This window comes from Megascapheus bottae, unplaced genomic scaffold (assembly GCF_031878675.1).
Source record: "Megascapheus bottae isolate mThoBot1 unplaced genomic scaffold, mThoBot2.hap1 HAP1_SCAFFOLD_139, whole genome shotgun sequence".
Lineage (NCBI taxonomy): Eukaryota > Metazoa > Chordata > Mammalia > Rodentia > Geomyidae > Megascapheus > Megascapheus bottae.
This window is the reverse complement of record NW_028327705.1, coordinates 79,400-151,488: the sequence shown is the minus strand read 5'-3', so window position 1 is coordinate 151,488 and position 72,089 is coordinate 79,400. Positions and strand designations below refer to the sequence as shown.

The following is a 72,089-nucleotide window of genomic DNA, read 5'->3' as shown; positions in this document are numbered from 1 at the left end:
ATGAAGATTCTGCTCAGACTGAGTTACTCAAACTTAAGATATAATCAAGAAGACAAAATATGCACTAAAGCAAAGTAATGAGAGAATGGTCCCTAAGAAGAAAATAGTATAAGTATAGGCCTTAATGTAGACTATTGGGATTGACTCTCAGTTTCACTCTTGTGTAACTTTAATAATGTAATTATACCTGGTGAGCCCCAATTTTTCTCATCTATACAATGTGATGTTCTGTCTACTTCCCAAGTTGCTATGAAAATTACAGACAAAAAGATATGGACTGTGATAATGTGTTACTATGTGCCTTATGCATAGTAACCATTAAATATTTTCTCTAGCATAATTATTATTGTACTAATTAAAGAGAAAAATGATGATGATATGCAAAAAGCTCTCAAAAAACACAGAAAATTGTGCCTGAATCTGATGGGTTCTGTGTTGAATCTTGGAAAACCACATAAGCTTTGTGAGGTGAAAAGCAAACAGAAGCTATTTACAAGTCCCTGGTTCATTAATTATTCACTAATATATTTTAATACTACATGTGAAAACATTGAATCATTGCTTGAGATCAGGTACTAACGGTCATGACATATTACATAGGCTTGATTCAGTAAATAACGCTTCATTTTAGAAAACCTTGAGACATGAATGAATGTGTGATCATTCATGAGTAATTGATATTTCTTCTAGAATTTAACTAGGGCATGTTTGGAAGACCGTGAAGCAAGTCAGATGCAATATTTTAACTTGAATACACTAATGTCTGATTCTGGCTTTCCTGTTCCCTAACATTGTAACTCTTTTGTCAATTAGAGAGTTTTCTGTTAAAAAGTCTACCATTTTGGTGAAATTTACTGGCCTAATTCAGTCACACAGACAATCGATTTACTTAATTGAATTTGTTTGGAGAACTTTCACTGAATTAATTGATTTTTTTAAACCTCACTTGGCTAACACCAGAGTACTTGAATGTAGTTTTTGAGCCCATAAAGAAAGAGACTACTGTTCCCCTTACATCTTATAATCATCTCAGCTCATGTATATTTTCATGGAAATCAGTCCAAACATAAGACAAAAATGGGTATTCCTTTTCACAGGGAAATATTTGGGAAAAGTTTCCTTCTCTACTCTTTCTATTCCCATGTGTATGTCCACTCTTTCTTTCAGTTGAAGTATATCATGAAAGAAATATTATTAGCGAACTTTTACATTTGAACAAATAGCCTATAACATGTGAAAAATACATTGGAAACAGCTGATAGGAAGAGGAACTATTTTAAAAATGATCATGGTAAAATTTTATTTGTACTTTTTATTCTCCCACCTTATCTAGCACCCAAAATACAATTTTTAAAGATGTCAATTGAGAAAAGGTCAGAGATATTATCAGGATAATTTGCTTCCATTCCCTGAAATGCTGATGGCATTTATTTAGAGCATTCCACTTTCTTTTCTACCCAATGAGTCTAATTTTAACAAGTCACCATTCTCAGCTCTGCATCTGGTGTTTTGTTTGGTGGAACACATTTGTTGAGCATCTTCACCAACACATTCTGATCAAGTATTGTTTAGATTAATACAGCACAAATGCGTACACCTGCATCACAATTTTCATTCTATTTCACTTGAAAAGTGTTCTTCCTTGCAGAATATAGATGAGTTTCATGGTTGACAATGATGATCTTTACAAAGGATTTTATTAGTCTAAATGACAACCTTGTAATAATGAGGCACACACAGCTCTAATACCAATGGCAAAAGGCATAAGGTGATGCTTTGAGGGGCTAGGACATGTTCATTTTCCATATTTCAACTAGAAGCAACTCTTACAAATTTTTTTAGCCATCCACACCAATGACCAAAGTTGGCAAATGTATTTTTTAGCTTTTATTATTAAGGAGTTGTACAATGAGATTGTAATTCCATGTAAGATTATGAATAATATATATCTGGCTCAGTGGCACTCCTTCCTTCATTCTCTTCCATTTTCTCAGATCTACCCTTATTCTCAGGATACATAACTCAATTCCACAGAATATGTATTGGATATGATTAAAACCTTTTTTCACCTGCTTTCTCTCTATTATGTGGCTCCCCATTATTGAACTTCCCCCACAAAAAAGTTTCTGCTTCCTGGTATTCATTTTGTGCAGCAGTTTCTTCATAGGAGTCATACCTTTGGATTTCTCTCCTAACTATACCATCCTTCAGCCAGTTTGCTTATATCTACATGCATAAACATCATAGTGCGTTTTTTAAATTCTACCTCTCACTACCAGGTAACTCAAGAGAGAAAACATGTGAGTCTCTCTGAATCTGGTTTAAAAAATCAATTTGTTTTCAATTTCTTAGCATCTTTTAAATTTGGATCTTCATGACAGTAATTATACAGCTCTAGTCACAGAAGTCCATCATGATATTGAACTCAGGGCTGGGCACAGTCCTTGAACAGTTTTTGCTAAAGGCTAGTACCCTACCAGTACGAGCCACATCAGCCTTCCCACGTATCTTTTATATCACATAGGATCATATAACAATGTGGAGACATTTTTAAGTGATACTAAATAGGCAATACTCTTCCATTTTCCAATTTAGCACCAATATGAATCATCAGATGAATAGGGCCATTGGGAGAGAGGAAAGCCAAGGGAAGAGTAAATGTGCAAGTGTAAAGCAAGATGAATGAAAATTAGAAGCCACAAAGTTATAAAGAAATGATGTGCTAGACAATCAGTATAGCTCCAGATGATAACTGGTCTTGAGCTTTGGTAGACCTCTCCCTAGGAAGACTTCCAGAGAGAAGCTTAGATTGTTTCTCACTTGGATGGTCACGATTAAGCCAGGAGATAACCAGGCTATATAGAATTAAAAATTAAAAAGAAGTATTTTTTTGTTGAGAATATAGAATAAGGAAGGAAGAAAGCTAAATTCTATATTTAAGAAAATCAAAATAAATAATAAATAAAAATGATATAATCAATATGAATAAAATAATAAATGATAAACAAACAAAATATAAAGTGGTTTGCCTCTCCCCAAATTAAGGTTTTAGTGTGGTTTTATGTCATGAGTGATTACAAACTTCCTTCGTACAAAGTCTACATGCTGCAATCAGTTAGAATACTTATTATTGATGATTAAAACTAATGGAAGTAAGCCATGGAGTTTTCTCCTCTGTACTTTCACAGTCTTCATAAAATTCTAAAAGGTAAAGGAAATTATCTTCATTTTACTGTTTAAGGAAATATATATGAAGAAATGAATCTCATAAAGTTGAAGTAATTTCCCTGCATTTCAAGGTTGAAAATGATAGAATTTGGGGCTGGGAGTTTGGCCTACTGGTAGAGTGCTTGCCTAGCATGCACGAACACCAGGGTTCGATTCTTCAATACCACATACATAGAAAAAAAAGCTAGACATGGTGCTGAGGCTCAAGTGGTAGAGCTCTATCTAGCCTTGAGAAAGTCCAAGGACAGTGCTCAGGCCCTGAGCTCAAGCCCAGGACTGGCCAAAAAAAAAAAGAGAAAATGATAGAATTCTACTCTTTAGGTTATATTATTTCTACAGGTCACCTTAGGATCACAATGACTTTCTTTTTAAACTTAAGTTTAAGAAAATTTAACATAGCATTATCTGTTTGAAACAGGACATTAAGTACCTAATTATAGTGCCTCTAATGACTACATACAGTTCTGAATTACATACATACTTAAACATTTTATTTATTTATTTATTTATTTATTTATTTATTTAGGCCAGTCTTGGGCTCGAGCTCAGGGCCTGACCACTGCCCTTGGACTTTCTCAAGGCTAGAGCTCTATCTTCTGACTATTTATTCTATGTATGTGGTACCAAGGAATCGAACCCAGGTCTTTGTGCATGCTAGGCAAGCACTCTCCTACTAGGCCAAACTCCTGGCCCATACTTAAACATTTTTAAATTACATGATTTTTTTTCTCAAATTCATTAGCCACACCACACACTCAAGCATTTTAAGGGGGTAGGAAAGTTGTATTTGTATTGAATATTTTAAAAAGAATGAAATGGGAACCAAGACATATGAAAGGGTATCAATGTATGGGAATTAATGCACCATCTATCTGGCAAATATAATGTAACCCTTCTATTAATTACAAGAATAAATATATGAAAAAAAATAAAAAGAACTAAACAACAACAAGGTAAGATATTTTGGAGTCAAAAATAATGTAGACTGGGCCAGGAGTTTGGCCTAGTACTAGAGTGCTGGCCTAGCATGCATGAAGACCGGGTTTCGATTCCTCAGTACCACATACATAGAAAAAGCCAGCATAGTGAAGTGACTCAAGTGGTAGAGTTCTAGCCTTGAGAAAGGCCAAGGAGAGTACTCAGGCCTGAGTTCAAGCCCCAGGACTGACAATAAAAGAAAAATAATAGCGTGTGTAGAGTAGCACTCAAGGTAATATTCACCCTCAAAGAGACAGACATCTTATAGAGAAGAAATTAGCACAGCTTTATCAAAATAGTTTGTGATAGAGTATGGAATTTGCCTTTTGGGGGATGAATTTAGTTAAAGCTACTTTAAAAGAGTAGATGAAGCAAGCAATGGGAAGAAAAAGTATACTCTGTTAAGATTCAATTTATGCTATTCAATTCTACAATGACCCAGCAGCAATTATAGCCAAATGATTATCAGCTGTGGCCTAGTAGCTCACTGAGACCTGCCTGAGGATGAAGAAGGTTACTTCACTTGAGAATACTTTATTTTCAAATAAGTACCTACAAACATCCACTCTGTCTTTACATGAAGTGAGCCCAAGAATACCCTTATTTCTCTATGACTGTGTATTGTAACCCCAAAGAAGTTATTCATGAGCTTACATCTAAGACATTAAAACCAGAGAAGCTGGTCTCTCAAGGAAATAAGTTTGTACATGATTTGCCTTTATTTGAAATTTATGAAACTAATAGTAAGAATAATACACAAATCTATCTGATTCTCTACTTTTTTATCAAAATGTCTCATGTCTATGAAGTACAGATTACTTACATTAGAGACAAGATTAAGTACAAATAGAATGATGATCACTTTAAAAAATTGATACTAAACACAAGAACTTGTCTATTCTCATTATCTTGTTTTGCCAGTCAGTCTAAACATTGAGCTAAACAATGTGTTCTACTTGGAGGTCAAGCAAAAGTGAACTGAGATATAGTTATGCCAGTGTACAATTAAAGATCACTCTACAGAATCAAGCCATGAAAGACAGGCTTATGAATAAGTATCTATTCTTTGGTCAGGCATAGAACATCATTCTATGTACTAAATGCATTTTAGTAAATATTAGTAAGACAATAATGTATTGAGCCCAAATGTATAAATTCCAGTCTAAAAGCAATATTCTCATATTAATCACTTCCAGTCTGTTGGATGTTGGATAAATTTTACTGTGGTTAGTAGTTTCCTACCTTAAAGTTTAAGCCCCCAAATCTTGAAGTACAAGGGAAAAAGGGAAGTTTGTTTTGATAAACTACTTAATAGTAATAAGTGCATTTGGCAGCCATGACACTTCTATCACTAATAACAGCAAGTGACTTAATGTTAAGTCAATGACTTTTATAGGAATTTGAATTACTAGATGTGGTCACTGTTACATTACAGCTGAAAATCAGCATGGAAATTGCAACTGTGTCCCGATAAATGTTAGCTGAGTAATAATCTAACTAAAATACAAAGCCCTGAGTTCAAATCTCAGTATAGCCAAAGGGGAAAATGGGGGAGAATGAAGAAAGTGAAAAGCATTTATAAAATAAAAATAAAGCATGTAGGCATGTTGAGTCTGCATTCTTGAACTGCACTGGTTTCCCATGGTGAATGGGAGTTGACATTCTCTGATTTACAAACTTTACCACACTTAACATTATACATCAAATCTCCTTACCTCATCTACATTATCTGTAGGGTCTTTGATTCACAGAACCTTTCTTTATATTACTAACCATTTATGTCTTTTTCTAAAATAATATTTAACTGGTTTCTTTAGGGGTTGGTTCAACAGAATCAAACTATATTATAGTAATTTATGAAACAGGTAGATACAAAGGTGGAGAAGAGCAAGCATTTCAAACAGACAGCTCTGAGAAAAACACAGGTTGACCCTGACCCACTTTAACATTCTGTGATGTCTCAGTCCATTTATTTCTATTACAAGAGCCATACCTGAAATAAAAATGCTTAGATTAAATAAAATCCTATTAACAAATTATTCTTTTAAAGCTATACAGCCTCTTGGCAGGCGATAGCCAAGACAAATCAAAAGCAAACAGGCAACATTAAAGATAAGGTCCTTTTTACACCAAGTGGAGTTAGAACATTTCAGGATGCTCATGTAAATTCCAGTAATACATTCATGTTCACATAGGTTCCCTGAAGATGTAATGATTTGTTGGTCAAGTTCCACTGTTCTAAATTATAGCATTACAGCATGCAAGTACTTAAAATCTGTAAGCAGAAATTATAGCACATCTTCCTCACATTTCTCAAGCCATTCTAGCAGGAGTTTCTTTGGTAGAAATTAATATTACAATATATATTTGGAAAAAGAATCATGTCTCTGCAACATATTATCACATAACTCAGAAAAAAAAGAAAATAAAACCTATCTCACTTGTTCCCAGTCCTCTGTCCTTCTGCAAAAAACGGCTTTTATCTTCTTTAATAAATGGAAACAATATTTTAAAAAAGTAATCTGTAAAATGTTACATAAAAACACATTAAAAGGACACATAAAAGTCAACATCCAACAAGTCCATACTCTCAAATGCAATTTCTTAGAAAGCACTTACTACACCCTCCATATCCCTCTTCCCTCCCCAGGGAGAAGATAATAGACTTATTGGTCACTGGTAGGGGCTGGCACTAAGTTGGTGAAACAAAGACTTTCTCTCTCTCGAGATGTATTGGAATGATGGGTTGATTAGGTCATGGCCTCTTCAGTACTATGCATCTAAATGAGAATTAATATTTGCAGATTTTGTTGAGTTTGGTAAAATTGAAACTCTGTATTCAACCTTTCTACTGGTCCTTTTTTTAGTCCGGGTTAAAATGAGAATTCAAGACTTTCCACAACTCCATAATTAGGTCATTGGTATGTGCCTTCTCCATTCCTTCTATTCAGAATCATTATGTTGTTAGCATTGTGTAGGATGAGAAAATAACTTTCTTCAGAATTGCTTTTGGTTTCTTTTTTCTTCTAACAAGGCAGCTACTAAAATCCAGTAAAAATGGAAACTAGGACCAAGTTGTTAGAAACTCAGAATAACTTAGTGATGGGATTACTAACACTTCATTTTGCTGGACTAGTCTAGAGAATTGTATTTTTTCAGCTTATATCAGTTTCAAGAAGAAACATTAGATAAGAATCTCTATGACATGTAATTACTTCCTTCTTTCACTTAGGAAGCTCTCTAAACATAATATTATCTGTTGAATCCCCTTAATTAATGATTTAGGGCTCATCTTTGTGAGCATCCATTACTGCACAATGTGGCTATATAGTTCTATGCCCGCATTATTTTTCTCTTGTTTTGCAATGTCAGCTGTCATTTCTGCTGTCACTGTGTCTCTACGCTTTACTTCTTTACTGTTTCTAATCTGTTGTGGTCTGGGAAACTAGATAACCAAGTCAATTAGAATGCCATGCTAATGGAATCAGTAAGGTTCAGAGTGGGAGCTGATAATTTAAACACCTGACTTATATGTGGAGTGTTTTTTTTAATTTTGAAAGTTATTTGGGATAAGTAGAACCTATTTTTGTAGAAAAATAAATAAATAAATAAATAAACCAACTCTGGAATTAAGACAGTGGAAATGGCTATTTGAATGGGTCAAACATATCAGTATTTAGTATTAAAATATTTCTCTACAGAAGTCTCAGTTTTAAAAAGATAAGCAAAACCAGGTTTGAGGTAGCTCACGCCTGTAATCGTAGCTATTCAGGTGGCTGAGATCTGAGGATCAAAGTTCAAAGCCAGCCTGGGCACAAAAGAACCTGAGACTCTTATCTCCAATTAACCTCTAGAAAATGGGGGTGAGTGGGGCTTAGCTCAAGGGTTGGGTGGTGGCCTTGAGCTGAAGAGCCAGAATTATTTGGCTTACCCTTTTAGAATTTTTTTTTAATTTTTGTTTATTTTTGTGGGTTTTTGTTTTTACTGTGTTGATTTTTACTACTATATGGTCACTTTCATTTTGAAGATCCTAGGTAGGAAAGAAGGAAACACTTTACATTTCTATGGTCTTGAAAAGTGCCTAGAGGAGAGTCTAAAGTAGAAAAATGAGTTATATGCAAGACTTTTATCTATAAAACAATTATTTTGAAAGAAGGGAATAAAAGGATAGCAATTAAAAAATCTAAACCCTTTTATCAACTCATATTCCAAAGAACAAACTGCAAACAGAATGCTGTGAGGTGAACATGTCGCTTTTACATCAAGATTTAGGTCATATCTAAGTTTCAAACTTGCACAATTAGCTTTTTTGCACAATTAGCAAGTATCTGTACCTAGCCTGAAATGCAAAGCATAATGTAAAGCATGAGCATTATAAAATGGAACATTCCAAAATATAAAAGTATTCATAGAAGTGTCTATGGTATGAGTGATATAGCCCCAAAACATATGTCAGTTGGTACTTTTTATATATTGAGTTTAAAAAAATACCCAGGGATAACACAACAGATTGATTTCCCAATGTATTTTATTATCAGGCCACCAAAGCCTTGGACCAAAGATGATGTAAGTTAGGAAAAGGAAAATATTTTTTACATCTCTGGACTTCTTTTTTTGCTTAGAAATATCATGAGCAATTATCTTCATAGTGTCATACTGAGTAGGCTGGGATGGGACTACAATGTATATCAAATAACTACCACTGATACCAAATACTCATGGCTCATTCCTGTAATCCTAGCTACTATGGAGGCTGATTTTAAGGATCATTATTTGAAGCCAGCCAGGGCAGAGAAAGCCAAGAGATTCCTATCACCAATTAATGAGCAAAAAGCCAGAAGCCAAAGTATAGCAGAAGGTTGCCAGCCTCAAGGGAAAAAGCCAAGTGAGAGTGCAGGGCTTTGAATTCAGACTTCCATACCAGCATGTGCACATTCACACAGAACTGGCATTTTAAAAAATGTATTTATGTATAAATAAGGCATGTACATACACTGAAGCACTCAAAGCTCTAGTATCATCTTATAGCACAAACTAGATCTGAATACGCATTTGAAAACTGTATTTCAGACGGGAGTATGAAGTCTTAAAATTCAGTACATATCCTACAAGTTAATGAAATTGAGGGACAGGGTAGCCTTGGGAGAGATAGGAAGAATGATAAAAGGGGTGGATTTGGTTCAAAGCCATTGTATCCATAAACTGCTTCGTAGAATGACAACTTCTTTGCAAAGCCACTTAAACATAATAAAAATAAGATTCGGGAAAGAAAATCATAATTTGTTATTTAAATGGACAGTACTGGTATGGTTGCTTGATTCTGTAATCTTGGCTAATAGGGAGGCTGAGTCACAAGGATTACAAATTTGAGGCTAAGCTAAGCAACTTAATTGGACTTTGTCTCAAAAAGCAAGTACAAAAATAGTTGTGAATATGAACTCCACAACATTTGCCTGGAATGCAGGAGGAGATCCTAACTTTAATTCTAATTACTAAAGAAAAAGAACGTTACAGATCAAACTTAAAATGTTAATATTTTCACTGGTTATTTCATGTATTAACACGAATATTAACCACCTTGTTCTCCATTCTTTGCCCTCTGATCACACAGACCACTTACCTATGGTGATTCCAAAGACCCATCTGAAATATCTGTTCTCTTATTGGACACAACAGATTATGTGATGGATTAAGCTGGGTTGGAAAATTTACAATACCATCTCAATAACTTCACGGTTCTGCGAAGACACTTTTCTAAAGGCGTTTTCTTTTAATACTTCAAAAGTCAATAACTACATTTCAGATGGAGGCAGGAAAGGAATCTCTAATAGCGGTGCTATCTTTGTAGGTAGATATATATAGAGAGATTTATAAATACAAAGATGAAAGGGAAGCCCTGCCTTGCTTAATTCACACCCTCAGTAATCTTTAGGTGTAAAGATTTTCAACTCAAGAGTAAATAAAGAAAGGAGTGAAATGTTGGATTTGAGGAAGAGGGGCTCAGGAGCACAGAACTAGTTTCAATACTCTCATGCCATGTAAATGGAAATGCTTTTTCTCAAAATCAGATTTATAGGCTCACCCACCATGACAGATTCACAGTGACCTGTTATCCCACAAAATATTTTGTTAGCCATCCAAATACACAGGAGCTTTTTTTTAAAAAAAATATTAGGTTTGAAGAAAATGAAAGATTGTTGAAGTCTTCATTTTAGTTCTTTAGTAAGGTCTAAAAAGGGCTGGGAGTTTTGGCCTAGTGCTAGAATGATTGCCTAGCCTGCACCAAAACCTCGGTTTAATTCCTCAGTACCACATATACAGAAAAAGCCAGAAAGTGGTAGAGCATTAGTGTTGAGAGAGCCCAAGGACAGCACTCAGGCCCCAAGTTCGAGTCCCGGGACTGGCAAAAAGAAAGTATAAATAATAAGGTCTAAATATAAGCCACCCCCCCCAACCTTCTATGTACGGAGCAATATAAAGGAATAAAGCAGTGTTATTCCAAGATGGCATTGTGAAAATGTGTGATACTTCTTTTCTCTCTTTTTTCATGATCAGGATTGCATCAGTCAGTTCATTGGTTCTCTTTACGACACTGGTCTTCATAGCATATCACCAGCCTGTCATAGTTATAATCAGCCTTAATAAGAACCCAGGAACAAACTGAGGACTACTTTCAAGGCACATCCTTGAAGGTCTTTCCTATTTGAAAATAGATGAATTTTCTTGCGCATCAACTGAAGCATTCTATTGGGAGGTTACCCAAACTCATCTATAAAGCTTTCAATTTTTATCTCATACTCATTTGGGAAGGCTTTAGAAACTAACAAGAAAGAAAACTAGCAAATCCTTACTGGAAATCCTAATCCTTACTAATTTCCTTTACTTTTACTAGAACATAAATAAGCCGAACTTAGAAAAATTTGCTTTTTGGTTATCTTATATCTGAGTGATCTTTATTAGGAAAGGCAAGATCTCTTTCATAAATGGAACAAAATACAGTTGGGATCATTCAAAATTGCATTAGTAAATCATGTTTTGAAAGTCAGTCTCATCCTCATATTTTGATTGTTCTATTTTATTGTTAATCTGTGATATACAACACGCTAGGAGTTGTATATGTTCACAGCAATATAATGCACTGTTTTTAACTTGTTCTAGATTTATCTTTTCAAGGTCAAAGCATTCCAATCTGCCTAAGAAACTACTTGGTGGAGATCATTTTTTCATAAATTCCATATCTTCTTAATTCCCATGCATGTTTAAAATTCTAATCAGAATGTGAAAAGCCACATTTAAAAGCGATAAAATGGAGAGAAGCAAAAGCTTTCATCTGCCACTATGTCGTTCCTATTTATTTTATGACACATTAACAAAAAGCCTATTTTCCCCATCTCATCAAATGTGTCAGCAATAATGACCTGATATTAAGAATTAAGGGGAGGGTTTTTTTTGTTTGTTTCCTTTTCTCTGTTCCTTCTATATTCTTTGGGTACTGTGAGTTACTCTACTGGGGCAGTACTTAGACAAATACTCTCATCCCTTCTCATCAGTCAGCTCTTCATGTTAGTACAACTTGAAAGTACCATGATCAATCATTGTTTCTTCAGCTGCCAGCCAAAATGTTCATTTTGTGAATACAGAACCAGCATTCCAATCAAGGACAATAGAGAAGTCTCATAGTTAATTTTAAATGCTCGATCTGGAAGAGATAAAACTCTGTAAAGGGGTTTCATAAGTGGGAAATGTTAAGTCATCTGTGCCTCTGCTACTAGTATTGAAACATTGAAAAGGAAAATAACAAACAAGGTAAGGGGAATAAACATTAGCTTGCTGCATGTCCTGAAAGCAATAGCTCCCACAGACTATGTTGTAGGCTACGTGACGGCTTTTATCATCACAGGAAAATGCGCATTTAAAAGGCAATCCAGCTGGGCACTGGTGGTTCATGCCTGTAATGCTAGTTATTTGCTAATTATTCAGGAGTCTGACATCTGAGGATTGCAGTTGAAGTCTGCCCAAGCAGGAAAGTCGAGGAGACTCCTATCACCAATTAACCACCAAAAATTCAAAAATGGAGCTGTGGTTCAAGCGGTAGAGCACAAGCCTTGAGCAATAAGCCCCTGGGACAGCACCTAATCCATGAGTTCAGGACCAGCACAAAAACAAAAACAAACATTAAAACAACAAAAATCCATCCAAAAGAGTAAAAACATCTGAATAAGGAATAGATAAAGCCCCGAGGAATAAAGTTAAAGTAAGAAAACACTGAATGAGGATATGGTAAAGAGCAAATACCTGGTAATAAAAAAAATCTACCTAAACTAATTCTACCTAACCAATTACATAGGAGGTATCAAGATTAGAGCTGGCAAAATATAGCCATATCTGGCATTGAGAGTTGGGTATTAACTAGCCTGTTTTGGCTGCCTCCTTGCTTCTTCTAGGTTCTCTTCAGGATACAATCATGTCCCTTCTGCTCATTGTGGGGGGACTGTTGCATTTCTTCCTATCTACACTTGGTACAAAGGGCAAAATAAATCAGCAAATAAGCAAACACATGACTACAAACAGAACATCATAATGGTTTGTGCTCCAGAAATACATGCTGAGTAAATGAACTGTGATATTTCTACAACTTAAAAAAATAGTTCTACTACCATTAACTACCAAAGGAAAATATGGAAAAGGAAAAGGACAGTAAGTAGGATCAAATTTTTGCATTATTAACTCAACTTGATATAGTTTGCTTATTTCTAAAAGTGCAGATATAATAGGAACTTAAAAGTGTATTTCTTGGGCTGGGAGTTTGGCCTAGTGGTTAAAGTGCTTGCCTAGCATGAGCGAAGACCTGGGTTCGATTCCTTGGTACCACATACATACAAAAAAGCTGGAAGTGGTGCTGAGGCTCAAGTGGTAGAGCTCTAGCCTTGAGAAAGGCCAAGGACAGTGCTCAGGCCCTGAGCTCAAGCCCAGGACTGGCAAAAAAAAAGTGTATTTCATGGCATTGCATTTTAGACTTTGAGGAATAAAAATAAAAGTGTGTATTGAGTAAAGATTTTATAGTACTTTTAAGTAGGAGACATCAGGTATAAACATATAAATGGCTACATAAATAAAATGACACTCCTAATATTCATATAGTTGACTAAGAAAAACAAAAGATATTAGGAATTTGAAAGGGGATGGATTTCCTAACTTTGTCTCCTACATTTACATGTTGTGTCAGCTAGGTTAGTTATTTTACTTCTTTGAGTCGTTTTTCTCTTTCATTGGAAAAGTTAATATACAATTGGAACTAACTGGGTGAACCTCTACATTAACTGCCACAGATAAGTCATTTGATATAAACAACAAAAATTCTTGAAATTATTTGTTTTTGTGGTCTTTCACAATCTTCTCAGTTTGTTTACTGAAGTAATTCATTCTAAGTCTTAGAGCAGTCTGGTTAAAACAGAAAAGTCAGGATGGTTAATTTTTCTCTAATCTTTAGAATTTAGAGTCAGAATCTATGAAGTTTCATTTTATGTGGTTAAGTTCAAGCTGAGAAAAAGCCCACCAAACCAATTTCATCAAAGAAACAGCAGATTTGATTAGACGAAAATGTAGGTTACATGCTTTGTCTTACTGACTTTGTGGTTGAATGAAAGAATTCCTTATCCTCAATCTTCATATATAATCCTAGAAATTTTCCACAGAACAGAAACAATCATCAAAGGGCAAATAAGAACTTGTATTTCTCCATTTAGTAATTCAATCTTTAAAAATTAATTGCTGTATATTTCCCTATTAGGAAATTTAAATCCTGGGGACTGCTCCTAACTGATTGTACTAAAATAGAATTCCCTTTTCCCATACTCATGTCAGCTTCATGCAAATGGATCTGAGAGTGCCTTTAGAATAAAACCAGCTGGAGTCTCTGCACTTATTTATGAGTCCAGTTTTCTAGGCTTAATTTTGATTTATAACTATTGAAATTACACCAGGCATTTTCACTGCTTCAAAAAGTGGCTCTGATTTTACCATTGTATGAGAGAGACTGGAATTATTTACCAACATACTGAGTTAGGAACATTTTCTCTCGGTACAGGCAAAATCTATAATGTGCCTAATAATTTATTATTTTTAGTGTGTGTGTGTGTGTGTGTGTGTGTGTGTGTGTGCAAATACTAGGTCTTGAACTTAGCCTGGATGCTTTCTCTTAGCTTTTTTATTCAAGGCTACCACGTAGACCCCAGTTCTGCTTTTCACCTTTGGGTTGTTAGTTTCAGATGAGTTTTATAGACTTTTCTGCCTGGGCTGGCTATGATCCATGATCCTTAGAACTCAGCACCCAATTGAGCAAAGATTACAATTATGAATCACCAGTGTCTAACTTAGAATATATCTTTATGTCCATGTTGTACTTGAATTTCTAAGTATGTGATTGTGTTATCTCCAACAGCTGTGAGTATTAGATTTTTCAAATCCAACTAGAAGGAATCAAATTACTTATTTTCCACCTTTACTAAGTGACTTCAAGGTTATAGCTATTAAGGGTTTCAGATAAACATTTGACATGCCATCTGGTGGCAGTGCGCAAAGGATATACACAAATATCCTTGCTTTATATTCATGCTGTCTTCACTACAGGTAATCCTCACCCAGTGACATCCTGTTAAGGAGAGCAACAAGTCTTTTGCTTGTAGCCAAAGTCAGTATTCTATTTACCAGATACCAAATTCACAGGAGATTAGTTAAAGATGTTTTGTTTTGGGAAAGGAAGTGGGACATACATAGACCAATTGCTTGCATTTTTTCTCCTAGCAATAACTATAATTACTTAATTAATGGTAAATTGTAATTAATAAAAAGTAAAAGTTATAGGGGACCAAGACATGTGAAAGGGTATCAATGTATGGGAATTAATGCACCATCTATCTGGCAAATATCATGTAACCCTTCTATTAATTACAATAAAAAATATATGAAAAAAGTAAAAGTTGTACAAAAAGTGAAAGTCAACTTTGACTAATAAAATATTCTAAATATGATAGTTTTCAAGAGTTCTGAGACATTGTAAATATTAGTCAACACTGTGGAACTTTTATACCATCTGCTCCCTAAGAGTATAATGGTCCCCTTGGTTCCTAATATAGCTGCCCTTATGCAGCTCTTGAAATGTCTTTTTATTTTGCCAGTCCTTTTACTCAGGGCCTAAGCACTGTCCTTGGGCTTTCTCAAGGCTAGAGCTCTACCACTTGAACCACAGCACTACTTCCGGCTTTTTCTATATCATGCTGGCTTCATGCATGCTAGGCAAGCACTCTACCAAAAGGCCAAATTCCAGGCCCTTGAAATCTCTATTTTGTGCAGACTATTTTTTTTTTGGTTGGTCATGGGCATAAACTCTCGGCCTAGGTTCTGTCCCTGAGCTCTTCCGCTCAAGGCTAGCACTCTACTACTTGAGTCCTGGGTTCCTATGAATATAACTTTTTGTGATTAAAGTCACTTGAAGATGTAGTTAGTATTATGGATGTGAAAATAAGAAGAGGATCCCACTCTAGTGGGATCCATCTAATGGCACAAAACAGAGAAATGTTTGTGGAGTTCAGAGAGATTCAGAAGGCTATGGAATCAGAGAGATGTAAAGTATAAGAGGATGTTGACTTGTTCATGAGGGCAGGTATGAGAAAGGACATGAAAAGAAAGGAGGGAAAGTAATATGCAGCTACTGATGATTGCCAACAAGAGTGTAGACCTCAAGGTTTAAGTAGACCTTAGGGCCTGAAAGGAACTAAATTTAATCATAAGCTGAATGACGACACAAACTAATATCCACTCCTCATCTCCAGGATGGAACAGCTTTGCCACCATCTTGGTACCAAGAAAGGACCCACCTTAGACACACTGTACCCAGACTTCTGAGAGTGCGGTAATATATTGGTATTGCTTTAAGATATGTTTGTGGACATTTTTATATAAAAAAGCAGGAAAGTAATACATGGTATGTCCTGTCCATAGTATATTATATTCTTGTTTTCCTTATATCAAAGAAAAACAGCCTGTGCTCTAAACTCTACATGGCATTCTTCCAGTCATTTTTTTCTGCTTTCTTTGGTATACCAGTTACACAGATAATAGGTACATTCTGTGATTAACAAATACAGGCAGTATTTATCATTTAAAAGAATCATTGTTTCCTCACATTTTCTAAAGTATCCTTGAGTATGTCTTCACAATGACTTCTTCATGCTTAAACATTTTGGTTTGGTAAAGTTAGAAGTAGATCCAAAGGAATGACCAAACCTGAAGGCATTTAAGCCATTAATAGCATCAAATGACATTGCTCCTCCTATGCAGCTTTTTGGGAATGTAACAAGCTCTGATATTAAGGTGAGCCTCATGTAATTTTGTTGTCAAAGAGATGAAGCACAACCCTTTTATTTAATTTATATAAAATCAGTATCGACTTGACTGTGTCCTTTGCCAGGCCAATGGCAATTTTTCCCGGACAAGATAGTTGGTAAATGGTGGAGCCAAACAAAGAATAAAAGAAGACTTCAGGGGAGATAAAAGGTAAGATCAAAAGTTCCCTGGGACTCCTAAGTTTAAGCCATCTTTTACCTGCTATTAAGCTCAAAGTTTCTGTGACCTTGCAATACGAATAATAACAGGACCAACTTAAAAAGTCCTTGGAATCCTCCTATTGCAGATACCATTAACTAAGTGCTAGCAGAAAACAAATTTTATTCTCCCTGTATGTCAATTTGTTGGGTAGATCTTGGAATTAAAAAGCAAAGATTGACAAAATGCATTGATCTTTCAGTCTCTTTAGAGAAAAATATTCAAGAATAAATTTGTATTTTGATGCTTAAACTAAAAGGTACCTGAAGAGCAAGACTCAAGCTAAAAAATCGTCTCTCAAATTGTCCAAACCTACCCCTTCCAGTATATTACAGAGAAGAATAAAATCTGGTCCTAACTAAAGATGGCTATTTAAAGCTCAAATCTCACTAAATTAGTGCTAAATAAGCACTTCTTCCTATAGGTAAACTGTCTCAAAGTTTTTCATCATAACTGGTATTGCAAAAGAATTTTTTTGGAATAGGAGGCATTTCTAACATCTATAAGGTTTTCTTTTGTATGAAAATACACAGAGAAAAGTTTTTCTCTCATAATTTTTTTATCAGTCCAGGTTTCTTTTCTTTCTTGCCTTACTACCATCCCTTATAATATATGTATTTATATATATATTACATATATGCATATATACATATATTCATATATATTATAGTTATTACTATTATTTCCAGATCTTCAAACACATAAAATTATCTCCAAATGTATTATTGTCATCTTTTTCCAAAGGGAAAGGAAGGCAACAGTAGCTCACACCTATAATCCTAGTTCAGGAGGCTAAGATCTGAGGATCATAGTTCAAAGCCAGCCCAGGCTTGAAAGCCCACGAGATTTTTTTTCTTTTTTTTTTTTTGCAAGTCCTGGGCTTGGGCTCAGGGCCTGAGCACTGTCCCTGGATTTTCTCAAGGCTAGGGCTCTACCACTTTAGCCACAGCACCACTTCTGGCTTTTTTTTTTGCTACATATGTGGTACTGAGGAAGCAAACCCGGGTCTTCATGCATGCTAGACAAGCACTCTACCACTAGGCCAAACTCCCGGCCCCAGATATTTTAATTGTGTGTGTGGGTTTTTTTTGTTTTGTTTTTGCCAGTCCTGGGCTTATGCTCAGGGCCTGAGCACTGTCCTTGGATTTTTCTCAAGGCTAGAGCTCTACCACTTGAGCCTCAGCACCACTTCTGGCTTTTCCTAAGTATGTGGTACTAAGGAATCAAACCTGGGTCTTCGTGCAAGCTAGGCAAGCACTCTACCACTAGGTCAAACTCCCGGCCCCCCATGAGATTCTTATTTCCAATTAACCACCAGATAATTGGAAGTGGTGCTGTGGCTCAAGGGTTAGAGTTTTAGCCTTGAGGTGAAGATTTCAGGGACAGCACCCAGGCCTAGAATTCAAGCACCACAACTGACACAAGAAAAAAAAAAGTAAGGATGGCAGTTGTTAGGACAATTGCAGAGATTAGGATTCTTAGGTTCAAAAAAATTAAAGAAACTTTCTTCGGTGCCTCTTCAATGATTGAATGCCTCCAGTAAGTCATTAAACCCTGAAGGGAGGAGAACACGATTTTTGCTACCTACCTACCTACCTACCTACCTACCTACCTAATTCTGCTTGATATTACAGTTATACATCTTCCACTTAGAATTTGCATACTGACTGCTCAATCATTTCTACAGAATCTCTCAAAGGATCTCAAGACTTGGTCATGTTTGGATTGTGATATATCTGACAAATAGTTAACATAAAACAAATAATTGCTAATAATGTCTTCAACTGTATAACCAGTGATGGAAAATGATAACTACATTTCCAGAATTCTTTAATCTAGTTATAAAAAGCCTACACCACAGAAAAGAAAGCCTAATATTATCTTGAAAAAAAGCACCACCTGGTTCCATGACTTTTAGAAAAGGACACATTCTTAGAAACTTACCAAGTCAATGGTGCTGTGGCCCAAGTGGTAGAGCACTAGCTTTGAGCTGAATTACTCAGGGACAGTGCCCAGGCCACGAGTTCAAGCCCTACGACTGGCAAAACAGAAAAAGAAAAAAAAAACAAAAACAAAAGAAAACTCACCATGTCCACTACCATTTTGCACAAGCACTAAAATATGAGGAAAGCCACTAGGTCAGTGCTTCTCAAACATACTGTGCATAGAACTTATTTTTCTATTAACATGAAGCCATCCTAGAAGTCATCTTTGTGAATCATTCTACAGTTAAAACTGTCACCAAATATATTTGTCACGAAGGGTACTTCACACTTAAAAGTATTTTTTTTCAATTGTATCCTGTATGGCTTATAGCACAGACAACAAGAAACATCTGAGAAAACTACAAGCATAGCCAATTCACAAGCTCCACAGAATTATATAGTATAACAGACATGGTTATTTTTCTCTGTGTAATCTATACACATATAGACTTACTGAATTTATGATGATTTAACCTCTATTTTTTCAGATTAATGAATTTTAACCAGTATTTCATACATTTGTCCAGAAAACATCATGCATTCATATATTGATATTTTACCTATTTATCCACAGATAAATTCACCAGAATATACCATAACCAATATGTTTTACTTGGTGAATAGGACTGTCTTTATGCAACGTACCATATAAAAGTAATATTTATTTATTATCCAAGTTATAATTATTTCCTAAATTTTGAAAATTGTCATTAATTTCTTCTCCAGAATTCCCTATTTTTTTTGTCTAATGCCTCTATCAAACCAAGTTAATTCCCTCCACTCCCCAGTTGTAAAAAGGTATAGTAAAGAGATGCCTAAATCTACACTAAAATGAGAAAAAAATTTAAAAGAAGAAGAAAACAAAGACCAACAGTCTCAATCAATATTCTCAAATATTGTGTTAAATCTCTTTATTACAGTTCAGATTGCTCATTTCATTTATTTGTACATAAGGTAGATTTTGCAGCACAGCAAACTAATAATAAGAGATAAATCTTCACAAGGACAGTTTTATGAACAGTGGCTCTTCCATGTAGATGATGAAAGAAAAGCACACAAAACTCCTAAGAGTGAGGATAGACTAGGGGGACAAGAGAAAGACTCAAGTGTACCTGTCAAGAAATTAATCATGTTTTACGCTGCAGGTGAGGATTTTCTGAAGATGGCTACAGTCGTGCATTAGGTTGATTGACTTCTGGACCACAAAGTCTGAAATATCCAGATGGCAGCTCAAGGAATGGGAAAATTGTGGTGCAATAATCAATTTCCAGAAAGGAGGAAAAATAAAGGTAATTTCAAATTGTGTCATACAATTTTGTGAAAGCCTTCTCATAGGGATTGGTTTCATTTGAAAATGAAAATGATGGACCAGGAGTTTGGCCTAGTGGTTAAAGTGCTTGCCTAGCATTCATGAAGACCCGGGTTCGATTCCTTGGTACCACATAAATAGAAAAAGCCGAAAGTGGTGCTGAGGCTCAAGTGGTAGAGTTCTAGCCTTGAGAAAGTCCAAGGACAGTGCTCAGGCCCTGAGTTCAAGCCCAGGACTGGCAAAAAAAGAAAATGAAAATGATTTCTGTTGTTACTAAAATGATAACTTATGAGGAACATTTATTCATCACATATGTGTCTATAAAACACAAACCTCCAATGAAATGATGATTCCTAGCATAATTCTATTATAACTCATAGGTAAATAATTTCTAATGTGCAATAAAATGGTATTTTGATAAAGATATCCAGGTTGTGGAACTTGAACTCTGGACCTGGGTGTTGTCCATGAGCTCTTCAGCCTACCATCTATCAACCTACCATTGAGCCAAGCCCCATTTCATACTTTTCTAGAGGGTAATTGGAGCTAAGAGTCTCAGATCCTTTTGTGCCCAGGCTGGCTTTGAACCTTGATCCTCAGACTCCTGAGAAGCTAGTATTACAGGTGTGAGCCCACAGGTCCAGCTCAATAGAAAATTTAAAAGTCACATTTTGTTTTTTTCAAGCCTGCTTGATTTACAGTGTTAATAACCTAAACTTCTAGTGTGTGTGCATGTGTGTGTGTGTGTGTGTGTGTGTGTGTGTGTGTGTGTGTGTGTGTGTGTAAGTGAGGGATGTTCCTTGACTTTGATCTCAGGACATGGGTCTGTCCCTGTGCTTGTTTTTTTTTTGCTCAAGGATAGATCAAGAAGCTTGAGCCACAGCTCTACTCCCAAATCTAATTTCTTATTTAATTCAGCCTATTCTTTCTGCCTCTGCTTCCACCTCTTCCAACTTTCTTCTTCTTCCTCTCCTCCTCCTCCTCTTTCTCTTCTTTCCTTCTCTTCTTTTGTTTTTTTTAAAGAGTCTCTTTCTGTTATTCAGAATGGCTTCCAGTTGATTCCTGGGCTTAAAAGAACCTCTTGTCTTAATCAACTGGATATCTGGGATTCAGGTATGTGCCATCATGCCTGACAGGTAGTCCTTTAAGCTCTATTTTATTCATAGAAATTAGTGAATAAATCCAATCCTTTCAGTGGATTGCATTGAACCAGACAGATAGTATCAACAGTAATAATAAATTAATCAGGTGACTGAGTAGTTTATGGTAAGAATGGTATGTGAGGTTTTACACTGGGACTGGTCTTAATTAACAGTATATTCTTGAAACTGTCCTAAAAATTGAATAAATTGGAGATTTCCCACTTGGTAAACAAACTCTTTTGAAAACATTACTCAAGATGAACATTTATTTTAAAAGCAATTTTCACAAACAATAAACACACACACACATATATATATTCATTGTAGCATATATTCAATATACTAAATATTTAATCTATTTTGGTGTCCCATTATTTAAACATACTTAGTCAAATGTCTAAGTTTCCTATGAAGTCTGTAATATTCCTATAAGTGAGAATGCTATAATGTTTGAATATTTAAAATATCAATGTGATAGCAGATGAAAAAGACATAATGGAATTTAGCTTTTTTTCTTTAAATAAGAGGCAAAGGACCATCAGAAATAATTGTTAGATCAGATTCCACCTATTTTTCTTCATTCGTTAATGTATAGTCATTTTTTTTTCTTTCTTGATAAACCATGAGTTGGTAATAGCCAATTTATTTCATGGCACGTTTCAAATGAAGTTATATGTGGCTTATCTTGTATTTATTTTGCACTGGTGTATTAAACATGTTTTCCATGTTAAATTTGAACTGTCATTCCTACTGAATATGTACTGCTGTCTCTAATGTCTCCCATCTTAAAGCTTTCATTTTATTACCTGAATATTTTCTGAGGAGAGAAAAAAGTAAAATAAGCATGTGTGCATTAGCATGGCTTTACCTTTGAGCTGCCTTGCTGGTTTCATCACCTTTGGAAGGAACTGCATTTCACACTTAAGCTGTTCCACTGCAGAATGATAAGTGAGAACCATCCTGTCGATATTCACAGCTATACAAAAGACATCCAGGTACACCTGTCTTTTGAATCAGAACCTAGCTAGCCCCTCTCACATTTACAGAATTGCTTTGGAGAGGAGTTAAACCTGGATGACTTCCAAGCTAGTTAAAAATAATTCTGGGAGGAAAAGTGCAGTGTTGGTGCTCGGCAATAGAAACATGAGTAATGTTCAACGGCAGCAGATTCCTTTCAGACTGTTAGATGCTCATTTCAACTTCTAAATTTCTTTCAGGAGTTATCTCGTATTTACAGCTTTCTCCTGATAAACATATTGAAAATGCAGTCAAACAGCTTTTTTACCATTTCAAAACTGGAGCTCAAATTTAATCTTCCTGTCCTGATGGAGCCCAGGAAGCTGCTAGGGCACTTCCATTATATCCAGTCCTGACTACAAAACTCCAATCATTCTTCACAGCTGTGACAGCATGATTCATTTCGAACAATGGGATCGATCTAGAAAGAAGCCAGGGGCAATGAACTCTGGGTATCCTATAGAAGAGAATATCCTATCTAGTTGACAAATGCTTCCCTCTTCATCCTTTGCCTAGAGATAAAGTATCACATCACTGGGACGTTAGCTTCTAGAAAATATTACAGATTTTCTTGAGGCTATTAAAATTGATTACATTTAAATCTCTATAATCAGGTATATAGCTCATAAGCCCAAGCCAACAAGGTTAGAATTGTCTATCATTAATGTGCATCTTATTTCAGAAAATAGATTGCTGAGCACTTAGTTTTGCATAAGAATTTCAGGTGTGGTAAAAAAGTAATCTATTACGCTCTGATTTATATAAGAACAGAAGACCTAGCCAGGCACTGTTGCCTGTAGTTGGTCAGGAAGTGAGATCTGAGAATCATGGTTTGAAACCAGACAGGACAGAAAATTCTCATGAGACTCGTATTTTCCATTCTCTAAAAAAAAATGAACTGGAGCTGTGGCTCACGTGGTACTGTGCTAGTCTTGAGCAAAAAAGCTCAAGGACTGAGCACATGCCCTGAGTTCAAAGCCCAAGACCAGCATTGATACAAAAAATTAAAAAAATAGGAGACTATTTTTTTTTCCTTTTTACTATTAGGATTTGAACTCTGGGCCTGGGCACTGTCCCTGAGCTCTTCAGCTCAAGGCTAGTGCTCTACCACTTGAGCCACAGCCCACTTCTGGTTTTCTTGTGGATAATTGGAGATAAGGGTCTCATGGACTTTAGTGCCTGGGCTGGCTTTGAACAGCCATCCTCAGATCTTAGGCTCCTAAGTAGCTAGGATTACAGGTATGAATGAGCCACCAGCACCCAACAAGGAGACTCTTAAGATAATCATGATATGGTTAAAAAGTTCTTAGGTTTGCCATGATTCTTGTACATTACTGCCGGGGCCAACCGGCAGCAAACCAGGGTTCGCAGATTGGGGTTCCTGAAATCGGGGGCAAGGACTAGCAAGAAATAGAAGAGAGACAGACACACCGGGTCCGGGATGTCCACAGTCCAGGCAAAGACTGCCGAGACTGCCGCGTTTATTTTCCACTCCCCCTTCTTCCCTCCTCCTGACCCAGGGAACCTCCAGGTGTTACATTCATATGGTAATTCTCAGGTCATTTACATAGAATAGGGCCAGAAAGCAATAAGACAATAAAGCCATCGTCTGATGCAAGTCAAGGTACAGTTTGATTCCACTCTGGCTCCCAACATGTCCCCCGTTTTTTATTTTAAAAGAAACACAAGTGCAATTTTTACTCTTTTCTATACCCCTAATTTATCCTGTCACATTTTCCAAAAATGACTTTGGTCCCTTGGTCCAATGGGGATTGATGGGCGGAGATTCAACTTCCGTGACTTCTTCAAGCTGACTCAGGGGCGCCGTCTCCGCGCTTGACCAGGGACCTTAAGAAGCCCAGCCTGTTTTATCAAGGGGTTGCAAGGATTAGACACCAGGAACAACAATCTACTCCAAACTAGAGATCATACTTGACATTCAACAACTGCACAAACCATCCTTGGCTACAATAGTGTAGCTTACCTAGCACCCATTTGCAAAGGCTTTTTCTTGATTGTCTGGGGAACTAAATTTCTGCAACCTTAACAATGCTTCAGTTGTCAGATCTAAACAGATTAATAGAGACACAAGCCTCAGATCCACAAACTTTTCCTGAATTTGTGGCTGGTGTCAAAAATAAAAAATAAAAATTTTGCTCAATTAGGACTTTAAACTACCCACTATCACAGAAGATTGACAAGTTCCTGCCCAGTTATGAAAGGCACGGGCATTAGTAAGGCATGCTTACAAACTATTCTATGACCTCCCGGCTCTGATTAATTTGATTGGCCAAGCACAAGTGACTAAGATCTGACACCATCTCTGCCATCCAAGCAGAGGCTTTCGTGTCCCAGTAGTGTCTCTCCACACAGGGATAAACATGCCATTGGCATTTCACTTTGTTGGTTGCTGTACTTGAACTCGGGGCCTGGGTACTGTCTCTCAGCTCTCCAGCTCAAGGCTAGCACCCTACCACTATGAGTCCTGAGCTTGGTGCTTGAGTGCTTCCCCCCAGCTTTTCAGCTCAGAGCTAGCACTCTGCCACTTCAAGCTCCAAAACAACTCTGTCCTAGCATCCTGCTGGCAGATTAGACACCATAGTCTCACAGGGACTTTGCTTTGCCCGGGCAGGCTCAAAGCTGTGGCTTTCAGATCAATGAGTCCTACAAAAGGCCACGTTACTCCAATTAAAGCAACAAGGTGGTCAACACAGAAATAGTCTCTAAGCATGAGCTTACCTAGAACCTGGTAAAAGCCAAAGTTACATCTGAATAAGGATTGCTGTCCTTCTCCATGGGCTAGCTGGAAGTTGCTATAAGGTAACTTACAAGAGCAAGCTGAAGTAGCAATTAAGCAATTACTTTGGTAGTCCCAATTTTCCTTTTTTCTCTTTCTTTAAACATTTAAGACAACTTCACTTTCAAATATTGTTTAGAAACCCATTTCCAATGTTCTTAATAAGTTTTACTGATACTGGCTTAAACAATTAACACCTTAGCCTTTATTTGCAATTGGAAAACCTTTAAGGGCACAAAGAACTCCTTCTGCCTTCAGGCCCCCTAAGGCTCAAGGCACTCCTCTTGCCTTTTAGAAAAAAGGGCTCTTTTGCAGTTTAGATTACTGTCTAGAACTCCAACAACAGTTTAAACTCAAATAACAGTTTTTCTCTAATTCAAGAACTATAGACATCAGTGCACCAAAAGTCTAAGTCTGGACTTAGTTTCCTCTCCTTTTTAAAATACCCAATAGCATGGAGATAAACCTTTAAACTTTCCTTTAAAATACTAATCACATTATCCACATTTTACCATCAGATTTCTAGTGTCAGTTTGCAAGAAAGGACAGGCAAAATTTCTGACGTTAATGAACAATTTTACATTTAAATCTCTAATACATATTTCCAAACTTTAACTTAAAGTAATAAATCCCAAATTCCCTAACACCTCTGTGCTGAACTGATAATCTTTAAATTCTTGAACCACCACAAACAAGTTATCAACTGATCTCAGACAATGAACCTGAGCAAGGCTTTCCACTGCAATGTCAAAATAAATCTTGCCCCGGTCTTTGCTGATTTTGCATGATGACCCCAGTTTCTCTCTCACTTCATCTGCAGCTGTCTGCTCAAAGCCAGTAGGTACAGTGGCACCAATAGTGACATGGAGATGCTCAGACTCACTTCTGACATCAGTTTCTGTCATTGGCACAGAGCACTGGTTCACATGAAGATTCACATTCACAAGCTGGTTAATAGCTTCTTTAACGTCAGCCATGTTGCAGTGTTTTCACAATCCCTTACCCAATCTCGGCCGCCAGCACCCGCTGGCCCTGCGAACTCCCGTCACGCCAGCGGAAGCCGCCTCCTTTGCTCCGGAAGCGGAGCAGAGAGCCCCCCCAGAAGTAGGAAAGAAATATGACCCTCAGGCCACTATGGTGTCTGATTCTAAACCTTACCCCTCACACCCACCGCCCCAGTCTCCTGCTGGTGCCCCGCTCGCCGGCCTCGCCATGCTGTCGCTAGGCTTTCTGGAAGATGTGCAGCGGATGAACAAGAGGCAGCTGTATTATCAAGTCCCTGTTCGGGCGCCAGATGCCGGGGCCAACCGGCAGCAAACCAGGGTTCGCAGATTGGGGTTCCTGAAATCGGGGGCAAGGACTAGCAAGAAATAGAAGAGAGACAGACACACCGGGTCCAGGATGTCCGCAGTCCAGGCAAAGACTGCCGAGACTGCCGCGTTTATTTTCCACTCCCCCTTCTTCCCTCCTCCTGACCCAGGGAACCTCCAGGTGTTACATTCATATGGTAATTCTCAGGTCATTTACATAGAATAGGGCCAGAAAGCAATAAGACAATGCAAGTCAAGGTACAGTTTGATTCCACTCTGGCTCCCAACACATTACAAGTGATATTAATAAAATTGATAAAATTTGATAAAAAGCCTGTAGATTTGAAAGAAAATTAGATATAATGATTCATAGTACAGGTTTCACAAGCCCTTATAGGAAGAATAGGCTTGCATGTCCCTAGATAATTTAATATGATGTTCATAAAAATATCAAAATAAGACTAGAAAATGTTATCTAGAGGAAAGCCTTATTTTCCTATAGCCAGCCACAGCTCTGTAAAGCTGGAAAAAAGGTATGAAGCCATGCCAAGGAGAAAGAAAATCTGTAGTGATGAGCAGGACCTGATCTGCTGTCTCCATTCTACTTCCTGTGCCCTCTTTTCACTTTGCTTTTCTTGACCCCTGAACACTAAAATAAGATACTAGGGTAGGGATGCAAGGTAAGATGGTAAAAAGATTACAGTGGCCACAGTAAAACCACTAAGTGGCTTAGCTCAAAGTTAGACAGCCTACTTAGAATCAGCAATAGATATGGAGAAATGAATAGACCTAGAACAAATCATGTTAATGGAGGTTAGGCAAGTTCAGAGACCCAAACGACACAACTTGTATCTCACATGGGGAAGCTAGGTCTAAAGTACACTGGGACAAGACTCAAGTCATTCCCACACAGTGAGACAAAGGCAGATAGACTTAAGAACAGAACACAAAGGTACCATGGCCTATGTATCTCTGAGCACATCAAGTTTTTATCTAAGTGAGCTCCAAGAAATGGAAACTAGAGATTCTTTTCTTCGTTGCTGTTTTAAGTTTTCTCTTCTTTTTGTCATATGTTCATTTATATGTCATTGGGAGGGTAAGGAAGTGAACCAGTGCAGCAGTGGTAATCACTAAACACTACGTTGAAAATGAACTAGACAACTTGTGGGTGGGGGTGGGAGGAAAAAACTGAGAGAGAGTGAAGAAAAGGGTGAGATTGTCCAAAAGAAATGTACTCACTATCTGATTTATGTAACTATAATCTCAATTTACATCACCTTTATAATAACAGTAAAAAAACAATCTGTGAGAGGAGTCTGTGCTGTGAATACAAATGCTCTACCAATATTAAATCCTTGGCTAGTTTCAAAGGATTTTCCTCTCAGGAGCCTCTGAGAGAGGACATCATGCCCCCTCTCACTTTCTCACAGCACCTGCAGATGGCACCAGATTTTTCCATGGGTAACTCCTCTAGGCTCCATCATCAAAGGCCTATGGATTTGTTTATTTTTGAACAATGATTGCTAGGCATTGAAGTGCCACCATAACATGTATATTTTTTGCTATTAAGAGGATTACCTTCTAGCAAGAAAAAATGTGTATATAGTTTTTTAAAAGACCTGCAATTCCAGACATTACAGTAAAGTAGAAACAGATAACCATGTGGAAGAGTACAACAAGGTCTACTACACTCCAAAGCGTCAGAAGACTTTCCTAAGGAAGTGGTTTATTAGGCATGCCAAGGTTATTAATCCCAGTGGAGCATGTGAGAGAAGGGCCCACATTGGAAAACAGATTGCCACTAACAAGCATCCACAGGGTAACAAATATAGACCAGAAGTTGGTTAGTCTACCTGGGATCTACAGAAACAAATTGGGAAGAATGAGAACAAGTAAAAATACCTAGGATTACCTCTTACGTGGGATCCTTTTAAAAATTGATCCTGTCTAAATTCTGGACCCATTGGCCAAGGATTATTGTTCTATGGAAAAGGAATGAATTATTGGCCTATGTCCAAATATTACATTATTTAAATATTCCTAGAGGATTCAAGTGCTGGCATCTTGTAGAATACCCTAGAATGGATAATAAGACCACAAGACTATTAAGAGCTAGGCTAGTATGCTGGCTTGTACATCAGTTCTCCCACAATGAAATTCCAGAAGATAAGATTTGTGTTGATACATCTAAAACCATACTTTCACTGATCAACAACTCTGGAAAAATCTAGGGACTTTAATTTAGAGCTTAGAAATCACCTACTAGAATATTCGCAACAACTAAATGAAGCCCTCCTATATAATTAAAGGTTATTGAAGCCTGGGAAAGCAGGAAAAGTCAACTGCTAACAAATTTGCACAGTCATAAACAGAATTTTGAAAGGTGTTTGTAGACCTATAGTAACACAGAAGGGCCTTTATAATTGATAAAGCTTCAAAAGTAGAAAATTTTATACTCACACCTTGCTCATGTAATGTATTACCTCTGGGCATCTGAAGAGAACAGTTCAGTTCCCATTGCTATAAATATATATTTCTTCTTTCATGAGGTATCTTCCACCATACACACACACACACACACACACACACACACACACACACACACACAGTGCCTTCATTATTTTTCTGTGTTTGTTAGTTATGATCTCTTCACTTCTCAATATACCACATTATTAATATTTTTCTACTATCTTAATCTTAGTAGTTTATTCTTTGAAAAGGATCAGGTTTTTAAATTAATGCCTAGTTGACATTTTTTAACCTAAATATACTTCCCCATCATTATAAAAATTTATGAAAAAACATTAAACTATGCCAAAAATAAAATAAAACATTTTGCTTACATATACTAAAAAATACATTCAATTCTTTTTTGCTGAGTGAACAGGAAGGATCATACTTAATTTTTCTATTTTTTTTGTTTCTCTACTAGTGTTTAGCTGACTGTGTTAGTCTGGTTTAAAAGTTTTAAATAAGTTGTTTTTTTATATCTCCAGTTCAGTGTCTTATACCACATCGACTGTGATGACAATCATACCAAACACATTAAATTACAACCAGGAGCACTAAATCTTTGGAATCCTATACCTTGGAAGAATCTGCAATAACAGAGAGTCTCTCTGTGGATGTTGGCATAAACATAATAAAGCAAACAATAACACAAAGCATAACATTATTATGAAAACTTCTATGTACTTGTCTAGCTTGTCTTGACTTAAGACTCCTGCACTCTCCTGTTCAACATCACTTCATAGAAAACACAAGCTTTCCTTGTGACTTTTCTCAAAATTAGTAGGTGTCAACTTTGGTAGGATTCAGCACTGCTTGATACTTGAGGACAATTGAAAGCCCATATCTAAGTCCTACCTCCAGACATCCACCATCGGCCTGAAACATTGTTTCTCTGCATGCATGTGACCCCATCCTTCAGACAACACACACGGATCATCACTTACTGCTTTTCTCTTCTGAGTGTGTCCCCAGAAGTTGTGGTTGGGCAATAATCCCCAAATCAACCCTGTTCTCAGGTGAGCTCTTCAAACTCATAAATGAACTAGTGCTATTATATTTAAAGGTTTACAGAAAAGAAATATGGCATGTTTCTTCTGACACTTGAGCAAATAACATTCCTCCTGGCTTGCCTTTCTGCCTCCAGCCCTGTGACAGTGTGGAGAGAAAGCACTAGTTAACAGAGGAGGCTGCTTTCATCTTGGACCTGTCTTTTTCAAAATAAATGAACCAATCTTTGATATTTTCCTATAGGAGTCCAAAACTAAGCAAGATGCTGACCTCTATTACTGTAGAAAAGGGAACTAAAGTTGTCCTCATATTTATTTCCAGGCACATGGTAAATACTAGATATTATGTCCATTGGTTTCATACCTGTAACTGCATCACATATTGAATACCTTACATGGGTCCAGATCATTCAGCTTGACAAAGATTCCACAGTGTGGCCAGGAAATCACTTTCTAAATAAAAGCTATCAATCAGATTCCAAATTCCTTTTTTTTAATGACTGTACTGACCAGAACAATTTGACGGATCACTATTTTCCCCCAAAAATATGACTATAATTTTAAATTTTAAAAAGCTTTTGTCTCACTTAATAAAAAAGGAAAATTAGTCCTTCCACTAACCACTGCATTATCAAAGTTTGATGATGGCTCAGATTCTCGGTTACCCAGAGGTCAGCTTCTACACTAATCAGAGATCTTAGCTTCTATGTAGGCCACACAGGGACCCCTGTGTTCTTATATCACCTTCCACACTTTTTCAAGGGCTTTTAGATATTTTATCTCACTTGACTCTTCTAACAACACAAGTAGATCACACAAAATAGATGACATCTTTTGTCTCTTAATACCAAAAATTCACAACAGGGTTCTCCCATTGCTTCTTCATTCAGAGGCATCATCCCACCAGCCTTTAATTTTCTTTTATAGGAAGAAATTATGTCAGCCATTCCCTGGCCCTGGGCTTATATCCCTGTGTAACTTCCTGACTGTCCCTTCATCTCAGGGAGGCAGCCTATCCGCAGAAGGTGACATTCATTGGGAATCTGATTGAAATGTCTTGACATTACTCTTCTCTGGAAAAATAAGTAATGGAAGAAAAACTGTTCCTCAATTAATTCAAATTTAAACATTTCATTTGGTTGATATTGTGCACACAAGATTGGAGCCTCCCAACAGTTGTGCTTGCATCTTTGACAGACACATTAAAATTAAAGGATTATAGTTACAATGTGTAATTGTAGCACCATGCCCCTTTGAGCACAAATGTACTGAACTACTATATTCATTTACAGAGGACAACAGAAGTTTCTCAGAAGCCTTTGAACAATTGTACTTAATGCAAACAATAAGTTTCAACCCTGGGCTGGATTTGCAAAAAAGGAGTTCAAGAAGGAACCCACTGTGGTTAATTGACTTGACCTGAATTAAGCTCAATACAAAGAGTCAAACAATCCTATCACATTCATCCCCTTTCCAATCTAACTTAAAATGTCTTCTCTACTTTTGATTTACAAATGTAAATGTATAAAAATAAATTGGTTAGGCACATATATAGATGCGTGTGAGTATATACAGGGTGAATGTATGTGTATATACTTAGACATTTCAAGAAAATGTAGAGAGGTTATTCTATAACTGTTTATCAGTAGTATTTGACAATGTATATAATATTGCATCTAAATGTTAACTATGTCTGGTTTATTGAGGAATAGTGCATAATCAGATGAGTTTATTATTAGCCCAAATCAAACGTAATAAGATCTTTGCCCTTCTTAGAAAAGTATATTAGCTATTCAGGAGGCTGAGATATGAGGATAAAGGTTCAAAGCCACCCCAGCACAAAAAGACCTGAGACTCTTATCTCACATTAACCTCTAGAGAACAGGAAGTGGGCCTTGGCTCAAGGGTAGTGTGGTAGCCTTAAGCTAAAGAGCTCAGTGACAGGGCCAAGGCACAGGAGTAGAGTGGTAGCCTTGAGCTGAAGAGCTCAGGGAAAGAGCCCATGCTGATTTCAAGCCCCAGGACCCACAAAGAAGGAAGAAGAAAGAAGGAAGAAGAAGGAGAAGGAGAAGAAGGAGAAAAGGAGGAGGAGGAGGAGGAGGAGGAAGAGGAGGAGGAGGATGAGGAGGAGGGGGAAGAAAAAGAAGGGGGAGGGGAAGAAGAAGAGGAGGAGGAGGAGGAAAAGGAGGAGGAGAAGGAGGAGAAGGAAGAGGAGGAAGAGGAAGAAGAAGAAAAAGAAGGGGAAGGAGAAGAAGAAGGAGGAGGAGGAGGAGGAGAAGGAGAATAGAAGAAGGAGGAGAAGAAGGAGAAGAAGAAAGAAGAAAGAAGAAGAAGAAGAAGAAGAAGAAGAAGAAGAAGAAGAAGAAGAAGAAGAAGAAGAGAAGAAGAAGAAGGAGACGAAGAAGAGAAGAAAGAGAGAAAGAAAGTAAGAAAGAAAGAAAGGAAGAAAGAAAGAAAGGAAGAAAGAAAGAAAGAAAGAAAGAAAGAAAGAAAGAAAGAAAGAAAAAGAAAGAAAGAAAGAAAGAAAGAAAAGAAAAGAAAAAAGTATAATAGTAGCCAGATGCAGTGGCTCATGCCTGTAATCCTAGCTACTCATGAGGCTGAGATCTGAGAATCACGGTTCATAGAAGCCAGCCCAGGCACTAAAATCCATGAGATGCTTATTTCCAATTAGCCACCAGAAAATCAGAAGAAGTGCTGTGGCTCAAGGGGTAGAATGGTAACCTTGAGCTGAAGAGCTTAGGGACAGGGCCCAGGCCCAGAGTCCCACGACTGCAAAAAAACAAAAATAAAAACAGAAACACAAACATTATAATAGTAAGGTAATGTAAGATAATTTCAATGTGCTTATTGTAACTCAAAAATACTGTAAAACAAAATGTTTCTGAATTTTCTGAATTTTCTTTAGACCAGCAAGCTCATCCTTGACACTGACCATATAAACTTCAAAAAATTTCAAAGAAACAGAGTGATGTGTACAATTTGTATTATATTTCATTTGATAAGTTCTTTAGCTTTTACCTCAAAAATCAGAGGCCAATTATTAACACATTATAGCTGGTGAAAAGATATTTGATAAAGAATAGTATGAAATGACATCTGTCTTTCATACCCCAAACTCTTACTATTTCCAATGGCTAAATTAACTTTAGTCAAGGTTAACTAACTCTGTTCTATTGCCACCGATGGTTCCCTTGACTATATAATTTTTACTTTAATCCTCTTGGAAATTGAAGGAGGCCAAATGAAACCTTTCCCATACTGCCAGAGGGAGAACAGAAGAAAGCCATAATTCAGACTATTCTGTAACATATTATGGGATATTAGCCTTTTTTCAGTGTCAAGGTAACCCTTCCTTGGCTCTGGAGAATAGAATCTAGGTTGATAGGGCCTCAAATCAGGATTGTGACCAATTTTCTGCTGCACTGTTCATCTCTGGCATAAGACATAGTTATTTTATCTCACATTAGTCATTAGCCAAGATAAATGTCATAGAGGATATAGTAGTTGGAATTAAAAAGTAAATGAATATTTTTTTTTGCCAGTTCTGGCTTCAATTTGGGACCTGAGCCCTATTCTTAGGCTTTCTGAAGGCTAGAGCTCTACCACATGAGTCACAGCACCACTTCTGGATTTTTCTATGTATGTGGTATCCAGGACTTCATGCATGCTAGGCAACCATTCTACCACTAGGCTAAACCCCTGGCCCCAAGAGTAAATGAGTATTAATTGGCTTATCCTAAAGGATCAAGTACAATGAGTGAGCTTGGGATTCCTCAGAAATTGCACCTTTGCAAACAGAATCCAAATATACTAAATTCTCAATTATCTTTTCATCCCTTGTCATAATTGCTAAATTGCACCACCAGTTGCAAACTGTGTTGAGTGTCTCGGAGAATGACCTGGCAGCTAGAACCTGCTGGTCTCTGTTAATCAAGACACCAAGCTTAGCCCAACAGTAGAAGTATAATGGGCAGATTCTTCTGTTTGCTTTCACATATCTGTGAAAGAGGGACAATTAAATATTATTATAATATTGAATTATAATAATTCAATGGAAAAAAGAAATGTCAAACCAATGGAAAAAGTTTTTAAAAAAAGTACTCTTTCAGTGTTATAATGACATAGAGAAGCTTAGAATATTCTCAGAGAATTTTAGGTTAAAATCTATACAAGAATTGCTCATTGGTAAAGTAACAGAATGAAAAAAACCCACTATTTTATTAAAGACAATGTACACATTATATATTAATCAATCTCTTCTACTCAAGGGATAATTCAGTTTTCATCCACTCAATGGTATTACCTTGCCAAAAAAGTTTCATTTTCTTAACACCATGCAGAACAGAGTATCATTTTCAATCAGATGGTACTGACTAATCTTTTCATATTTTCACATAATTAAGGGGAATAGTGAAGGGAATGCCAGATTTAGGGATGTACCTGCATTTACATCTCTACACAGATACTTTCTAATATTGTGTCAACTAATTGAGGGTCAACTAATCTAACCTGATTTTATTGTAATAAAATAAAATTAAAAATAATAAAAATGTTTCTCTTAGGGTCATTGTCTAAATCATAGAAGAAAATGATGTATTAGTGTTGAGGGTCTATATATTTGAATAACTCCTGCAAGTTTGTTTCCGATTTAATTTCTCCCAAATCTTTTAACATCACCACATGATATTCCCATCATAGCTTTTTTTTAAACATGGTCTCATTGTCTCTTGTCTTATGCTCACTTGCCTTTGTTCTCATTTTACTCACTGTACTTTCTTTTTATATTTATCAGATGCTCTTTCTCCTCTTCTCTTCTCCACTTTGAGCTGTCATGGCACAACTCAACACTCATCTCTGTGCAGCTTTTTCTTATTTTTGGTTTCATGTTTTGTGAATTCTCTCTTAACCCTATTTTTGCTTAAAGCACTCCATTCTGCTTCTTCTCATTTGGTATTTAGTATAGCTACAATTGCTCTCATCATTATCTTTTCAAATAACATGGAGCCATCTCATCTCTCTTATGAGAATCCAATATTCTTCTGATTTGTGACTTTGAGTCAAATGTTCTCAGTGCCCATAGAGATGGGTCCTCTAAACTATACTCAAAGTGTATAATTTATATCACTGTGAAATAAATAAATAAATGTGATAAATGACATGAAATCAAAGACAAGTGTCTATTCCAAGTGACAGGCAAGTGTCTGAGAACAAATACCATATACTAAAATGATTTCCCAGCTGCATTGTATGGCAACCCACAGTGGCTAGGTGTAACATTATTACCAGAACAAAGAATGGATTTTTTTTAATGCAGCCCTACCAATATCTGTACACAAAGAGGCACATTTGAGAAGCGGCAATCCACAGCACATTTGGAAGGAATATATTTAATATTTACTAAGTTAAAACAAAAGTCACTGATGGAAAAGAATGGACTCAAGCAACTAGCTAAGTAATAATGCAGTACAAAATAATAGCACTGGTGAAAGATACTTACAGGCCATATTTCAAAAGAAAATCATGGAATTAAAAAGGAAACAAAGTTACTTAAATGAGCAAGTGGTCCATGTCTGGCAGCTCATTAGCTATGATAATGAGAATTTGATGCTTTGTTGTTTCCTAAATTATAATGTCTATCTTCACTTCCACATCTATATATCTGTCTATCTGTTTGTCTGACTGTCTATCCATCTGTCCATCTGTGCGTCTGACCGTACAGCCATCTAGTATGAAATTGCTTTACTTAATACCATACCAGATTTTAGTAGCTAACAATTATTAGGATTTAGTGTTATCAGACATCATGATGGGTGCTCTTAACTAAATTGTTCAGTCTTCTTAGTAGTTATTTCTTGAGCTATTAAAACATTAACTTCATTTATCAACAAATGACATTATTCAGACACTACTTTGTACTATGCTTTTATTATATTTTAGAACTAGTATTTCTCTCTCTTCCTTTCCTTGGTCCATTCAAGTATTTGTTCTAGTCAAACACTTACTGGCTACCACAAGCCAGGTAGTGTTACTAGATTTAGCCATCAAATACTGGACAAGGAAAGCCCACTGCCATTGACATTAATTTTGTGAAGTCCACTACTGAGTAGCACACTTATTCTGTTATTCAATTTTTTTGTGTGTACACTCACTGTCTATTCAAAGAAGATGGCTCAGGCTTCAGAAGTTACCTTCTTAATTTCATTTCTGTGCATCTCTATTAGTTTTCAGCCTCATAAGTAATTCAAACTTAGAATTCAAAAGTTATATTAGTTAAAGATGATTTAGGTATCATTATTGGTTAAATGGAATTTATTCTTCTATGTAAAAACATAAACATAATATTCCATCAATGTCTAATTACCTGGTAAGAACTCAAACAAAAGTCTAAGAAGCTGTTATTCCCCAAACTGAATACCAGAGAAGAGTTCTCTACTCCTGCCCATACTCATTGAAATAAAATCATGTATAAAGATTTCTCCATCACATTTCTGATGATAATTTTCATACAGTCTTGCGTTTCAACAGAAAGCCATCATTATGATGCAATACCTCAGCTTTGTCTGTGAATTCTCCTTGAGATTCTTAATAACAATATGGGCATCTTAACTGATATTTCTTTAAAATAGAAACTATCCACATTATTAGTAGTCTTATAGGACAAGACTTGAAAGATAGGAACTCTTGATTTTATAGCAAATGGAGAATTTCCTTTGGAATTTCAGTTGTGTAAGTCAGTTTGAATTGTGCTATAACAAAATCAGCATAAATTGAAAAACTTCAACTCTGCCTCTTCTGCCTGAGAAATAAAAAACTAAGGCATTCACAGATTCAATATCTGGTAAGGGTCTGATTGCTAATTAACAGCTGGCTATATCTTCACTCTGTCATTAGCGAGAAGAAGGATCCAGATACTCACTGAGTTCTTTCATACAATGGCAAGAATTCCACACAAGAGGATTCTATGGACATGACTTATTCATCTCCTGAAGACTTATTTTAGGTTCCATCACACCAAAGAAATTATTGCTATAGTTTAGCTGCTTTGTTTCTTTCCCAAAGTTCAAGTGAGTAGAGTAACAGCATTAGGAGGTAGCAGAACTCTTAAAGATAGAATCTAGTGTGATATCTATGGGTCACCTTGGAGGCATGTCATGTGAAGGGAGTTGTTACAAAAGGAGAAATTTCTAGCACCATCTAGTTCTATCAGCTTCATGGTTCCGGATGCAATTTGTCTGTTCCATCACAAACTCTCATCATTACACTCCATCATAATATGAAGCAGGCAGACCAGAGGAAGGGCAATTAATTCACCTCAGCTGAACTCATGCAATCCACACCCATGCCTTCATACGCCACAGACTATGAGCTAAATTAATCTTCCTTTTTTCATTATGATGTACCTTAGAACTTTTCTGAGGATTGTCAACACAGTACATGTTGCTCTATAAAATTTTGTATGTATGTGTGTATGAGAGCCCCAAATCAAATTACCATTAGTAAAAGGGGCTGTGAATTATCAACACCAAAATAGACCCTGGATTTCTTTACAAAAAAAACAAAGGCATATGTCTTAAATAATGAATTATGTCACAGATTTTTGACCTATATGTAATAATGTCTAATTATTTGTCTTATGTTCTTGATTTAAATCTGTTGAACATATGATCTGCTTTCTACATCAGGAAAATACAATTTCAACAGGACAGATACATCCATATATGTGTTTTTTTTAATTAAGCTACATATTGATACTTGGAGATATTATATTAGGGAACATTATTTCAAAAACTTCTACAAATGAAGTAGAGTGGATGTAAGTCCAGTCCCTGCAGCCCCACCATGTGTCTCTTTCTGCATACTTCCTCTTTCCAACCTCAGCTACATATCAGCCATATTAAAAAAACTTAAAAGTTGAACTGCAATCTTCCACTCAATGTGAACTCTATGTCTACCCATCTGTAAATAAACAGAACAGCTCTGAGCCCTAAGGAGCTCCTCTTCTGCATCAGCTCTCTTTTATACCATATAATTGATGTAAGAATAGAATCCAGAAGGGAGTAACTGAACCAGTCCTACTGGTATGAAAGGGCTCTAGTTTTCTTTCATGGGACTTATAGGTTTCCAGGAAAAATAGATGCCTGGATACAATATGCCTTTGCACTTATGAACCATTCTTTTGAGACTTTCTGGGAGTCTCCTCCAAGTCCAAAGCACAAAGGCATTTACTCAAATATTTTTCTCTGCTCTCATTCTCAGAGCTTTGAATAAGTGGAAATAGGTTCAGTGAAATGCTGCAACAGGAGGAAAGCATGTGTCTTAGCTCTTCTTCCTTCCTGCTTTACCTCATACGGCTCATCACTGAAATCCAACACAGCCAACTCTGAAACCCAGACAGCCTGACAGTCATTCCCAGATGCAGTACAAAGCCTGCATCTAACTGCAGCGGTGAGGACTGACAATTCAATTCCAGTTTAAAATCTGATGAGGGAGACTGTTGTCCTGTTCCTGGCTATTAAAACAGATAGAAGCATGGAAAGTATGATCTTGTTACAGCCACTGGATGACTCAGCTGGATTTGGATGTTCAGTTTCTAAGGGCAGCTCAATACACCTTGAAGGCCCCATTACAAAGCAAGGTGACAAAAGACTACTCAGTTTGCCTTGGGCTACAAATTGCAGCCCTTTAAGCTTTCTGGGTAACCTGAAGCAATCTATACATACACACTGTGTGTGTGTTTGTGTGTGTGTGTGTGTGTGCGCGCGCACACACGCGTGTGTGTAAAAGAAAAACTATAAATGTAAGCTTTCATAAAACTAGCTATAATTTATGACAGGCTCTAGAAAAATATCAAAGCCATGAACAGGATGTAAAGCATGCATTTTAAAAATATATGCGTTGTTCTTCAGTACCACAAACACATAGCATCCTGGTTTTTCTGATATGGCATACCTATTATTATATTTATGGCTATTAAAACATAATAAAATATGAAAGCAGAGCCAAGCTTCTTTTTCTTGCCTATAAGCTTTCTCCTTTGCTTCTGCCTGACCAGTGAGTCCCAAATAAAAATTAGGGCTGGGTGTCTGTCCTAATGGTAGAGTGCTTGCCTAGCATACATCAAGACCCAGGTTCAATTCCTTGTTACCATATACACAGAAAAAGCCAAAAGTGGTGCTGTGGCTGAAGCCGTAGATCTCTAGCCTTGAGAAAGCCCAAGGACTGTGCTCAGGGCCCCGAGAGTGGCAAACACATGCAAACACACACACACACACACACACACACACACACACACACACACTAATAATAATCTTAATGTTTTTGAAGAGGAATGAGGTCTAAAGATCAAAAGGATTTAAAATCAAGTAAAATAAATATTAAGTGAATTGCCTTTATTATTTGATTTAGGAAAAGACATTGTATTTTTAACATTATTTCATTTTATTTATTAAAATGTCATTTATTTTCTCCAATGTTTTGTGGTAGATATTTTCACTCAAATTTTGGAGAGAGATTCCCTGCCTCCATCAGAAAGAATGATATTGCTCCATTCATAAGGAAATACAAAGATCTGAGAAAATTACATGAAGTAACTAGGCTGCATGGCTTCTCTCACTCGTAGTAATTGGAATGTGCCTATACGTCCACAATAATAAAAAAAGGTTGCTAAAAGAGAAGAAATTATCCTTACACATGATACACTAAACAGGACTCTAAACATTCACACAGTGAGATCAGAGGAGGACATGTTCAGGAGAGGATCACAAGGGCTCAATAGCTATGTGCACGATCACACAAAATGATGTTTATCGAAATGAACTCCAAGATATGGAAACAAGAGGCATTTAACTATTATATTTTTGTGGGTTTTTAACCCTTTATCACTGTTTTATAAGAGTTAGGTTTTATTAGATATAGTTAGGATCTCTTGATGATAAAGTGTTGAGAAAAGGTAGCTATGTGGATCTCTGTATCTTCTGAAAGAATGGTTTCTTCAGTCTTTGAAAGACTATAGACCTTCGAAAAAGGGATATTAACTAGCAGACCAAGCATTTCACAATCAGTTACTATTAACTGATCCTGGATTAATAGCAGAAAATAAAATAATTTATATACATAGAATCCCAAAGCTGAAAGTTTTCACAGCAAACAAAGACAGAAACTACATCCACAATTAATAATGATACACTGAAATTGATGTACTAGCAATATTAGCAGACTTGTAAGAGATCATAAAGGAAGATGTAACAGGGAATTAGGGAAAACAAGGAAATGAATCAGTGGATATTGATTGGGCTAATTATGGATAGCTAATAAGGAATCATCAACACTAAATTGGAGCTCCAAATATTAATAGATACTAGATAGCTACAAAAATAACATTGAGTAGATTTTCAACTTTAGGATAGTTTTGATATTTATGGATAACTGGGTAAGCAGGCTATCAAATATATACAAATTGAGCAGTACAAATGTGAGCAAACTTTTGAAAATTCTATGGGGAAAGAGAACATTGAGGCAAATGCTAAAAATGATAACATAAAGGTTAGAATTGTTATTGCTTCTCTTCCTTCTGTGTATGTGGCACCAAGGAATCAAATCCAGGGCTTCTTGGGTGGTAGGCAAGTACTCTACCACAAGGCCACATTCCTGGCCCCCACATGTTTCTCTTCCTTTTTTATTTTTTGCTTCTTACATTTTCTAAGTTTCCTACAATGAATATATTTTAGTAGAAATGCATAATACATTAGATTTAATAGTCAAATAACTAGCCAATGTCTTTCCCACAAAACAAATCAATTTGTAATTTATCCAAATAGAAGAAGCTAAACTTCCTTACATAATTAAGATTTATTTCCAAATGGGCATCATGAACTTAGTCCCTCATACCAATAAGCCTTGTGGACTAGAATTTCTACTTGGTATTTCCTCCCTCATGCTAGCAGTGTCATCTTGCCTTTGTTAAACTCTTCTCCCATAATTTTAAAATCCACTTGATTTTTTTTTAGATGTGAACACATTGTTTTGCTCTATTTTGTCAGCTATTTGGTAGAAGATCAAGAAATGTCTTTAACTTAAATAATACAACTCTCCTACCAAGAAATAGGAACCTTATATATACATGTATACTTCGTCTTGTCATAAATCCCTAGTAGTATAAAGAAGAAAAATAAGCAAGAAATCTCAGTGGCCTGTAATTGGACAAGCTCCAGGAAAACAAAGGATAAAGAAAGAAAACAGTCACTTAGGTAAAGTGCACACAAAAGAAAGGCCTTGAAGTAGGATATGCTTGAACACAGCCTGTAAGTGTGAACTTGAAGATCTGATAAAAGAAATATCATATTTCTTGTCAGTCTGTCTTGGAGAATTGAAACCCAAATTGTTCCATGTAATTATGGTCACAATACCCAGATCCGTTTTTCACCACGGTCCATGGTTTTGATGACTACCTACATTACTCACACAACTTAAACTGTGCCTACCAGGAAAGGAAGAAGCACAGTTTAAATTAGTATTATTATTTGGGAAGTCAGGATTATTAACCACCAAGGAAATCTAGGAGAAAAGCCAAAATCTCTACAGAAGTCTTCCCATGCCTTAAGGGAAGCTTGTCTGAACTGAACAAAGAGAAAAAAGAATTACTTTATTTTTTACTTATTAAGTGACCTGAAGAGCCTGGGGAAAAGGTGACTGCTTTTCAGTGGCTGAGCACAGAACACCAGATTAGAGCATTTACAACCTGGTTCTCAGTGGCCAGAATCTCATGGAACCTGTGTGACAGACATAATGTGGTTGCAGACATGAGGTCAGGATACCAAAAGCTGAGTCAGTGAAAGAGAATATTAGCTGGGAGAGGCAAGTGAGACTTGTGCCAAGAGCCAGCCATTGTGTGAATTTTTCCCAGTATATGTTAAAAAACAGTAGAATTGTCTCGGGTTTGTTAATTTCATACTGAAACAGAGAAGACAGGAATACAAGGCTTTGTATATTTTTTTTCTGTTTTCATTATCGTATTTCTTTTCTATTTCAGGTGAATGGAATATGCATACCATTTCAGATGTTTTCCCAAATTCCAGATTCATTATGATATTCATTATTATTATTTTTTCTATATCGAAAACCTGAAATTGTGTTTATTTTCAAGGTAGTCTCAAGAGGGAATATTGTCTATGTTAAACTTTTAATAATTTCTATTGTAACCCAAGCCTTCTCCTGGGTCTTAACAGTATAACACTCAAAAACAATTCTAAACTTTTATTTTCTCATTAATAAATCTGTGTAAAAGCAAAGTAGGCTTAATTTTAGAGGTTTTGAATCACTGAGTCATTATTGCAATAGTTATTTAGTCATATGATGAAATTTTCTGATAAAGTTAATAAACGAGCACTACTTGTAATCCATTTAATTTTTAAAATATAATCATGAATTACATGGTTTGATAATGTAAAACAAAATGATAACTACATATATATAGATATATCATATCTGAATATGAGTATGGACTGGTAAAGAAGCAAAACACAAAATTCAATTTTAAAATCTGAGAAATAGAGTATATATATGCATATGAGATGGGTATTAATGATCAATTCATTTATTTATCCGAGATATTTACTGAACAGTTTAGGCATTAGCCTAGATAGTAGGAATGAAATAGGGAACACTGAATTGAAGCAGCTACCCTCTTAGAGCTTACTCTTTGATTATCAGGATATCCTACATTTAGGTTTCAATACTTAAATTTTTCTTATTATTAATACTAAAGAATTTCATATAGAGATTACAGGGTAATAGAAAGTGCATGAGGCTTTGTCTCTAATATAATCTTCATGTGTTTGTACTTCCACCCCCTATTTCTGGGTCATTAATACACTATATTTTTTGGTAGATGACCTTTAACATTGATTGAAGTTATAAAATATTCTGTAATTTTGTGTTTCCTGCTGGGAGGAAAATATGTTTTTACTCATGTTTACTGTGCTTGCAATTAGAAAGTTCTTAACAATCAAAAAATAAAAGCAACTCTGACTAATTGCAATCATGCACAAAGTGACAAAGATATTGCAGTACTTTAAAAATACATAAGGGAAGCCTTGATGGACAACTCTGGGCAAAGTTCATAGGAAACATCAACCACACTGATTACAACCATTGTGAAGGGCTGTCAGAAACAGCAAGCAAATTACAGAGAGAAGGATCCACCGATCCCTTCCTGAAAATCACTACTATTGTCATGGTGTTAACTGGGTAATTTTCCAGTACAAGGGGCAAACATGCTTTTAAATAACATAATCAGTTGGAGGTGCACGTTGAAAATGTACCTTGTAAAACAGTTAATTCTGAGGTGATTATACTGAACAAAAATAAGCATAAACAAAACTCACACTATGCATTAGTGTGCAGATTATCTGCACAGAATGATAGCTCCTTTAGCTACTCTTCTTTTTGTTGGCTTCCTTTATAGAGTAAGCAGAAAAGTAGAAATCTTGCTACTCATCTTTTCTATGGGGATGGGAACATTTCATTAATGTTAAAGAGCGTAGTCTTAAAAATAAACTGAATTATGCCAGGTGCAGTGGCTAGTACCTATCATCCTAGCTACTAAGGAGGCTGAGATCTGAGGATCATGGTTCAAAGCCAGCCCAGGCACTAAAGAACTTGAGTCTCTTATTTCCAATTAACCTCTAGAAAATAGGAAGTAAGGCTGTGACTCAAGGGGTAGGGCAGTTGCCTTGAGCTGAAGAACTCAAGGGACAGCGCCCAGGCACAAAGTTCAAGCCCCATGACCCATGAAATAAATAAATACATACATACATACATACATACATACATACATACATACATACATACATAAGCAAACAAATAAACAAACTGAATTAATTATGTTTGAATTGTCCAGTATTTTCATTAAGTAACAGGAGCAAGGATTTGACCATGAAATGGAATACCATTCTTCCCATTACTTAAAGTGTCTTGAAATCTCAGAAACATACACCCTTTATGTTGGAGTTTGCTGGGCAATTTTTGATTCTTCATCCAGTGAGGATCATATTCTCCACAATTATAGTCTTCAAGACTAAATACTTTTCTATGTTTGCACAATGAGTCCTTTTGGTCCTGTTACTTCTACTTTGATTTATGTTTTCCAAAGTGTTTTTATTATCACTTTGTTGCTTGATATTTAAACACTCAATAGAATAGTTTGAGCCACACTTTCTCTTATATATAATTTGGGAAAAATAATATCTACTGTATCAGGTTTTAGAGCTAATGATAATAACTAACCTATCCTAGTTATTTGCTATATGCTCAAACTATTTTAATTGTGTTACATCAGCTAATTTATCTAATACTCAGTGTGGCCATATATAATAGGTCTGATTAGTAGCCACTTTTTTTTTCAAGTCCTGGGCTTGAGCTCAGGCCTGAGCACTGTCCTTGCACTTTCTCAAGGCCAGAGCTCTACCACTTGAGCCTCAGCACCACTTCCGGATTTTATCTTTGTATGTGGTACAAAGGAATCGAATCTGGGTCTTTGTGCATGCTAGGCAAGCACTCTACCACTAGGCCAAATTCCCCGGGCCAGTAGCCACTTTTTATAGTGAGAAAACTAGTGATCTAATAGATAATGACATAGGCACCTGGAATACCAGGAATTATGTTTCTACTCTCTGACAACAAATATATTTTCACATCACTTCAAAGTTTCAACAAGATTTAAATCTAGTCATTTCAAATATTTAACTGAAACAAAAGTGATTATCATGATCAAATATAGACTCTATCAATTCTAAAATAATCAGTTGACTTAGAGAAAAAATGAGTATATGCATTTGTAATTAATTATCAATATTATATATCATAGTCACAATACCATTTGCCCAGGAGGAACAATTAAAATCAGGAAAAATGACTCAATGAATGAGAAATAGTAGAAGCATTTAAAAATATTCTTGGGAGACCGTAATAACTGAACAGGCTTAGAAATAAGAAAATGTTCAGAATTTCTGCATTTCACCAAACCCATACATAGATTATTATAAACCTACAAAACAAGAGCTAAAAGAAACATCTCAAAAAATGACTTTTATCAAAAAAAGCTACTCTTGAAGAGGGATGATTCTTTGTTAAATTATATTTAAAATATCTTTCTAAAACAAAACAACCATTCATGATATCATTTGTCAAACAATTCAAATTCTCTCTCAAGCAAGCTTCTGAAGAAAGCATGCTTTTTGGACATATATTCGATGTGCTAATGCCAAAATAACAATGTCTGCGAATAAATGACATTTAAAAGTGATTTATGAGTGAAATTTGGAACTAATTTCTACCATCTTACCATCAGCAACATTACGCATCCTTATAGTCATATATGTGTGGGGGGGGTATAACCACACTACTGAATAGCTAAAATTGTATTTTTGCCAAGTACTCTCTATCAAAAATTGATTATCCTGATCAATTACTATTTATTTAAAGAAACAAAAACTCTAACACCCAAATAGTGATTTTTCAATTACAGGAATAAAAACATTGATTGGCATAATGAGAAAAAGGAAGCATCTATAAAATGCTCAAAGGGCTGCAATCTACTAAGAGGATTTATATTTTTAATTAAATCTATTACTGTGAGAGTTAAGAAAACTGCCATTCCACAAATCAAAGGAGGAGAAAGAGAATATCTCTTGGCAGGGTGAGAGTTGGAGAATATTGAATTGAGCTATAATCTACATCCTAGTAACCAGTCTCTGAAATAGTGTCACAGATCTTGCTAATTCATAATACTTCTTTGTTACAACTTTGAATATTTTGTTAAGACCCATCATTTCTAATTTATAGAAAATTGTTGTACTTATTGTGCCAGAAGCAAGTTATTTAACATATCACCCTTATTAAAGGACACACAATCCAATGAGATGCATGATAACAATCTCCTGTCAGACATGGTGACACTGGGCACTGATAAACCAAATACTCAGCCCCGACTGTCATGTTTGGGGCACAAAGAAAGAACCTGGAAATTCTGCTTACAAATCCCCTACCAATACTATATTCTAGTATTCACAACAATTTCATTTATCCTACATCAGCTACCAAAAAGGTTTTAATAAGACTATGTAGAGCCAGTCGTGATGGCTCACACCTGTAATCCTAGCTACTCAGGAGGCTAAGATCTGATGATCGTGGTTCAAAGCCACCCTGGGCACTAAAGACCCTGAGACTCTTAACTCTAATTAATCACTAAAAAACAGGAAGTGGGACTGAGGCTTAGGGATAGGGTGGTGAGATAGCCTTGAGCTGAAGAGCTCAAGGACAGCACCCAGGCCAGGGGGGGGAAGGACTGTGCAAAAGCTTTCATGAGCATCACAATATTAAACACTGGTGGTTTCTGAGTGTGTATTGAAAGGATAAGAAACTGATTGTCTTTTCATGTACAGAGCAAACATCCCCTAGGCATTTCCAGTGCTGCTCTGGAGGGCAAAATCACTACCATTGTATCTCAAACTCTCATAAAGGAAAAAAAATCACCAAAAATCACTTATCAACTCAAGGATGTGTGTGTGTGTGTGTGTGTGTGTGTGTGTGTGTGTGTGTGTGTGGTGTGTGAGTGAGTGGTACTGGGATTTCAATTTAGGGCTTCTCATTTGTCAGGCAGCCAGTCTCTCATTTCATGAACACCCTCAACTTTCTATTATTTTAGTTATTTTTGGAATGAGTTCTCACAATGCTGTCTGGCCCTGTGTCAGCTGGTACTCTTTATATCTACTTCTTCTGTTGCTGAGATGACAGATGTGTGTCACAATTTCCAGCCTTTTAATTAGTTGTGATGAGGTCTCAGGAAATATTGCCCAGGCTGGTCTTGAAATGTGATCCCCCCACACCTCCAACTTTGTTTCCGAGTAGCCAGAATTACAAGCATCAGATACTACACCCAGCATAAATGATATTTTATTAAAATGCAGTCTAGTGTGTTTTAGAAAAGTAATCTCAAGATTGCAGAGCTAGAATATTTATTAAACCGTCCTTTTCTCTGACCCAACTTGATATGAGTGAGTGGATTATAGTAGTTTGTTAAACATATTGTGCTAGAAGTGATTATTATTCATTATTTTTAGAAGGAACTAATATGATTCCGTGAATGCATTTTTCTCTACATCTATAGAACATTCTTTTACTTCTAATTACATAATTTACTTCCCAACCAAATAGATGTCATTCATCTAACAAACATTTAAACCTGTTTACCTTTTTAAATAATTTTTTAAAATTTTATTATTATTATTACTCTTGACATTTCTAACAATTGTATATTTAGTTATGAGCCCTCTGAGGTCTAGAAGATCTCTCTGCTTGAATCTAACTACAGAAGTTAAGCCAAATAAGCCAACATTTAGGAATATTTATGACTATTTCCATTAGCTATATACTTTATGGGGGCTGGTCTCCATATCACATTGTACATTAAAGTTTAGACAAAAAGATCATTTTTATTTCATAATAGCTAATGGATAATATCTAAAACACATTATATAAATTGTGCATTACAAAAAAGAAGGAACACACAAGCTATAGAATCTGTATTTGAACCATAGAAGCTTTACTCTAGTCCAGGAGTTCTAACACAATTCAGCCTAGATTCCTCTGAGTGGAACCTTTTTTTGCATGTCTTATGAGGGAGAGAGAGCTAAGGAAACTCCATGAGATACAGAAAATAATGAATGATTGCCTCCCTGCTGTCCTCTCTGATTTGCTACACATGTCTTCTTGGCTTTCTTTGATCCATCAGAATGCCTTACCTTCTCATCAACTTAGTGCTGGATACTTTGAGGAATGAAGAGGGTTGCTATCTGACACCACCAAAAATTCATACCTTGCTCTGCACTCTCCCTGACAACTCTATTCACCAGCCTGTCTATCTGTCTCAGATTCATAATTTTCTCCAGGACTTTGATTTGGAAAGTGAAACTCCAAACGTCCACTTGTCTCTAAAGCTGTCGATCTCTCAGATTCATACAATGCCTCCTCTGGCGTGACAAAGATATCCAAGTTCATTATCTCTAGCTGCTGCCCCAGGGAGATTTCATCCCTTCTAAAGACCTTCTTGACTGAAGCAGGTCTTCTCTTTACCTTTGTCATCTTGCAACCACTAGGAGACAGATGAGGTACCCAGCATGTTTCATTTCCATAACATTTACATACTATTCATAGAAACACAGGCCAGGGATTGCAAGGGTGACATTGAAGAAAAGTTTGTTCAGGAGGGGCCTCCTGCTGGTCCTGCTGAGAGCTCCTGAAACTCTCAATCCCCAGACCCTTGGCTTGGGGCCGCCCCTGGAAGCAGCACAGGAAAACGTCCTCCAACCGCGGTCAGACGGAAGCTCGCAGATCCATCCCATGGTCCACTGTGAGGCCACTGGTTGGGCTAAGAGCTAGTCGCGCAGCAACACATAAGTTTTATTCTAATACTTTCCAAACTTTGTACTCAAATACTCTACCTACTTACCCCCTGACCTCTCTCATTCTATTTTTCTATCTCTGGACCTCTGCTCCTCTTTCAACCCTTATACTGCATGGATCTACACTTGATGGCTGTTGAGCAACATTGTATATCTAGGTGTTTAATTATTCTCTAGACTCAGAGGGACTTAAAGACAATAGAGATTGGATTGAGAGGCTTATTGTTTGGGATATAAATCGCTTATCAGACTAGTCCATAACTGCACAAAAAGAAATAGTGATAACACCAATCAAAACTTGTGAACATCTAGAGTCTGCCAGCTACAGAGGTCTAGGTTGGTTATATGTGAAAAACTATAATCGTGTTTAGTATTAATCTTGCTCCCATTTTCAAATGGGAGGAACAAGAAACTCAAGAAAAATGTCAAATCAAGAAACAACATCTCCCACCTCCCCCACCCAATGTAAACAGCCAATGGAACAGTCACTGGCAAACCTAGAGGAGAGTCTTCCAAGTGCTGTACAAATGCAATTGATAAACATCATTAATGAAAAATGTGAAAATATAAAGAAAGAGATAAGGGAGGAAGCCATAGCTGAACAAGAGGAAACCATAAACAAGGTGATAAGTAAAAAAGAAGAAGCCATAAAGGAGGCCATAATAAAGGCTGTTCAAAGAAAGATGGATGAATTCATATAATCCACAAATAAAAAGGTGACCGAACTCCAGCAAATGTTCAAAGAAAATAAAGCTACTGAGCTAACCACTCAAATGGAAATCAAGGAGCTAAAGAAATCCATACATGATATAAAAGAAGAGATGCAAGGCATCAAAAATGAGCAATTAGTAGCAAGGGAGATGAAAAATAAAGTAGATAGCTTTGATAGCAGGTTAGACAATGCAGAGGAGAGAATTTCCGGGGCTGAAGATAATTTAGTTATTATAGAGAAAGAACAGAAAATGAGTCAATCCAAATCTAGGAAAAATGAGAGAGCGCTTCAGGAGGTCCAAGATACAATTAGGAAGCCTAATTTAAGGCTACTTGGTATTGAGGAGGGTCTGGAGAAAGAGGTCAATGGTATTGGAAATATACTTCAGGGAATCATCTCAGAGAATTTCCCAAATATCCAGAAGGGCAGACCCATCCAGATACAAGAAGCTTTTAGAACCCCAAACAGACCTGACCAGAAAAGAACATCTCACCGCCACATCGTAATCCGAACTGGATCAGTAGAAACCAAAAAAGGATCCTAAAGGCAGCCAGGGAAAAGGGTTCAGTAACCTATAAAGGAAAACCAATCAGAATCACCCCAGATTACTCAGCAGAGACCATGCAAGCAAGAAGTGACTGGAAGCATATATGTCATGCCCTTAAGTCAAATAACTACCAACCAAGAATACTGTACCCAGCTAAGCTCTCATTCATAACTGAGGGAACAATAAAAACATTCCATTCCAGGGAAAAGCTGCAACAATATGTTGCAACAAAACCAACACTACAGAGAATTCTGACTATGTATGTCTTGCTGTCTCTGTCTCTGTATCTCTCTTCCTGTCTCTCTCAGTGTCTGTCTTACTCTCTTGTCACTCTCTGTCAGTCCTTCTGTCTCTATGTCTTACTGTCTGTCTGTATGCCTCTCTCTGTGTCTGTGTCTGTCTGTCTGTCTTTCTCCCCCCCACTCACACACACTCACACACATACATACACACACACACACAAACACACACAAATACACACAGGGAAAGGTGAGCTGGTAATGACTGGAGACTTAGATGTGGTGGGCTTTCCAGCCACTTATTGGCCTGGGCCTCCATGTCACCTGTGGGGTCCAATGACCCAGAAGTTTTCACTGCCAGGACTGGCCTTGTTTGGACACACATGTGCCAGGCACCCTCTGTGCTCTTCCATGAGGCCTGAGCCCCTCCCATTTGAGGAAAAACTGCCAAACATCTCCTGAACGTCTGCTAGCTACACAAGTGAGTTATGGGAGCCTTGTGTTGACTGTGGGTGCTGGGATACCAAGGTTCTAAGTTCCATTGTGAAGGCAATGAGGTCATCTGTGAAGGTCCCTTCAGTTGACCCCTTCTTTCTGACATACCCTCTCCAAAGGTCCCCTTCTCTATCCTTGTGCTGGCTCTGAGCAGGACACAGCTGTCCAGTGTTACCCCAGCACTTCAATTCTATGGTAGACCTGTGTGGAGTAGACAGCACTCTGGAGGAGACACAATTGGGTTCTCAGCCTCATGGGACCCAAACTTAAACCCCTTTTGTCTCAAGTCCCACTCTGCTCCTCACTTGTCTTCTAAGACATGAAAGGGAAACCTTAAGATGAAGATTCCTGAGAGATGGTATGGAGTTCCCAGTGGTCAGGCTTCAGGGTCAAGTTTCTCCAGGTGCCCTGCTGCAAGTAGAAAATCACTGAGGCTCAGGCCAAAGTGCTCTGTCCCTGATACACAGTTGTTGTCTACACAGGGCACAACCCCTTCCTTATTGGGACCCGAGGATTGACACCTGGGTGGAGCATGCCTGAGTGTGGGCGCAAGGGAAGTGTGACTTCCTCATTTTGTGGCTGTCAGCAGTGGGTTTGGGGAACACTGTATTTCAGTATGGACCTGTGCGGCCATTTCTTGGTCTGGGATGTGTGTTCTGTCATGTCTCTCCAGCCACAGGGACCTCTTTCTAACTTGCTCCTGGACACACGTGTGCTTCTGCTGTCTTCCTGGTGTCTTCATCGCTCCCCCCACATTCTCCCACTTATTCCTAGAGAGTTTGGCAGGGGCCTGAGAGACTGAATGGACATCTGCCCTCAGGAGTGAGGTGGAGGACTGGGCCCCTCCTTCCTGCAGGCGGCCAGCTTGCAGAGGACCCCATGCAGCCCGCAGGCTCTCCCAGCTGCGGTCACATAGCGTGGATCCCATGAGCACCTGGGTATTGTCAAGGTGTTCAACCTTGCCCTTCCTGTCTTTAGGAATTTGTACTCAGGACCTGGATGTTGTTCTAGAGCTCTTTTTGCTCAAAGCTAGAGTGCTACAGCTTTAAGCCCCATGGCTACTTGTGGAGTTTTCAGTGGCTATGTGGCAGGAACATTTCATGGGGACTTTTCTGCACAGGCATCATGATCCTCTGATCTCAGCCTCCCACCAGCACCAACCAGGCTGTCACTGTGGTTTTTATCCCTATGTAAAGAAGTTACATTATTTTCACAGATGCGTAGAATGGTTACAGTTACATAGGACATGGATTGAGTTCTTTTCCTTTTGTCCAGTGTCATTCCTTCCGCAAACTATCAGTTTCCTACTTCTGTTTCTACATGTGACTTGTCTAGATGTCTTTCAGTACAATGTCTATTGAACATCACTGATGAATATTTTCACACTTTTGTCCTGAGTTCTATGTTCCTACCCAAGATAGACACCGAAACAAGAGTATAAAACGAAAGAAGAAAACAGAAAAAGCAAAACCCCACAAGAAAAAAATGTTTTTCTATACAGTGTCGTTCATAGAGATATGTTTCTGAGTACGTATATATACCTACTGTTTAACACATGTATACATCAGTTTATAGCTGTCTATCTATCTATCATCTATCTATCTATCTATCTATCTATCTATCTATCTATCATCTATCTATATGGCAAACAGATTAGTATATGGGGTAATTGTTTTGTCTTATGTTTCAGCCTGGTCTTCACAGATGATTTGGTTGGGTTAACATTTACTTTGCTGAGAGTAGATTGTTAACATCTATTGTTGAACAGAGCCATCGTCTTTGGGTAGCCTCAAGACACTGTTTTAAAGTGTACATAGTTGATTCATGGGTTTGTGCATCAATGTTTATTTACCTCTTCTTGGGTGTTTTCCCCTTAGATCATTCCCATAATTAATATGCAGTGTCCTTCATTATCTGTATCCACTGGTTTGGATCAGAAGTCTATTTTATGGTGCAACCTCATACAAACCCCACATTCAGCCAGATATGAGGAATGATGTGCATGTTTAGTATTTGTTTAGGCAATTTGTGTATCCTAGCAGTGGATCATTGCTGGAGAATGTTCTGTGTGCAGCTTCTTGAATGTGAGTTTCATGGTCATCTGGTGACATACTCCTTTCAGGCCTATTAGCCCCATTGGCATTATTTGAATTCAGAAATATGTTTGTCCATTTTCTGCAGTGAAATCACTTTTCTAGCAATTATTGGACTGCATAGAAGTCAGCATTACAGGACATCATATGACATGGAACATCTGTACAAGAATGAAGCTTGTTTAACAGTGGAAGGGCCTACACACTGAGGAGAGTCATTAGATCTAGGGATGCTGTAACTCTCAACTACATAGAGCAGCTGCTTTCTATCTCCACTGTGTTACATCATACCCTTGAGTTTCTTGAGAACACACATACACACACACACACACACACACACACTTATATATACTTATATATTTGTGCATCTCTCTCTTCTATGGATATATGCAAGTAATTCTCAGAAGCCTTGACTGAATTGCCAAATCTAATTTTGCTTTTGTTTTACCAGTGTGGATATCTTTAAATGTATGCTTGAGAGCTGTCCTTAAACTTTATATTTTCCTATAACTATTAGTATAGCATTTGAGCCACAGGGTCACTGCCTGCTTTTTGGAGTAGTTATTTTGGGGCTGGTGTTTCCTAGAGAATCTGGCCAAGGCTCTACCTCTTGTTTCTCAGCACCTCTTGCAGGTTTTCCTGTTTCTGTTGTACTGAGGAGTTGAACCTAGGTTTTTGTGCATGCCTGGCAAGCACTCTACCCCTAGGCCACATTCCCGGCCCTGAGCATTTAAATGGAATACCCTGTGATGTAAGTCCAGTGTATGTTCTCTGCAATTCCAGTGACATTTTCTGAGAGGCTGCAGTCCTGCGTGGGTGGGTGACCACGGGTCTCTTGAACCTCATGCCGATGGGATGACCACCATTCATAAGGAGGATTGGATCAAGGAACTCTTATCCCATTGAGTATCCTCCATATTCAACAATGTACTAACGAGGAGTCCACTTATTGAAAAATGAACTGTGATTAAGTTTTACAGGCTCATGGCTTGTCTATCTTACAAATGAGGTCTAGAGTTCAATGCATAACTGAAAAACAAACAAGCAAACAATCCAAAAATCAATCGTCCTGTCATGATTTCATTCATTCCTTTTCTAAGATGAAAGAAACAGGCTCAGTGACAGTGGCTCATGCCTGCACTCTAGCTACTCTGGAGTCTGAGATGTGAAGGAGATTCAAAGGCAGCCTATGGAGGAAATTCTGTGAGAGTTACATGTCCAAGTATCCACCAAGTATCATAATAACGTGTGTCATATGCAGTATGGTACTAACCTGAGAAAGGAAAGCCTGGCAGTATCTGTGTTCCCTTAGGATGACTTTCACCTGGCCTTCCCTTTTGAGACCAAGCATACTCCTTAATCTTCCTCCTGAGTAGTGTGTCATCACATGTTTACTGGAGTGGGGATTACCCAGAGAGTCAATGAATATGAGTACATATCTCTAATTTTTGTTTGTCATTCATTTAGTATGCATGCACATGACTATTGACAAAAGCATACTTAATAGCTCTGTGCTAAAAGAAAAAGGCACGTGGAATATGCAAACATAGGGTCAGGTGAATTACTTAAAAATTATTAACCACACAAACACCTAAGCACACACACATGCACACACAGACAAACACACAGGGAGAGGAGAGCTGTTAATGACCAGGGGATTTAGATATGTTCAGCTCCCTAGACTCTCACTGCCCTGAACCTCCCCATGTCACCTGTGGGGTCCAATGAGAGCATCTCCAGAAGTGTCCACGGCCAGGCCTGGACTTGTTTGGACACAGGTGGGCCAGGCACCCTCTGTGCTCTTCCATTAGGCCCGAGCCTCTCCCATTTGTGAAAAATCAGGCAAACATCTCCTGAACCTCTGCTAGCCACACAAGTGAGCAGTTGGGGGCTTGTGTTGACTGTGGGTGCCGGGATACCAAGGTTCTAAGTTCCACTGTGAAGGAAGTGAGGTCATCGCTGGAGGTCCCTTCAGTTGAGCCCTTCCTTCTGACACACCATCCCCAGATGACCTCTTTTCTCACCACTTGCTAGTCCTGAGCATGAACTCATCCATTCAGGGTTTCAGCAACTGTTCAATACTACTCTCCCCAGGTAGACCTGGTGCAGCAGCCACACCACCTTAGAGGAGATACAGATGGTCTCTGTGCTTCCTGGTGCCCAGTCCTGTTTCCCTGTAACCACAATTTCCAGTGTACTAAGCTGGTGACTTGTAAGAGATAGAACAGGCAATGGAAATTTGAGGAACCATAAAGATTCTATGGGATGCCCAGTGGACAGGCCTCAGGGCTAAACTCCACCCTGTCCCAAGCTGCCAACAGAAAAGCACTGAGGCTCAGCCCAATATGTTCTGACCACTGATACAGAGTCTCTCAGTCTACAGCCACAAGCCGGTTCTCACAGGGCCCTGAGATTGAGGCCTGGCTAACGCACGTCTGTCTGATGGAGTTAGGAAACTTTGATTTCCTCCAAATGTGTGGCTATCAGCAGTGGGTTAGGGGACACTGTATTTCAGATTGGAAAGGTGATATCATTTCCAGGCCCTATGATATTCCTTGGACACCTGTCCCTTCATGCCCTCTCATCCACACTTACCTCTGGACTGGGAAGATCCTATTTATGCCTCCAGTGGAGCTTGGAAGACAGATATGAAGTGGTTAATGTTTGTGTTTTTTCCTGGTGCCAGTTGTGAGGCTTACATTCTGGTTCTGGGCACTGTCCTTGAGCTTCTTGGCTCCAGGCTGGTACTCTGTCACTTTAGCCACTCTTCTCTTTTTGACCTTTGAGTTTCAGGAACTTTTCTTCTGGAGACAGCTTGGAATCTCCGTCTCCACATCTCAGCCCCTGAGAAGCTATTAGTACAGTGGTTCCTCATTGGCGCCTGGTTTCTATAATGAATTTTCACTGTTGTGTATCACATCTCCTTTTCCTTTCAACTGCTGGACCCACTGTTGTTGTCGTGACTTTCCTGACAGGCCAATATCTGAAGGTCCTTTCCCGGACTCTATGTCATAGACCTTTGCATGGCCTGCTGAGGAAAATACAAGCAGTGATGATGCCATTCCACTCCCTAGGATTCTCCCCTCTGCTGCTTGTCGTGAGCCTGAGTCAGTTCTGGAGTAATTTTCTTCGATACGTCCATGATGGACCTGATATAGCCCATGAACACATGGTATTAAGTTTTTCCAATGCTTTCTTGGATGCTTGAACTCAGGTCTATTTTCTTCCACTGGTCCTCAGTACTGGGGTAATTGAGGAGTAAGGGAAGAAATTAGGTCATTGTGAGTGTGCCCTTAAATGGGATATTGGGATGAGGGGGTCTTGTATTTGCCTCTCTCTGTCTCTGTCTCTGTCTCTGTCTCTGTCTCTGTCTCTGTCTCCCTCTCTCTCTCTCTCTCTCTCTCTCTCTGTCTGTCTGTCTGTCTGTCTTACTCTCTGTCTCTCTCTGTCTCCTTGTCTATCTTCCTGACACTGTGAGGTATATAGGTCTCCCTTTTTATTATTTATTTATTTTTATTATTTTATTTTGCCAGTCCTGGGCTTGAGCTCAGGGCCTGAGCACTGTCCTTGGACTTTCTCAAGGCTAGAGCTCTACCACTTGAGCCTCAGCACCACTTCCGGCTTTTCGCTATGTATGTGGTACCGAGGAATCGAACCCGGGTCTTCTTGCATGCTAGGCAAACACTTTAACCACTAGGCCAAACTCCCAGTCCCAGGTCTCCCTTTTTAATTGTATTCTATTGTCAGATGGTTGGGGGATTAATGTCACATTCATCACACATTGGGTACATAACTTCTTGAACACTGATTCCCCTTCCTATATTGTTTTTTCATTTTTCTTCCCTCAATCCCTACTCAATCATTTTGTGTTTCCCCATTCCTTCTCTATTTCAATTAAACAAGTAAAGTATATACAATATACCATATGCCTCTTTTTCAACTCTCTTGATGTACTGTGCACAAAGCAATATAGCCAACAGATACATTGACCTGAACCATGAGGCAATATAAACAGTTTTCCTTTTCAGTGGGTGTTCTCAATTGTTTGGGGACAGGTATCTGACTCTCCAGGTGAAGTGAGTTTTCCATTGAGATCCCTACAGGAGGCCTTCAGGATACCAATCAGACAAGATCAGAAAAAAGAAGGACTCGATACTTTATATTTCAAACACTGAACATACACAACATGGAATATGAAAATTACAAGAGACAAACTGAAGGAAACAGGGGGACATCATTTCAGATTAATAAAGAAAATGATCTCTTAAGAAGTAGTAACAAGGCTTCCCTGGCTTGGGCAGCCCAGGAGCTGTGCCTCGCGGGTGCCAGGCCCTGCTCGCAGGCCATGGGAGAAGGGGACGCCGTGGTGCGCTGCCGGCCCTTCCCTGGGGCGCTGCGGTGGCACTGGTAGTGGCAGCAGCAGCAGCAGCAGGAAAGGGAAAACAGCTCCTCGGAAAAAAGCTCAAGGAAAAACACAACAGAACCGAAAACTCACAGACTTCTACCCTGTTCGAAGGAGCTCGAGGAAGAGCAAAGCTGAGCTGCAGTCAGAAGAAAGGAGGAGGATAGACGAGCTCATTGACAGCGGGAAGGAGGAAGGCATAGATTGACCTTATTGATGGCAAAGGCAGAGGTGTCATCGCCACCAGGCGGTTCTCCCGCGGCGACTTCGTGGTGGAGTACCACGGGGACCTCATGGAGATCACTGACGCCAAGAAGAGAGAGGCGCTGTACGCACAGGACCCCTCCACCGGCTGCTACATGTACTACTTCCAGTACCTGAGCAAAACCTCCTGCGTGGACGCCACTCGAGAGACAAATCGCCTGGGGAGACTGATCAATCACAGCAAGTGTGGGAACTGCCAGACCAAGCTTCACGACATTGCCGACATTGCCGGCGTGCCTCAGCTCATCCTTGTGGCCTCCCGCGACATCGAGGCGGGGGAGGAGCTGCTGTATGACGATGGCGACCGCAGCAAAGCTTCCATTGAGGCCTACTCCTGGCTCAAGCATTGACCGCAACACCCTCCTGCCAGGACTAAGTGCCCTCAAAGGGAAGGGATTTTTTTTACACATTTAATCTTAGCAGATTACTTCAGATGTTTTTTTTTAAAGTACTTTAAGATGCCTTCTCACTGTAGTATTTAATATCTGTTACAGGTTCCTGAGTGGACTTGAACAGATGGCCTTATATTTCCAAACTTTTATATTCTAGTTGTTTTGTATCTTTTTTGCATACAAGTGGAACGTTTGTGCTTCCCGTGCATGCAGTCCAGGACTCAGCACAGGTTTTAGAAGGAAGAGTCAGACATGAACTAGGAAGCTGGGCGTGCGTGCCCCACCCCTGTCCCGGAACAGGCAAGGGCCCTGCGCCCGAAACTGGCTTGGACGGGACGTCTCCAAGCTCTTGTTCTCGTGTCTCGGCAGGCGCACATTGAAGTAGCAATGTTTTTTCAAAAGGTTTCACAGTAAGCTAGTCTTCCCCTCTGCTTTCTCAAGCTTTCTGACAGCGCTGGCTGGCAAGAAGCATGGCTGGCCCCGAAGCGCCTCCCCAGAGGCCACTGCTCCAGGCCCTGGCCTCGGAGCGTCAGGGTGGAGGCCCCGGGGAAAGGCACTGCTCCACACCCCGGCAGGCCTTCCTGAAACGGGGCTCTTTCTAGAAATGTGAACACTGAGTTTAATTTAAAGAAATCATAATAATAAAAGCTGAAAAAAAATTCAAAAATCCACAGAAAACAACTTCCATGTTTATAGGTCTTGCAGTGAGTGAAGTGGCTGCGGTTTTTTGTTTCATTTGGGGTCTTCTTTTTTTGGTTTGGTTTTGTTTTGTTTTGTTTTTGTAGAGGAGAATGAGATGGTACTCTATTCTAATCAACAATAACGTTTTGTAGTGGGACCAGAAATTACTTAGCCATGCCCCACCCGCCCCCTTGAGCTCGGTTGGAGTTCCCAGCCTGCTGTGGAGCCTTCTGCCTGTCAGGAGCCTTGTGTCCTGAGAACACAGCCAGGAAATGAAGCGGGACCCGAGGACTCCCGCCCTGGCTACCACCACCAGCCGTGGCCCAGGACTGAGGGTAAGCTCAGGTGTTCTCGCAGTGTGACAGGTGACAGCAGGCAGCGGAGGCTGCCTCCTCCCCTGCCAGTGGGGACCAGTTCTCGAACTGCTCAACTCCAGGCCAGGGCTCCTGCCTGCCCTGCACCAAGGTAAATGTGAATAGAGACAGGTATGAGGAGTGGCCCTGTCCTCGATCCCCCACCCTGGACCTCACCACGGTGCTACCTAAGAAAGTCTTCCCCCGCAACCCCGCGAGCCTGGTCAGTGATCGTCAGACTGGAGGAGGATCCGACAAGGGTGTGTAAATGAGATGAAATGGCTTGATTGTACCCATTTGTGGTTTAACTTTGTACTTAAGCAAATGAAAAAGGAAATAAAACTTGAAAATGATTTGTCATCATAAAAATGAAAAAAAATTAAAATACTTATTGCCAGGCAAAAAAAAAGAAGTAGTAACAATTTTCACACATGTACTTTTCATGTTGGTGCATCTAAACTAATGAAGCAAATAGCACTGCATTTGCTAATCCAACCTAGTGTTAGTGGGGTGTGGTGATACCTCAGTCTCTAACAGGCAGGATACCCAGACTACTCCTGGCCTCAAAACATGAACCAAGAAACATCAGAATTGAATGGCACTATGAACCAAATGGACTTAATCGACAGATACAGGCTATTTTTTATTTTTATTGTGATTAATAGAGGGTTACATTATATTCACCAGATAAAAAGTACATAATTGAGCAAACCTTGATACCCTTCTTATGACATGGTCCCCATTTCCCTCCCACTCTCCCCCCGCTTATCTTGATTTCCCCCCTTCCCTATCCAATTTCAAATAACCAATTAAGCACATATAGAATATATCAGATAACAAGATGAAATATTGTACCAATATGAGATAACCAAGGGATGGCAAAAGAGATGAGTGATAACATAGTACATTAAGGATAACAGTCACTCATTATATGGCTTTTGTTTCCTTCTCCTGGAGGTCCTTACATTTAGTGTTATACTATTTGGTCTAATGTCTCTAGATTTTCTTCTATGGTAAATCTCTGCTAGGAGAGCCCAAGGTTTCTACTGATTATAGCAAATGAGGGAGACTTGGTGTTAGAGTGCTATAAACTGACTTACTTCAGTGTTGTCCCACCATACCTTATATGATGTATACATGGTGTAGATTGTTATGCTTTACGCAAATGTATGTTTTATGTTACATTTATTTTTCATTTCATTGTATAGAGGGGTCTTGAACTCTCACTTGGCTTTTTATTTTCTTCAGGATGGCAATCTACTACTCGAGCCCCACCTCCATTGTAGTTTTTTTGTCTGCCTCAGCTGGCTTTGCATGACGATCGTCCTATCTCATTCTCCTAAGTTGTTAGGATTCCGAGTTGTGATGGATCCTGGTCTTTTCTCCCTGATCTGTGCTGTGCCCTGCCTGAGCCTCCAGCACAGCTGTGAACATCTACTTCTTCCTCAGGTCTGTTGCTGGCGCCATGGTCATTACCAGGCAGGCAGTGGATGCCTGCTTCAAGCTGGAGTTTGAGCACCTTGTCCTGGGGAATTGGGTCATTTGAAGTACCAACCTGGATGAGCAGCTGGTGCAGGAGCTGGTGCTGCAGACCTGAGCAAGCTCACTACTGTGGTGGGAAACACCATGTGCACTTTGGACTTGTATGAAGGTACATGGTGTGTGTGGGGGGGTGTGTGTGTGAAATCTAGACTCAAGAGCCCCTCCTTGCCCTGATTCTGCTTCTAAGGATGTCCAGGGTGAGCTGTCGGCACCTTGGCTGTCACCCCATCTCAGCCTTTTCCTGGTGGAGATAGCAGTGGCTAGGAGCCATGCTAGGAGCAGGCAGGAGCTGGGGAGCCACCCCTGCGTCCATGCTGGGTGTGGGCAGAGCGCCACTGTGTGGCAGCAGCTGACAATACAGAGTCCCCATGTCTGTGCTGCAGGAAGAGGCCGCCTGGATGATGCCCTCTGCTCCTACATGGAAATGGACAAGCAGGCCTCCCTTCAAGCTGCCCACGCATCTGGCATCTGAAACATCGAGATGGAATCATTGCTGTTTGCAGCCATATGGAATATGTGTGGCCTTTGTTGTAAGCATGTACATGGTGGCCCCTGGGCATCCTTCTTCCACCATCTCTGCTCTGCTGGCCAATCCTGAAGTCCAGGCCACCTCTTCCTACCCCACCCCAATCTATGTTTTGGGCTTTTATGCACTGGGCTCACAGGTCAGTGTCACACCGAGCTGATACCCTTGCAGCCTTGGGGAAAATGTTGTGTGATGGTGACAGCATCGTTGGTGTCCCCGTAGTCTTCTCTTGGTCAAATCACCTTTGCCTTGTAGGGTGTACAGAACAGGTGAGAGCCTGCCTTGCAATTGGCTCAGACATTAACTTATGTCCTTCTGATAGGCTAAGGTATAAACTCAGAGTTTGATGCCTTGTCTTGCCATGTAGGTGCGCTACCAAGTGAGCCATGCTCCTGTCCTTTTTATTGCTGTGTGTATATTTCAGATAGAGTCTGGAGTTTGGCCAGGCCACTTTGCATTGTAATCTTCTACCTATCTTGTAACTGGGAGTGTAGCCCTGAAACCCCACAACTCCTTTGAGACAGGATCTTAAACCTTTACCCTATTGGCTATGAACCATTTTCCTCCTCATCTCCATCTCCCAAGTAGCTAGGATGACAGGTGTAAGCCACTGTCCCTGGCCTAGTAGGACTTTTCTTTTAGAAGCGAGGAAAGAGGTGGATGAGACCTAGGACAAGGTGATGCTTGTAAGGGCAAAGCTTCTAGAGTTCCTGAGCCAACCATGGTGCCTTTCCCTGCTTGCTTCATCCCCCATCCTCTCCTGAGTCAGAGTGGACATAGCAGACTTGCCTAGGGCATGCACAGGCTGAGGCTCCCAGCTCCCTGCTTGGTCTGATTCTTGTGAATGAAGCTAGAGATCTGGCCCTTGGGGTTGACAGGGTCTTTGTGTTTGGCAGTTGCAGTGGTGTGCATCAACCTCCTGGAACACCTACAGGAGTCCAGATCAGCAGCCCTCATGAGGTGCTTGCTGAGTACCAGCAGAGGCCACAGCACTGGTGAGCTACTTCTTCAAGAAGAGTCTGGGAAAAGCCTGAGGCTTAGAGACAAGCTGTCCCCAGGTCTGTCCATTCTAATGGATCTCCAATGTCTCCTTGAGTGTGGGCTGGTGGCCCATGCTTTAGGAGGCTGAGATCACATTCTACTTCAGAGCAGACATCCAAGTCCCTACTCAACTAGTTTTTTCAAGGTGACAGGGGTCTCACTAAAGTTTTTTCCATGCTTCCTTTGAAGTGTGATCCTTCTGGTCTCCAGATCACTCAATCTCTGGTTCCAAATTAGTGTCTCCATACATGGGATTACCTGAGTGTTCAATTTCTATTTCATATCCTACTTTGATTAATTTGGAAGAACATATGCCATAAAGAAAATGACTTACATGTCAGATGGTGGATTTATGTGTTCATTTATTTCCCACTGATGGCTTACTGTGGAGCAAGATTACATGAGATACTAGACATGAACGAACAGGATTTCATTTTGCTTCTTCCCTTCAGAGCAGTTCCATTCAGTTCACGATCTCCTAGAGAAATACGAGGCAGAGACCCAAATGTTATGGAAGACAATAGTCTACATTCTTGTGTCCCAGACACAAAACCTCTCAGTTCTCATGTCTTCCCTCGAGAAAGAAGTCCATGTGTGGGGTCCTATTGAAAGATGGGTGGACATCTGACAAGTGCTGGAAGGTCAGTTTTTGAAGCAAACACGGGACAATGACAGCCACAGTCCAGAGTGGGCGACCCCACTAGTAAGAGTGAGAGTATGGTCGTCTAAGCTCCAGCCTCTGTGGGCTGCTTAATATACTGTACCAGACTATGCAAGAATAAAATGCAACTGCTATTCAAATTTAGCTTGTGTCTGTGCCCTGTGTCACGCCTGTCACCCTAGCAGTTCAGGAGGCTGAGTTGTGAGGATCTTGGTTTCCAGCCAGCCTGGGCAGGTGACACATCTCCATTAGCCATCAAAAAAAACCCCTGAACTTTGAGCTGTGTTTCAAGAAGTAGAGTGCTAGCCTTGAGCAAAAGGAACAGTGCCTAGGCTCTGAGTTCAAGCACCAAGACTAGCACACACACACACACACACACACACACACACACACACACACACACGTCCAACGAAAAGTTTGACTAGATCCTTGATTTTTCATTACTTTTTTTTTATTTAAGACCTTTATTAACAGGTGCTTGCAAATTGTTGACTTTTTTGAAAAATGAAGTTGTAAACTTTTATTGTGAATTAAAAATGAAGTTCTTAAAAATCTCAACTTGACCAGATATGAAACAATTTAAAAACTTTAAAGGTGTATTGAGAAAAACCAGGCTTTTTAAAAAAAAACACGTTTGACATTACGAAAAAGAGACGTGTTTAGATAAAAATAATAAAAACCCCATGCTGCATAGATAATGCAGATAGTTCTAGTTATCTGGTCAACGGGCAAAAAGCAAGCACTTAAGGTCTCCAGCTGCAATCTTTTGTTCATTTCTTATCGCTGGAATTTCACATTCATGTCTTCGTTTTGGATGACTAAACCGGATGATGGTAAAGATGGTAGGCCGGCTTTTCCTCAGCCCCGCCCTGCTCAGCCTCGGTTTGAGGAAAAATCCTCAGCTGGTGGATCGGCTGCTTTCCTCTCTTTGCCATCTGGTGGTTGAGGGTTCTCCGGGCGTCTTGTCGGTCATTGAAGTACCTACAGTGCCAACGTTGAGGTGGCTGCTGGCCTTGGGTCTCACCTCCTCGATTTTCCTTATCCTCTTCATTCCCACCCACTCTAGGCTGTCTTTGGCGAGGAGGCCTCTGCGGAATTGTGGTCTGTCTCCCTGGTCCACCTTGTTCTTCTGTGCCCTGGTTGTCAGCACCCTCCATCCCCTCTCCCTGCACAGGAGGGTTGGAGTACTGTGGTCGATGCCCAGAGGGTCTCCGAATGGAGTAAGGTGGGAACCTGCATCTGCGGTGGGGCCGGCGCTGTTGGGCCTGCCTTCGGGAGCACTCTCGGATCCCTCCTTCTTCTCCCCATGCTCCTCTTCTGGAGGCTCTGCGGGTAATTGCGCGGAGGACCCCGACTAGGTGGATGGCGTCTATAATGGTTATGGTCGGCTGCACATTGACGGCCTTGCCCTGCTGCCCTGGTGCTGGTGCTGAGGTCAGGGCCTCGGGCAGCTGCTGGGTCTCTGCCTTGCTGCTCCCAGCTGAGGTGATGGTGACCGGGGCCAGCTGTGGCAGCTGTGGCTCCCCCAGGGCTGTGGTGGTAACTAGGCCCGCGGCGGTGGCGGGGCTGCTCAGGGCTCTCGGGGGTCGGATTGTTCATTACTTTAATAGAGTTCACTGTGCAAGCCTCTACTTTATGATGATTCACTCATCCTGATAATGGGAGAACAAGGACACAATGTGGAGGGAAGGCAGCTTCTCTGGGCTTGAGGATACCATGTGCAGAGGGCAGAGCCACAGTGTGAATGGAAAGAGGAGCTGTGCAGGAAGTACCCTCAGCCTTTGCCACATTTCCCTCCTTGGCCTGACAGATGTGTCATCGGCTAAAACATTTCAGCTCCTGGAAAGGTGTGTGAGCTGGCAGGGTCACACAGGGTGAGGATAGCAATGGCCACCTCACCAGAATATAGGGAAGACCTCCAGATAGGTGTGAAAGACTTGGTAGGGACTGTAGCCCACAGTAGCATCTCCTAGATGAAGACAGCAGCATTTGCATGCTGGCCTGGTTGCCGTCTCCTTATTCAGAAGACTCTGCTGGATTTTCCCCTTTATTTGTATCTACAGGATCTTAAGCTTCTATTGGCCATAAAAGAAATGCAAAGCAGAACAACTCTGAGATTCCACCTCACTCCAGTTAGAATGGCCATGATCAAGAAATCTAATGACAACAGATGCTGGAGAGGATGTGGCCAGGAGGGATCACTACTACACTGTTGTTGGGAGTGTAAACTCATTCAACCACTTTGGAAAGGTGTATGGCAGTTCCTCAAAAGACCAAACCTACAGCTCCCCTATGACCCAGCAATTCCAGTACTTGGCATTTACCCAATTGTAAACACTAGCACATACTAAAGCCACTAGCACAATGATGTTCATTGCAGGACTATTTACTATAGCAAAGATATGCAACCAACGCAGATGCCCCTCAGTAGATGATTCGATCAAGAAGATGTGGTAATCATACACAATGGAATTCCATGCTGCCATCAGAAAGAATGTCTTTGCCTATTTGTAAGGAAGTGGAAAGATTTGAAAAAAATCATATTAAGTGAAGTAAGCCAGACCCAAAGGAACATAGACTCAATGGTTTTCCTCATTTGTAATAATTGGTTCAAACCTTGGACTCTCCTAGCAGAGGATTACAATAGCTCAAAACCTAGATACATAAGGCCATATAGGATGAGGCTAAATGAAAGGACTTCCAGGATATGGAATCAAGAGCCATATAATGTGTGATTGTGTTCTTAATGTCCTATGTTATTTCTCACCTCTTTTTTTGTCCCTTGGTTAATCTCATATTGTTACTGTATCTGATTTTGTTACCTTGTCATTGTATATCCATTTATTTGTTTATTTGAAATAGGAAAGGGGGAAAACAAGATGAGGAGAGGGGTCAGGGGAGGGAAATGTGGACAAAAACATGAGAAGGGATATCAGTGTGTGAAAAGTAATGCACCTTCTATCTGACAAATGAGACTGTAACCCTTCTATTAATTAGAATTTAAAGTTTATAAGGCCTAGATTCAAGATGCAAGGAAGCATGGAATGTTTCCAAGAAATGAACCAGGAGTCTTGTGATAGATGGAATGCAGGGAAAACTGTGATGAGCACAGAACTTCATGCAGAAGATGAACAGGCCCCACGGGCACTGGCTGGGGAGGATTTCACACGCTCTTGGGCGGCCGGCCGCAGTGTGAAATTCTTACACACTCTCATTTCACTGATTCTGAATCCTCTGAGATAACCAGACATGGTGTGTAAAACAGGTGCTGCCCTAAACACGGTGTAGTTGAGCAGCATGGCCAAAACTCATGGAGGGGAACCCTGGCCCTGTGATGTGCCTGAACTCCAGTCCCTAGAGACTGGAAGAAAGGCTATATCAAGAACATGGTGAACCTCAGGGGTTCCCTGGTCGGAAAATAAGCGCCAGCAAATACGATTATAATGAGAGAGCTACTTCATGGAGTGACAACAGGAAGATATTGGATGTGGGAAGATGTGTTTCTTGGTCTCACTTTCTAGAGGCCAACTGAAGGACTTGGGGTAAACTCTGGAGGCCACAATTGTGTGAGGGAAGCCAGAAAGGTGCATGTAAAACTGTGCACCTGGGAGCCAAGAGAGGGGCCTAGGAGTAGACTGGCTCCCTAGCCAGCACGAAGCCCTAGGTTTGATTCCTCAGTACCACCTAAAAAAAACAAGCTGGAAATATTTCTGTGGCTCAAGTGGTAGAGCACTGGACTGGAGAAAGCCCAAGGACAGTGCTTAGGGCCTGAATTCAAGCCCCAGGATCTGCAAACAAAAGTTCTTTAATATAAATAAATGAAAGGACTGGAAGTTTGGCCTAATGGTATAGTGCTTGCTTAGCATGCACGGACAACCCGGGTTTGATTCCTGGGTACCACATACATAGAAAAGGCTAGAAGTGTTACTGTGGCTCAAGTGGTAGAGCTCTAGCCTTGAGAAAGTCCAAGGTCAGACATCAGGCCCTGAGTTCAAATCCAGGACTGGCAAAAAAAATTGAAAAAGAAACTGCACCTGTCCAACTATACCAAGTCCCACACTCTCCCCAAACTAGACCAGAGTTGGATGGGGCTGGGACTGCAGGAGCAGACTCCACCCATTCTGCCTGGATCACAAGATTCTGGCCACACCCCCTATTAGTTCCTGTTTCTCCCTGACCAATGGGATAGGAGATTTGGGGCCACGCCCACATTCCACGCTGCCTAGCAATACTGGTATTCTGTCTGTTGACTTACACCACTACCAGCAACTGTTGAAGAGAGAGGTGGCTGAGTGGTGATCGAGAGAATCCAGGTGATTTGGCGATAGACTTGGATACTCGCTACTTGTTAGTGATTGGGAAAGTGCAGGAGATTTCGAAGAGCCTGGGAATGTGGCTGGTCCATCTTTCCCATCCCAGAGCTGGCACGTCTGAAAGATCAAAACCAAGAAAGAAATGACTGCAGGAACATCAGCAGAACTATCTTCATGGGTCTGAAAAGATAAGGAAGAAAAATAAAAGGGGAGGCAAGCCCACGACCAACACCAGTGGGGTCTGTAATTCACGTGAGGGTGCAGCCAGAGACCAAGCTGACCCTGAGCCTCGCCTGCCTTCAGGCACAGTCGGAGCAGCCAGGGTCAAGAGTGTAACAGGTCCCAAGAACAACAAGGATCTGGACAGGGGCTACCAATACCTGCTGCTAGCCCTGGACTGGAGCAGATTACGACATCAACAGCTCTTCAGTGAAATCCACCAACTAAAGCAGGTAAAGAAAGAGCTGCAGGAACAACAGCAGGAAGAAAATGAGAAGCTGGCCCAGGTGCAAGAAACACTGAAAGCAGAGTTAGAAGACCACAAGGTAGCCACACAGATGTTTCTTTCAGAAAAAGACCACTTACAATCTGCCCTGGCCCACATGGAACAGGAAGTCAAACGAAGTCAGGTGGAGCATGAAGATCTGACCAGCCGCCTGCAGGCTTCTCAGCAACGCAGCTTAGACCTAGAGATGGCCTTGTCTGCCCTCACCACCACGCAGAAGGACATTGAGCAGAAGAACAGACAGCTCATCCAAGACCTGGGTGATGTGAAGCTGCAGCTCGAGGAAAAGAGCAGAAGCTGTGACAACCTGCAGGAGCTGAATGCAGACTTACAGGGGAAGCTGGACGTGCTCCGCACCCAGAAGTCCAACATGAAATTGAAAATAGAAAAATTCCAACGAGTGCTAGAGGAGCGGGCAGTGCTGAAAAGAAGAATAGAAAATGTGCAAAGTGTGGTGAGTGCATTGAGGTTGGAGAGGGACAAGATTGCGGAGGACCTGAGGGTGGAGAGGTCCACGTGGACGGAGAAGGTGTGGCGGCTCTCACAGGAGATGAACCAACTCACAGACGAGCGCGAGGAAGACCTGTGGCAGATGGTGGATCTAGAGAACAAGCTGGCAGAAATGGAGAACAAGCTGGCAGAGGCACAGCCCCCAGCAGGACCATCTCAGGCTGACTTAAAGAACCTGGAGCAACAACTTCAATTCCAGGTTCAGGAAAACCAAAGCCTCAGTCTCCAGAACCTGGAGCAACAGGAACGGCTGCTGATACTGCAGAAGAAAGTGGACAACAAGGCTCAGTCCAACATCTTTGAGACCCAGAAATGCACAGACCTGCAAATGAGAGAGCTGAAAGAGCAGCTGGAGCAGCTGCAGGAAGCTTTTCATAGGCTGAGCACGGAGAAGGACCAGCTCACCAGCCTCCTGACCTCAGAGCAAAAGGAGAATGGACACCTTCTGGAGAAGCTGGAGCAGCGAGAGATGGAATTAGGAGAATGGAAAGAGGTGGCTGAAGGAAGTTTTCAAACAGCCCAGAGTCTTCAGGAGCTCAATGCTCAGTACCTGGCCCAGCTGCAGGAACTCAAAACCACCTGTGAAGAGAACATGGCCTCCATTCAGCAGCTGAGTGCAGAGAAGGAGGAGCTGCAACAGCACCTGCTGAGGCACGCCCAGCTGCTGGAGCAGCAGCAGCAGCAGGACCTGACCCTGACCCAAGAGTTGCAGGACACTCTCCAGTGCCTGGAAGCCACTACACAAGAGAAGGAGCAACTCCAGGCCCAGCTGAGCTTCCTGGCTTTCCAAGAAGGTAAAGAAGGGGACAAGGAAGAAGCAAGGGCTGAGGAGGCAACTCCAGCCGCCGTGACCATCCCAGAGGCTGTGGACAGCCCACAAGTCATGAAAGCCTTTTACCGAAAGCAAAATCAGTTGCTGAGGTGACAAAAGTGAAACTCAGCCAACAGCTGCAGGAGCAGCAGGCCCACTGCCAGTGCCTGGCCAAATTGGCAGCCCAGTGCCAGACCAAGCTGGAGCAGCAGGCCCTGTTTCCCAAGAGCAGGAACCATGGTCCCTCAGGGGACAGGAAGCAGGACACGCGGGTGTCTAAGAAGATGAGAATGTGCTTCCTCCAGGCCCTGCCTGACAAAGTGGAGCACCAGAGTCCAGCAGGGGGCCTCCAGCACCGGTGTGCCCAGCTGTCCAAACACATGAGCACCCTCGACGACTCCACAATGCTGTACAAAGAACAGATGGAAGTCCTGGACCAACTCTATAAGGAGAAAGATGAGTGTGTCATGGAACTCTCCCAGGAGAAGATGCAGAAGGAGCTGCAGGAACTTCTGGTGCTCCTTGTGGGTGAAGGCACACAGTGCCAGGACCAGATGCCTGCAGACCCTGAGACCCCTGCTGCTGAGGTCACTTCACACCTGCCAAGCCCCTCAAACATTGAAGACAGCAAGGAGCAGAAAATCTTTGCAGATTCGCAACTCAAAAACAGTGTGCAGCCTGCCCAGGTCGGGGAAGGGGGGCCTTGTCCCCAAAAGGCCTCCACCCCAGAGCCCACTGTGATGCTGTTGCATGATAGCCAGCCCCCTGAAGAGCTTTCGGGCCAGGGCAATGAGCAATCCCGATCCTCTCCTTTCTTCTCCCGGCTGAGGAAAATGATGTGCTGGCGATAATGGTTCTTTAAAGACTTGTTAGCCACCATGGCAATCTTTTAGGCCTGCACCTAATGGGTGATGACTGGACTTCAACCTCAGGCCAGATAGGACAGAGACTGTGGGAGGTGGCCCTAACTCTAATTCATCTAAACAGCCACTGGTTGCCGGGGAAGGAGGGCCCTTGATATAGTTTTCACAAATAATCAATTTTTACAAAGAAAAGTAAAATGTTATATTTACCGAATCCATCATGTTCCTTTTTTATGACTAAACACAATGTATTCTGTGAACATAAAAACAAACGACTCAGAGATTGGGCCAGACAAGAAAGAAAAGTTGCATGCAGCAGTATCCTGAGGATCACAGAACAGAAATAGCTCCTTAACTAAAAAACTGAAGCAATCCCAATAAGCTGAAGTTTACTTACCAGCATGGTATCAATTCTAATTGTCTGTTTTTATAATTATACAATGTTTATGGAAGATTTTGACATTAGGGAAAGTAAAATGAAATGCTCTACTACTGCCTATGGACACTGTTACCAATTACTTACTAGAACTTTCTGAATAGCATTACAATAATTCTTTCTTTCCTTCCTTCTTGGTGCAGGGGCCTAGGTACTCTCTCTGAGCTTTGTTACTTAAGGCTAGTGCTCTACCACTTGATCAACAATTCTACTTCTAGCTTTTTTGTTGGATAATTGGAGACACGAGTCATATGCTCTTTCCTCTCAGGCTGGCATCGAACTGAGTTCCTTGGATCTCAAACTCCTGTGTAGCTAGAAATACACGTCTGAAAATCCAGACAAACTGGCTTCTTTAAAGTTCTGAAACTCAGAAGTATCACTAAGTGAACGTCAAGATGTCAGAAGAGCTGCCTTACTTCTCAAAACTTAATCTGATAACTGTATGATAAGCTACATCAGACAGACATTACTTTAAAATCACAAATTCAGATTTTCCAGGTTGAAAGACATAAAGGTCTTTCTCTTATCAAACTTGGGAGTCTTTAATGGTAGTGCTGTCTGAAAACTACCCCAGAAGGTATCTGTGAAAAATGCCATCACTGACCTGAGACTAAGAGTTCCTTTAGTGCTACAGTGCTTGGCTTAAACCCAGCTGTCCACTGAGACCTATGACTCCCTGCTCTCTATAGAAAGACCTGTAACTTTCCATAGCCTCCCTGAGTCTCCAGATACATAGTCTGACATAAAAATATCTGATATCAGATATTGTGGACTGGAGATCAAACATTTCCCATGATACACCACTATTGAACAATAAAAGAACTAGAAATAAGAAGTTGAAATCTGTGCTAAATCCTCTCCCCAGGAACATAGCCACAATGTGTCACACTATGGCTCTGCCATGCACTGTTAGCTCACACCTGTAACACCAGCTACTCAGGAGGCTGAGAGCTAAGAATTGCAATTCAATCCATATGAAGCAGTGAAGCTTGTGAGACTCTTATCTCCAGCAAAAATCCCAGAGTTGAGCTGTGGCTTAAGTGGTAGAGTGCTAGCCTTGAGCGAAAAAGCTCAGCAACAGTGCCCACATCCTGAGTTCAAGCTCCAGCACTGGCATGAAATAGACTCTTGGCCCAATGATATCCTTGAAGAGTATCAGTGGGAAAAAGGCTGCATTTTTATGTCTTATCTTATAACATCCCCTAATATCTTTATTTTATTTCAGCCCCAGATATGCTTATTATTTATTATCAAAACCTCTCCTGAAGAAATTATTTTTATTATCTTTGAGTAATTGTCCAAAGGGATTTCAATTCAACAGAATAATTTATGAATAAAAGCAACTTGATCAATGTCATTCCTTTCCCCAATCTCGCCTAACTCCACCCATCCTCTCAAGTTACTGGGTTCCTTTTTCACATAGATGCATTGCATGTTATTATTGTGCTCACATACACCTCATCTCTTCATTCACAAGTCCCCTGCTCTTGAATTCCTTCCCTCCCCAGCAACACACATTTCAGCTTCCTGGTATTTATTTTCTTACACTATTAGTTATTCAAAGGAGTTATACCATTACAATACTCCCCTACATATACCATACTTTAGATAATACATTTAACTCTATAGACATATGACATCTCCTCAATCATAAGGAAATGGAAAGACTTGTAAAAACTCATATTAAGTGAAGCAAGCTAGACTCAATGGAACATAGACTCCATGGTTTCCCTCATTTGTAATAGTACACATCTAAGACTCTCCTAGTAGAGGATCACAATAGCTCAAAAGCTATGCGCATGAGGTCATAGAGGATGAAACTAAATGAAATGAATTCTAGGATATGGAAACAAGAGCTTTATCTTGTGTGATTGTTTTTCTTAATGTACTATGTTATTTCTTCCCTCTTTTTTCCCCTAATGGTTAATTTCATGTGGATACTGTATCTGACTTTGTAACCTGGTATATTGTATATCCATTTATTTGTTTATTTGAAATAGAGAAGGGAAGGGAAGGGAAGGGAAGGGAAGGGAAGGGAAGGGGGGAAAATAAGATGTTTGGGAGGGGGTTGGAGGAGGGAAATGGGGACAAAAACATGAGAATGGTTATCAATGTGCGAGAAGTAATGTACCTACTACCTGATGAATATAACTGTAACCCCTCTATATAATACCCCGATGATAAAAAAGGAAATGAAAACTGCTTAAAACCAAGAAAAAAGTAGCATTGTATGTGTGTGTGTGTATCATGTTTTCTAATATATCCTTTCACAATATTACAATATGGTTTATAGAATTTATCCTTGCCTATTTCATTCCATAAACATGAGAAAAAGCTTATTCTGGAGAAAAAATT

At 39.5% G+C, this 72,089-nt stretch overlaps 1 long non-coding RNA gene and 3 pseudogenes across 1 annotated transcript; 3 read left to right on the top strand and 1 right to left on the bottom strand.

Moving 5' to 3' along the window:
* Nucleotides 1-12,281: 12,281 nt before the first annotated feature.
* On the top strand, nt 12,282-20,093 carry LOC150039479 (uncharacterized). The gene is made up of 4 exons (XR_016534352.1): nt 12,282-12,903; nt 16,038-16,117; nt 16,676-16,761; nt 19,940-20,093. It is a non-coding gene; the product is annotated as an uncharacterized LOC150039479 (long non-coding RNA).
* Nucleotides 20,094-50,398: 30,305 nt separating this feature from the next.
* Nucleotides 50,399-61,628, top strand: LOC150039477 (uridine phosphorylase 1-like; annotated as a pseudogene).
* Nucleotides 54,140-57,542, top strand: LOC150039478 (N-lysine methyltransferase KMT5A pseudogene; annotated as a pseudogene).
* Nucleotides 61,629-63,114: 1,486 nt separating the features above from the next.
* LOC150039476 (Y-box-binding protein 1 pseudogene) lies at nt 63,115-63,895 on the bottom strand (annotated as a pseudogene).
* Between the last annotated feature and the right edge of the window lie 8,194 nt (nt 63,896-72,089).